Below are 72,089 nucleotides of genomic sequence, written 5' to 3'. Positions count from 1 at the left end.
AATTTTTTTGGCATCCTAACAAACCGATAGTTTCTTTTGATTGATTAGCACAATAAAGGTTGGGATAATGGTGGAATAGGATTCCCTGATATACAACTGTATGTTACTTCAGCAATTGTAAAATATATAGCATTGTGGATAATTTCATCTTATGATTCAAAATGAACACAATTCATCAAGAAATGTTATTATTAAATGATAAATATATCATAATCAGTCATAAACATATAGCCCGTAATTGTTTTATCTGGTTATTAAAAGATGTTTGCGTAAATAGAATTACACCCTCTTCTCAAATTCCCTATTTAAACATCATCACTTTCTCTTTCCGAAAGTTCACATATTCTAACCAAAATATTAAAGACTTAATATGTTCTATGTTTCCATACTGTTCAGAAACTCATAACTTCAACAAAATGCTAGTATTGTTTCATTTTTTAACATCAATTCTTAAATGGTACTGATATATATATATATATATATATATATATATATATATACACATACACATACTTGAAAATGTAAGGTCCAAATACAATCAAGATGCTGACAATTGCTTAATTTACAAATATTTAGAGACTTTGTGAAGACAGAGATTAATAAAATATTTAACCTAGATAAGAAACCATTCCCCAAAGTATTGTAATTCTTAATAAATATCAATATATTAATAAATATCAATAATAATGCAATGAAAAATAAATCATATTTGTCACAAATTTAGAAAGTTCTTAAGTTAGATTTCACATATTTAAGCAATTCCTATTATAACTACTCCTCAAAAATTAATAATGAAAACTTCTCTGAAGAATACAAAAAAACCCCATTAAAATCTACAGATTAAAAACTACCCCTGGGATTTAATAAAGCTGATCCTCTATGTTTATCATAGTGGCAAGGCACAAACACAGAGATCTGAGCCTGTGCTATCCAGTAAACAAGGCTGGGGGAATTCACAAACTTCCCAGCACTATTCCACCACCAAAGCAATGGAATAATGCAAATCACCTCATTTCCTCATGAAAACTATCCAAATGAGGTGAATTTGCAATCCAGGAAACAGACAGGCATCCGTGTTGCAGCCGTGTCCACAGCAGAAATGTATGCAGTTAGTAACTGTACATTTCTGTAAAAATAAAAATGAGGGCATGACAGCTTAAAGTAAAGCATGTATTATGTTCATTAGGCATGCCAATGGTCAAAACTGTGCCCATTAGTGTTGCAAAATTGTCAAAATCAAAAGTTTATATATATATATATATATATATATATATATATATATATATATATATATATATATATATATATATATATATAGATAGATAGATAGATATATGGGGCTGTTTAAGTGGAGCGCAGTGGCGTACAAATGTAATCGTGAGGAAAATAAAAAAAATTAGTAAAAGGGCAATTAGATGTGAAACAGTAATTTTGCCACTGTGGTATAACTAGGGTATAAGCCAGTAGGGGTATGTAAATGAGCTAAATTTATTGAATAGCAAAATGGAAGACCATGACCGCAGGAACCTAACTATGTAGGAGGCATAATGAGGTGGTGTAAGGAGGAGAAGCAGCTAACATGAAAAGGGGATGTGTCCTGGTTAGTGTAACCACATTGGAGCTCCACGGCTTCTATTTGCACTCAGCTAAGCACAGCTAAGCAAGGGTGTGTGTCTGAGGCTGCTTAGCTGATTTTCAAAATGCTGAGCGTGTTCGTGTTCAGGGGAGGGTCCTTTTCGGCTCAGAAATGTTTACACTAGCTAAAACAGTTTGCACAGTGTGCCACGGAGCTTAAACACAGCAGAAATAGAAAAAAAAAACAAAAAGGAAATAGCAGAATAAAGGAAATTAACTACAAATCTCTAATACGGACTCTGCCACTCACAGTGGCCCATTCAAACCCCACAATAATATAGCTGGCAGGTGGAATGTATCATAGTCAGTGAATCACACAGGCAGCATCTGCAGCACAGAAAGTATGCAAACACCTTTCAGTCTGTTTTTTCCCCACAAACTCTGCACCATTGGTGCACACACTTGGAAATTTTAACTGACAAAATGATAGGGGCTGCTGCTGCTTTGCTACATCTCTATGTGTTACAGACTGATGGCAGTGATGAGCATAATGCTGCTAACTGGGCCAGACTGAGGAGGAGAAGAGTGTTCAGACCCAGGGTAACCTTCCTTGGGCTATATGATTTGGAGATACTAGAGTGCTATAGGGTGGACAGGGATATACGTCAGCATCTCACTGAGCTCTGCTGGCCTCACCTCAGACCCAGAGCTGACAGAAGGGAACCCATCCCAGTTGAAACAAATGTATGTGTAGCCTTAAGAATACTAGCTACAGGTACTTTCCAAAGACATACTGGGGACATCATGGGAGTCTCACAAGCATCTGCATCCAGGGTACTCCACCAGTTCCTGGATGCATTGCTTCCACATGCCGGTGAGCACATTTATTTCCCCCTGCATCCCTGAGGAGAGTAGCAGCAATATGAGTATCTTCCACCATTTAGCAGACTACCTGGAGGTACTGACTGCCATAGACTGCACTCACGTCCACATCAAAGCACCACCCAGTGAAGCTGGTAGAGTGTACATCAACCACAAGGACTATCACTCCACCAACTGCCAGGTTGTGTGCAATACCCAGGGCATTATCATCAATGTGTGTGCTGGCTGCCATGGCAGCTATCATGATTCCCACATCTGGCATGCCTCACAGCTGTAGCAGGCATTTTCCAGGGAGGGACATCATGTATGGTCATCTCATGGGGGATACTGGCTATGCACTGGAACCGTGGATGGTGACACCCATCAGAAATCCACACATACCCATGGAAGAATGTCATAATGAGGCACACGCACAAACTAGGAACATTATAGAGCATGTGTTTAGGATGCTTCAGTCACGGTTCCACTGACATATCTGGTGGAGCTTTGAAGTACTCTCCAGTCACATGTGCAAAATGTTTATAGTATGTGCTATGCTACACAATATGATCTTGTGGAAACCATTATGGAAGATACATCACAGGGAAGGGGCACACAGCCCCCCACCATTGCCAAGGTTTCCACCGGCACAGGAGGACTTGGAGGAGGGACCCCCAGAACCTGCCCCTGTAGGCAGACTTAGGCATGCCCAGTATGCCCTGGCCTTGGCAAAGAGGCAACGCATAGCACATACACTGACACCCTAGGGTCCAGGGACTGACAACTCTCTCCGACTCATACACACAGTAAAATGGATCCCACACACATTGCACTATCTGTACCTTACCATGTATAGGCTGTGTACTGCATGCATCCAACAGAATCAGCCCTCAAGCACCATCCTCACAACTGCCGCAGGTACAAGGTAAGTCACTCTTCTTAACAATAGATGAATGGAGTAGTATGTTTTAGTAGCATATCTAAGGTATCACTGCATGCATGCAATGGAATGGGGAGGCCTACCTGGATAGCAGCAGACAACTGATAGCTATGTGGGACAACATGAAATGTCCATCCAATTCTGGCTTCCCCAGAGTATGCAGTAGTCTCATAGGTGACAAAACTCACTGCAGTGTTTGTGGGGGACTAATAAACTGGGGGGTCATAGGTCACATGCATGGATGTCAATGGTGGGGTCCCATACTCACCCCTCAGCCTCTCCCAGCAAGTAAGCTGTAGAAATCCATAATGCAATGTCTGGCAAAGGCCCCAAAATAGGGACAATGATGATATATTCCTCTTACAGACTTACACAGTGATATCACACCAGATCTTGCAGTTGCATGAAGTGTCTGAAGGGTAGGAAGTCTGAAACTCAAATGTCTGCCATTACATTCTAACCTTTGGTATTTAGTGATATGCCAGTATTCTCCAAGACAGGCACAACACTATGCTAAATGAAACCAAAAAGAAAAGCCAACATATGTACAGTCTGTGCAAATGTGTACAGTTGACAGGTATGCCCCCCCAACACGGGTCTATATTATAACAACAAATGATCAAATGATCGAACGCTGTTATATCGAACTCTAAAGTTCGAATTCACAAGACATCCGAACAACCCAAACAGCAATTTTTTTCCCAGAGAAAAAAAATCACTGTTCCAAAAATTAAAACATTGCATAAAGTGGGGGGCCTCCACCCCCCTGACATGGCGGGCTGTGCCCACATCTCCTACTTAAATATACCAACTCTGAGATTGAACTACAATGCCAAAAATGGCAAAGTGACGGAAGTGGCCAAGCGACTTCTTTCCCAGGGAAAGAATTCACTTATATGCCACTTCGACATTTTGCCTTTTCGACATTTTAAGTTCGACCAAGACGCATTTGACAAAATGCATCTTCGATCATCTGATAGGAACCCCCCAACACACCCATGTCCCCATAAAAATGCAGTAACATGTATGTGTAGGGTAATAGCAGCACAGCACACATTTCCAGGGCTGTCCCAATCAACTTGATAACTTGTCGCATGTCCACAATATGCAGGGGTCAATGAGCTATGTATATGTGTGGTTAATACTGTCAGGAAGTGGGCAGCACTTACTCTTGGCTGTTGTGGCTTAGTGGCCTAGGTACAGAACTGTGATTGACAGGGTCCATGTTCCAAGACTTTCTGTGCCAATTATTTTGCATGCAGCTACACCTGCTGTAGGAGCTGTACACACTGTCCAGAAGTCAATATCTGTCACTGCAGGAAAGCTGGACAATCAGGGACAGCTGGACACACATATGGACAGTACACAGCTCAGAGTAACTTTCACAGTGCCTAGTAGGACAGCAGGTACCTGGAAGTCAGTGTACTGTCAGGTGTTAACTGGCTGCCACCTTACTGTGTCAGCACTGACAACAAGTAAATGGCCACCATCCATAACCCTAGGATGACAGGCTGTCATAGAAGTATCACAAATATGCTTTGTATATCTTGTCCTAACATTGCATTTGCCTGCCAAACTATGTGCCAAACAAGAAAGCTTCATGTCAAAACATCAATGGCAGACAGTGGAAAAGCAGACATCATACCCATAAGAAACACCAAGCTTATACCAAACTGGTCTCCCAGCTATCTATGTTTGGCAGACCATTATTAACACCCTATCCCCATGTGTGAGCCTGTGTCTGACTGTCATATATGGGCCTGTACATATTTCAGTTTGTGACAGGATGACAGCTAGGGCCAACATGTAGCCTCATTATAACATAGCAACATAAACCATCTGAGGTATTATCATTATGGATCATCATGAATTATCAAGGACTTCATTAACAGGGACATTGGCAAACTCCAAATACTTGACCCCAAGCAGTCTGCCTTTCTCAAGGGGAGGTATGGCAGTGAACTCTGGATGACTTCCCTGAGACAACCAACAAACCCATGGATGATAGAAAATGTGAAGATAGGTGAATGCTGCCAGCCTAGCCAGATAGAATTTTGTAGATAATTATGTCATTGTAAATATTAATGTAAGCCACAGGCTTGTTCTCTTAAATGTGGAAAGACTGCATTGGGTGTTGAACTGAAAAAAATGTAACAAAAGTGCACTCTACTGCAAGAAAGCTGATAAGTCAAACCTTGTGAAATTCTTTGATCTAAAACTCGGAGCTGAGATGTCTAGAGGGAGGCATTCTGCCTATTGTTTTGAGGCTAGAGTTAATGGCTAGAATTTGCATGTATAACTTCTTTTATTACTCTGGCTTCCTGACAAGCTGCAAGATCAAAAGGGCTATTAACCTCTGAGTTTCTGTTAGCCTGGGAACCAGAAAGAAATGCTGTAATCTGAAATGAATCAGTGGTACTGTGTTATCAAATTAAGGACAGAAAGAATGAGAGCATTTAGCATTTGTCTTGAGAACATCCAACATCACCAGCACTGTCTTGCTCTATATGTAAGTTTATTTTAGAACTGCGTTTTCTCTTAGATATAGCTAGGAAGTAGGAAGATTAGATTATTGTTTCTGTATTGATGGCAGAACTTTTCTACTGTTTTATTTTAAGTATTTCTCTGTGATCACTGAACTCTTGACTAGCACTGTGTAGTAGGAAGTATTGTCTTGGGTTTTTTGTTATTTATTATTAAATATTTGTAAACCTTTAAACTTTGGCTGTTTTGTGCAGAGATAATTTAAGCTCTATAGTCCACTGCATGCATATAGTGATACTGGCCAAGCCACTCCAATAAGCCTTGACTGTTCAGTTGCACTTACCATTTGGATAATAATATTGCACAGTATAACTGGACACCCTTTCATAAGTGCCTTTTAATAGCTGCTAAATATTAATGGGTGGTTGCAAGTGGTACTAAGGTATAGTCTGGGTAAAAGAGGCACAGCTGAAGAACCTGTGCCAACCATCCCCAGGAGTGTCTGTGTGGTTGTATATAAATCTTATCTCAAAGTGTGTGTGTGTCAGCTACTTGGGCAAGGACACAAAGCACTGGTTGGACAGAGAGGGTGCTGGGGGTTTTAGTTTGCCCACTAGGCTGAGATCTGGACCCTATAGCTTTGCCAGTGGGGAGTCTTATTGGGAACCTGGAGAGAAAGGGAGAAACCAGCCCCAGACTGACTGTGATCTCTGTATGCTTTTACGGGAAATTGTACTTTACTGTGTGTGTGTATTTATTATCCTTTCCCTATATGGATGCTGCTCTATATGGATGCCCATTACTAGTGTTAGTGGTGAGGGTTGAGGCTCCTTGATTGCTGGGCCAGTGCACGGACATCACATATTAATTGTTTGGCAGTGGTAGGATATCCACACCACATATTAATTGGTTGGCAAATACTAATTGGCTTGTAGTGATGTGGGTAGTGTGAATTCCTGTAGCTTGTGTGCAGTGATCACTGAAGGTGTTTTGTACTCTAAATCAGCCACACAGTAGAATACAGACAGCAATTGTTTTATTTATTTTGTTATCTTAGTTAGTCAGGGAGAGCAGGCAGCATGTCAACAGAGGAGTACAGAAAGCTGACAAGGAGCCAGCTGGCTGAGATGTGCCAGGCTATGGGACTGGTGCATGGAAACCTGACTAAGGTAGACATGATTGCAGCTTTGGTCACAGCTGCATCAGAAAACAGCAACCAGGAGGACGATCAGACTGGCAGTGGGGATGTACCACACTCAGAGAATGGAGAGCTCAACCTTTCTGCAGAGGACTTAAAAATCCATCTGGAGCTAAAGAGACTTGAGTTGGAGGCCAGGTATTTGGAAATAGAAGCAGCTGAGAGACTGAGGCATCTAGAGAGTGAGGACAATGAGAAACTGTGATTTTTGCAGGCTGAGTAGAATGAGAAACTCCTATGCCTGGAAGCTGAGGAAAAGGAAAGGCAGAGGCAGCATGAAAAGGAGATGCTGACTCTTTGCCAGAGTCATAGAGGTAATGCGGAAGGGAGTAATCAGACCCCAGAAGCAGTAAATTTCTTCCGCAATTTACAGAGGAGGATAATATTGATAGTTTCATTCGTATGTTTGAGAGGGTATGTAAACAGTATGATGTTGACCAAAGGCTCTGGGTATAGTTCCTGACCCACTGTGCGGTATAAATTAACTGAGCGTGAATGTTTTTATTATACTGTTGTTAAGAATTGCTTGTTAGAATGTTTTAAGCTAATGCCTGAAACTTACGGGAAAGTTTTGTGAGCATAGACACAAGGCAGATGAAAGTGTGTGTGAATATGTCACTGGACTGAACACTTATTTTCATAGGTGGGTGAGTGGATGTCAGGTCACCACTTTTGAAGTGCTGGCAGACCTTTTGGTGAGGGAACAAGCCCTTAGCACTTTGCCTGAGGACATGAGGCTCTGGTTAGCTGATAGACAATGTACTACTTCAGATGAGTTGGGGAAGAACAGAGTCCTATACTTAGCAAGCAGGGCATCCCTGCACAGGAAAGGGGCTCCCAGTACTGCCCATGGGTCTAAAGGAACCCATGGTGGGCAGCACAGACTGCCCCAACAGAATCTGTCTGTAGCAGGGAAAGCCACTAGTCCAGGTATACGTCCAGGACCTAGGGTTATATGTTTTGAATGCAACCAGTGGGGCCATGTGGCATACAGATGTCCACAGAGGCAAGATGTGGAACAAAAGGTGATGGAGCCAGCAAGTGGGAAACACAAAATGCCAATAGTAGGTTGTCTTGAGACAATGAGGGTACCAAACTAGTATCCTGCAGATGTCCTGATAGGGAAGGATGTTTATGAGGCAGTACTATATGCTTATGCATTTACATGTAGTCAGGCTAGGAGACAAGCATGTGGGTCTGGTAGCTTGGGAGAGACCAAGACAGCCTGCATACTTGCAGCCAGGACTAGTGAGGTGTTACTTCAGGGAGGGAGCTACTCTGTAGCAGTGATACTGAATGTGAGCCACAGCTGCTTGTGGGTACTGATGTTCCCTTGACAGAGTGACTCCAAAGGTAGAGGTGAGTAGTAGTACCCAGGCTGACAGTGAGGCACCAGTGTCAGAGGATGCCAGACTTCCTGTGGGGTGGAGCTGGGAAGGGTTACAAAGAGAGAGTTGAGATAGGCTCAGCTCTCAGACCCTACATTGTAAGGCAGGCAGCTAGTGAGAGACCTGATTCTCAAGGGAAGGGGGAATCAGTATACTGGGACAAAGGATTACTGTATAGAGAGTGGACCTCTGAGGGAGGGCTAGAAGGTGAGAGGGTACAACAGTTGGTAGTGCCTAGATCCTACCATCTGGCGCTTCTAGCCATAGTCTATGTTATTGCCTTTGCAGGTCATATGGGCATAAAACGTACAAAGAGACATATTATGCAGAACTTCTATTGGCCTGGAATTTCCAGTGATGTAACAGGGTACTGCATGACTTGGGAGCAGTGTCAAAAGGTAGGCAAGGCAGGAGACAAGGTGAAAGCTCCTTTGATGCCTTTGCCTGTGACTGAAGAGCCATTTCAGAGGGTAGCTATGGATATTGTTGGGACTTTGAGTACCCCAAGTTCCACATGGAAAAAGTATATCCTAGTGGTAGTGGATTATGCTACAAGATACCCTGAGGTAGTGGCTCTGTCCTCCATTGAGGCAGAAAAGGTGGCACATGCTTTGTTAGATATTTTCACCAGAGTAGGTTTCCCAAATGAAATACTGACTGACAGAGGTGCCAATTTCATAACAGGCCTGCTGTCTTGTCTGTGGAAGTCCTGTGGGGTGAAGTACCTGAAGACCACCCCCTACCATCCCCAGACTAATGGACTTGTTGAGATGTTAAACTCTAAAATCAAGTCCATGCTATTGGCATTTGCAGATCAGTTTAAGAGGGAGTGGGACAAATATTTGCCCCATCTGTTGGTTGCTTACAGAGAGGTTCCCCAGGAATATGCAGGTTTTCACCCTTTGAGTTGCTCTATGGGCATAGGGTAAGGGGACCTCTAGATTTAATTTGAGATGAGTGGGAAGGTGAGTGTGAATCTCACAAGGAGTCTGTTGTGGCATATGTCCTAAACGTCAGGACAAGGCTCAGGGAACTCATGGGCTTGGCCCAGGAAAACCTGGCAGATGCCCAGCAACAGAAAACGGTCTGGTATGGCAGAAATGCTCACGCTAAAGAGTATGCTGTAGAGCAGCAGGTGATGGTTCTCATTCCTGTCAGACACAACAAGCTGCAAGCAGCTTGGGAGGGACCCTGCAAGGTGGTAAGAAAGGTAAGTGATGTTAACTACATAGTGGAACTGCAAGACAGGAGGCAGGGGCACAAGTTGTACCATGTTAACATGATGAAACCTTACCATGATAGGGAGGCCCTTGTGCTGAGCATTTGCAGCAGATTGCAGGAGGAGTCTCAGGGAGATCTAGAGACTGATCTCACTGAGGCTCAGACTGACACCTCAGTGGAAGTGGTAGCAATATCCCTGCAGCTATCTCCTACCCAGGTTCAAGAAATCCAAGCAGTGTTACAGGAGTTTGGGGGCGTGTTCACTGGGAAACCAGGGTGCACCCACCTGGTGCAGCACCTGGTGGATACAGGACCCCAGAGGCTTTTTAGGCAGGCCCCTTATATGGTACCTGAGAGAGTCAAACAGACTCTGACAGAGGAGATAGAGGAAATGTTGGAACTAGGGGTAATTCAAGGGTCCAACAGTCCCTGGGCCTAACCAGTGGTGCTGGTGCCAAAGAAGGATGGCAGCATCAGGTTCTGTGTGAACTATAGGAAATTAAATAGTCACACAGAGTCAGATGCTTACCCCATGCCTAGGACAGATGAGGCCCTAGAACAGCTGGGTGGGGCTAAGTATCTTACAACTATTGATATTACCAAGGGTTAATGGCAGGTGCCCTTGTCTCCCAGTGCTAGAGAGAGGTCAGTCTTTGTGACTTGTTTTGGCTTGTATGAGTTCACAAAGATGCCCTTTGGATAGAAAATGCCCCAGCAAATTTCCAGATGCTGGCAGATCATATCCTAGCAGGAGCAGGAGGGTTTGCCCTTGCTTAGCTAGATGATGTTGCCATCTACAGCCATTCCTGGAAAGAGCACCTTCAATGTGTCAGGGAGGTGCTGGGTAGACTACAGAAGGTAGGGTTGACCATTAAGCCCAGGAAATGTCAGGTGGATATGGCAGAGGTCTCCTACCTGGGATATAGAGAGGGGAGTGGTAAGATCAGGCTAGAACCTGCCAAAGTGGAAGCCATTCAGGCATGGCCTGCACCTGTTACCAAAAAGCAGGTGAAGGCATTCTTAGGGACAGCAGAATACTACAGAATGTTAGTCCCTAGTTATAGTACCATACCTGCTCCCTTCATAGACCTGACAAGGATGAACAGGCCAGATAAGGTAGTGTGGACCCCAGCATGTGAGCAGGCATTCCGGAAGCTTAAAGAAGCTTTGGGAAAACCCCCTGTGTTAGCCAGTCCAGATTACAACAAATAATTTGTTGTGCACGTGGATGCTTTGAACCATGGGCTGGAAGCTGTACTTAGCCAGATTTCTTCAGAGGGAGAAGAGTACCCAGTGGTTTATCTCAGTTGAAGGCTCTAACCCAGGCAGGAATGCTATGTAGCTGTAGAAAAGGAATGTCTTGCCATAGTGTGGGCACTGCAGAAACATCAGCCTTATCTGTATGGAAGAAAATTCACTGTACTTACTGATCACAGTCCTCTAACATGGTTAAACAGAGCCAGCCAGCAAAATGCCAAGTTTCTAAGATGGAGCCTAGGGTTAAAAGCATATGATATGTCAGTGCAGCACTGCAGTGGGATTAGCAATGCCAATGCAGATGGTCTCTCAAGACAGGGAATGGGGTAAGGTATACTCAGATAAACCTAACCCGCTCAAGCAATGTTTCTCAAGGGCCACTTGAAAAACCAGCTTGAGTTCTCCAAGGGTGCAGATGTGCGAAGATAGGTGAAGGCTACCAGCCTAGCCAGATACAATTTTCTAGATAATTTTATCATTTGTAAATATTAATGTAAGCCACTGGCTTGTTCTCTTAAATGTGAAAAGACTGTATTGGATGTTGAACTGAAAGAAATGTAACTAAAATGCACTCTGCTGTAAGAAAGTTGATAAGTCAAGCCTTGTGAAATTCTTTGAACTAAAACTCAGAGCCGAGATGTCTAGAAGGAGGCAGTCTGCCTATTCTTTTGACGCCAGAGTTATTGGCTAGAAGTTGCATGTATAATTTCTTTTATTGCTCTGACTTTCTGACCAGCTGCAAAATAAAGGGCTATTAACCTCTGAGTTTCTGTTAGCCTGGGAACCAGAAAGAAATGATATAATCTGAAATTAATCAGTGGTACTGTGTTATCAATTTAAGGACAGAAATAATGAGAGCATTTAGCATTTGTCTGAGAACATCCAACATCACCAGCACTGTCTTGCTCTATATGTAAGTTTATTTTACAACTGTGTTTTCTCTTAGATATAGCTAGAAACTAGGAAGATTAGATTAGTTTGTTTTCTTTATTGATGTCAGAACTTTTCTACTGTATTGTTTTAAGTATTTCTCTGTGATCTCTGAACTCTCGACTAGCACTGTGTAGTGAGAAGTATTGTCTTGTGTTTTATTATTTATTATTAAATATTTTTAAACCTTTCAACTGTGGCTGTTTTGTTAAGAGATAATTTAAGCTCTAGAGTACATTGCCTGTATACAGTGATACTGGCCAAGCCACTCCAATAAGCCTTGACTGTTTAGTTGCATTTGCCATTTGGATAATAATATTGCACAGTATAATTTGAACCCTTTCATAAGGGCCTTTTAGTAGCTGCTAAATATTAATGGATGGTGGCAAGTGGTACTACCATATAGTCTGGGTAAAAGGGGCACAGCTGGAGAACCTGTGCCAGCCTACCCAGGAGCATCTGTGTGGTTGTATATAACTCTTATCTCAAAGTGTGTGTGTGTCAGCTACTTGGGCAGGGACACAAAGCACTCATTGGACAGAGATGGTGCTGGAGGTTTTAGCTTGCCCATTAGGCTGAGATCTGGACCCTATAGCTGTGCCAGTGGGGAGTCTTAATGGGGACCTGGAGAAAAGGAAGAAACCAGCCTCAGACTGACTGTGATTTCTGTGTGTTCTTAAGGGAAATTGTACTTTACTGTGTATGTATTTATTATCCTTTCCCTATATGGATGCCCCTCACTGGTATTAGTGGCTCCTTGATTGCTGGGCCAGTGCACGGGCTTCACAGAAAGATGGTGCACTCTGGCCACCTTGATTCAGCCAAAGCCTTAAACACTATTCCTCACTTGGCCATAGTACATGAACTCTGTCAACTAGGCAGCAATCCATATGTTACCAGATGGGTAGCAAATTGGTTCATTGATAGAACCCACATAATCTTAATAGGGGCAGCCAAATCAAGCAGTACACCCGTAATGAGTGGCATACCCCAGGGATCAGTCTGAGGGTCTCTGGTATATGGGATATACTTCTCTGAGGTGCAGGCCAAAAACAGTGGCCTATGGCTGACCAAGTTGGCAGATGGCTGCAAGTTGGGAAGAGTCATCAATATCCAAAGTGATGTGGACATCCTACAACAGGGTTTTACCAATACAAATGACGGCTGGTGGAAACATGGCCTCAATCTGAATGCCTGCAGATGTAGCATCATCCCCTTTGGGGAGACTGATGTCCCCACATATTATCACATTAACAACAATGTCCTACATACACAATCAGTAGTGAGGCATTTGGCCACCCAGGTTGATAGCAACCTAAAGTCTGAGCAACATGTTGCTTCTGTTGTACAGAAAGCTTCACAGATGGGCCAACACAAAAGTAAGAGTATCTCATCCAGGGACAAAGAGGTCATAAGATCCATGTATTCTAACCTTATAAGGCCAATTATTTTGTACAATGCCCCCTTCGGCATGTACTTCACAAAGCAGCTGGAGACCACAGAGGTTACTCACTGGGAGAATCCAGGACCCCAAACACCTACCTTACACAGATAGGCTAACAGCACTGTTCCTCTACTCAGTTTCATACAGACTCCTCAGAGGTGGCCTCTGTCTGGCATACAAAGCAGTCCAGACCCTGCCTTGATGGGACTGTTGCACATCTGGAAGACAAGGCCCACTCAATCAACCTCTATGCATAGCATCAACCTAGTCTGTGATATCAATAGGGCTTGTTGGTGGATTAGACACATGTCCCACAGACTTTCCCAGCTGTGGAATACACTTCCTGTCCACATCAAGCCAAGTGCCTCAATACCCCGTGTGAAGTTCTCCCTGATTAACTGCATGGGAAACAGAAAATACAGTCCTGTGATTCCACCTGTGTCCTTGCTGTACAGGGACTCTGGGTGTTGACATGTCTTAACATGGGCTACACTCTCAGCTGTGAGGGTTACAAGGGCTTCAGGGCCAGTAGCCTAGTAACCTCATATCAACCTATCAACCTACAAACAAATGTCTGTCACTGGTTCACCACATTACTCTATACTGCTCTGCCACTGACATACCTGGAAATCACAGTGCTATGTGAAATATACCACACATATAATGGACATCTATGCTCAGTAGAATGCATTCTGTACCCACACCAATACCTCCCAACTGCTTAGAGAAAGAATTATTGTCAAGGTCATAAGTAAAAGTCGGACAAAGGCCTAAACATAGGGACAATATTTAAATATTGCTCTCACAAACTTAGAAAGTTGATGGAATAACAGGTTTTGCATTAGCATGAATTTTCTGAAGGCTATAAAGTCTGAAACTCAAATGTTCTGTCATTATTTTTTAAATTCAGTCTTTAATTATTTATAATTATTTGCCACTAACTTGCCAGAAAACCACAAGTTTATGAAAAATGGGCCAAAGTTATGAGACAAACATCTGGACATTCTGCAAAAAATCTGTACAGTTGAGAGGTATGAGTCATACCAGGATATGACTTTTCAGTTAAGAAGAATAAAACACAAGCAGGTGATCCCCATCCAGTATATCACTGAGGTGCTGGAGTGTTTACACAGCTTCATCAGCCAATCAGCTGTAGCCACACCTCTCAAATGGCTGGATTGGGCAAGAATGTCTATAGTTTGGCTCATAATTTCAGTCTGTGCATCATACATCTTATATTTCTCAGGTAAATCAATGTGATGATCTGAGGATTTCTGTTATAAGTAATGACACAATACATTTCAGTGTCAGATGTCATATATGTCAGAAAATGTCTGCTAAAATAAACACTCTTACACTAGCAACTTTAATAAGAGCAATATTTACAGTATCTCCCTATGTTTGGGTCATTCTCCCCCATTTTGACAGGCTATCTCCAGATTCCTTGCACTAACAGGTTGAGAGGTATGGCTGTAGCACATAAAACCACGGAGCAGAGTACAACCATCTCTGGCTTGGAGTACCACTCTTACTATAGAAGGTCATACTGAGCATGCTTCTACACTTAGAGAATTACAGCGCATGTCTAAACCCACATCATACTATATAACTGTATTGTGCATAGATGTCTTTGCATACAGACAGCTATGTACACCTTAACTGACTCAACCCACAGCCATCCAACAGGATTACCCTCAGCTAGATGTAGGTGGCCCATATGTGATATATCTTCATCTGTTGCATGTGATACAAAGACATATATACAGGCAACATATAACAATATTTCAAGCATACACAGACATAGACATGGGGAAGAGAGAGACAGACAGTGATACAGAGACAGAGAGAGAGAGAGGGAGACACAGGGAGACACACACAGAGATTGAGTAATAGACAAGGATACCCTGAAAGGCATAGAGTAATGTCCTGCTGAGGACATTTCCATACCAGTAGTAAACAGTTGCATGTGTCAGCATGAAGGTGAGCTCCATTGTGTAATAGTACTAAGGTAGGTGTTGTAATATCACATCACCTGCCTTTGTGTGTGTGTTTGTAGGTTAATGTATTATGAGGCCTTTCCCACTCAGTACACTTCCCATTGCCCTACTTTACAAGATCTGCTGATGTCATTCACATTAGAAGTACCTTTGGGCACTTGTCAGCCCTATAACCTCTGTGGCATATGGGATAACTGCATAAAACAATAGTACAAATAACTAGATAGGTAGGGGTTTTAATCTCATTCCTGGCAAATGCAAGTGTGTGTGTGTTTGTAGGTTAAAGAGTTTAGATTTTTAGGCCATTCCCACCCAGTACACTTCCCATTGCTCTACTTTAGCAGTCCTGCTGATGTCAGTCACCTTAGAAGTACCTTTGGGCAGTCATCAGCCTTATATGCTTTGTGGCATGTGCAATAACTACATAACAATATAGTACAAATAACTAGATAGGCAGGGCTTCTAATCTCAGTTCTGGCAAATGTGTGTGTGTGTGTGAGTGTGTGTGTGTGTGTGTGTGTGTGTGTGTGTGTGTGTGTGTGAGAGAGAGAGAGAGAGAGAGAGAGAAAGAGTATGTGTGTGTGTGTGTGTGTGTGTGTGTGTGTGTGTGTGTGTGTGTGTGTGTGTGTGTGTGTGTGTGTGTGTGTGTGTGTGTGTGTGTGTGTGTGTGCGTGCGTGTGTGTTTGTGTGTGTATAAGTGTTTTTAAGTGTGTATGTTTGTAAGTTAAAGTATCTTGATGTCTCTCCCACTCGATACACTTCCCATTGCCATACTTTACAATGGCTGTTGATGTTATTCACCCTCAAAGTACCTTTGGACAGCCATCAATCCTATAAGCTTTGTGGCGCATGCAATAATTACATAACAGTATAGTACAAATGACTAGATACGCAGGGGTTCTAATCTCAGTTCTGGCAAATATGTGTGTGTGTGTGTGTGTGTGTGTGTGTGTGTGTGTGTGTGTGTGTGTGTGTGTGTGTGTGTGTGTGTGTGTGTGTGTGTGTGTGTGTGTGTGTGTGTGTGTATAAGTGCTTGTAAATATCTATGCTTGTAGGTCAAAGTGTTTTGAGGCCTCTCCCACCCAGTACAATTCCCATTGCCATACTTTACAAGGGCTGCTGATGTTATTCACCCTAGAAGTACCTTTGGACAGCTCTCAGTCCTATAAGTTTTGTGGTATATGCAATAACTACGTAACAGTATAGTACAAATAACTAGAGAGGGAGAGGTTCTGATCTCAGTTCTGGCAAATATGTGTGTGTGTGTGTGTGTGTGTGTGTGTGTATATAAGTATGTTTGTAGGTTAAAGTATTTTGAGGCCTTTCCCACCCAGTACACTTACCATTGTCATACTTTACAAGAGCTGCTGATGTTATTCACCTTAGAAGTAACTTGGGACACTCTTCAAACCTATAAGCTCTGTGGCGCATGAGATAACTGCATATCCCTGTAGTACAAATAATTAGATAGGTAGGGGTTCTGAGCTCAATACTGGCAACTGTGATTGTGTGTGAGATACCATTTTGATGCATGTTCCACCCAGTACACTTCCCATTGCCCTACTTTACAAGGCCCACTGATGTCATTCACCTTAGAAGTACCTGTATATAATCTTCAGCCCTATAAGCTCTGTGGCATGTACACTGACTGTGTAATACTATAGTACAAATAATTAAAAAGGTAGGGGTTATAATCCCAATACTGGCAACTATAGTACTGTGTGTGAAGCATATCCCCGGTGGCTGTTGTGTGTGTTGGTTATACCATTTTAAGGCCTGTTGACACACTCCCCATGGCATTACTTTAAGGAGACAGTTAATGGCATCTGCTTACATGCACCATGTTAAACTATACAGGCCATAACAGTCATCTGTACAGATGTATATGGAATATCCAGATGTTTGCAACCTATACGTGGTTTGTGTCACCTAACAATGGGCATTTATGAGTAATCATTGCAAAATATGTCACAGTTACCATAGTAACAAACATGTCAGCATTAGACTTTGTACATGTCTGAAACATCATGCTGATACAAAGTCTGTTACTCTATCACTTGTCCAAGTATGTAAGAGTAATATATGAGACCAGCCATTATTTTAGGTGTTTATCCCACCATCCATGAAGGCATTCCCAAGATTACTTGTTGTAAGAGGTAGTAAGTTATGACTGCAGCATATAATCTCTGTGGTGTATGTAACGTGTACATAACACTATAGTACATACAAACGGATACATAGGGTTAGTAATATATTGGAAACTGTATGTGTTTCTGTATGCCTATCCCCTGTTGTTGTCTTTGCTGTGTGTAGGCTATGGTTATACCATTTTGTGTGCCTCTTCCACCCTGTTAACTCCCTCATTGCCAACCTAGTTGCAGCCCCTACAGATGTCATCCACCTTATAAGCACAGTTGCACAGTTTCTAACACAAAGGCACAGTGGTGCATGCAATCGTCATTTCACTGTGTATTGTATATAAATAGATACGTGGGTCATCTAATATGAGAAGTGTCAACTCTGTGTGTGCATGTGTGTTTCAATGCATGTCCCCATACAGCAGTGTGTGTGCGTTTCAGGTGGCTGTACCATGTTAAGGCCTCTGAACCCACCACTGGCAATCCTAACAGCCCCTGCAATTGTCACACACTTGAATAGCAGTGGCAGACACTGCAACACTACATTACCTCTGTGGTGTTTCTGTTATGTATCTAGCAGTATTGTTTGCAAAACTGGGCAGGTAGAGGTTTGTCTATCAGCAGGGGCAGGTCATGAATATGTCACTGTGTGTGTGTGTGTGTGTGTGTGTGTGTGTGTGTGTGTGTGTGTGTGTGTGTGTGTGTGTGTGTGTGTGTGTGTGTGTGTGTGTGTGTGTATGTATGTATGTATGTACCAGCATACCTCTCAACCACTCACAGTAGGACATCTGGTTAAAGCCATATGGGAAGCTGTGGCAAACAGCAAACATTGAGCACACTCTTCCCATATTGCTGTGACACATATGGGAAATAGATGGCAGAACAGGTCATGCATTTGAATGCACCTTCCAAAGGGTATGTGTTGTTACATGACAATATCCGTCATTAATCTGCAATGTCAGTCTGTCATGATTTTCCAAAACTTTGGCCAGAAAAACACAAGTTTATGACAGATGGAAAGAAATTGTGTCAGACATCAGGACAATCTGCAGACATATACAGAGGTCAGAAGTATGGCCACCATCTGTACCCATACCTCTCAAGCTCTTAAAGCAAGAAATGTTTACAAAGTCATAAATAATGGGGTGATAAAGGCCACATAATAGGGATACTTATCAAATATTGCTCCTACAAACTTATCAAGGTGATAGAATAACAGATTTTGCATTAACATAGATAGTCTGAAAGGTATGAAATCTGCAACTCATAATGTCTGCCATTATTTTTTTACATCAACTCGCAATTATTTGGCAATGATTTGCCAGAAAAAACACAGGCTTATGAGAAAATGGACCAAAAATATGAGGCAAGAATCTGGACATTCTGTGGAAATCTGTACAGTTGAAAGGTATGTCTGTACCACCCTGCAGGTAGCAGTCCATGTTTGGCAAGGTATAACCTGTGAAAACAACAACTAAAACAGGGAAAAGAGGTCCCAAAACTGTAGGACAAGAAACATATCATACAGTTCTGTACTGTTTGCATAGGGCAGTTATTGCACATCAGAAACACCTTAATGTTATGAGAAATATTGTAAACTAAGGTAATATCACTCAAAGAAGGTGTCATAGTATCAAACCAGAGGAAGGCCTGCATGTTGCACTTGCCGTGGGGATGCTATGTGCTGCCAACTGTCAATTACTACAAGTTATGTCCCACATTCCACATTTGATAATGTCACACACACACATTGTGTGTTGCCTATGTATGTGCAATATGTAGACATGTGAAGGCCCTGGGACTACCTGGTGCCCACAAGATTGGTGAATCTGTTGGAGTTAAAGTAATGACTAGGCTTGTGAGGGACCTAGTGCCAGTACTCAAGTAACCTCCTCTGTATGTATGTATGAGCTTGCAGAACTAGAGAACACCCAGGTGATATGTATGAAAGCTAGCTGACTGTCTCAAGGGGTATATATGCAAGGTCACACTGTCTGCCCACAGTATCCCTCACACACTGTTGCATGCATATACACCTGGTAAATATGTAAATATACAGCTGTACCTTGGCTATTAAAAGGTCACTGTGTTTCCACTCTGACAAAATCATTGTTGGTAATGTCAGAAGGCTCACAGCCTGCAGACACACAGACACCTGGAACACAAAGAGAATACAGTATGTGAGACTACAGTCAGTCAGCAGTAATAACAGCAATAATGCATCATGGCTAAAGTGGTACATGCACTTTGATGTGTACCCATAACAATTGCCAGCAGACAGCACCTTATACAGCATTGCATTACTACACTGTACTATAGCCACCCTCTGCATCAGACTCATATTAGCATGTCCTTGCATTGATGGTATGGATAACAGGGATGTGTCACAGGCATCATAACTTGCAAAGGATGTGGTGTGGGTTTGCCAGAGGCCAAGTCTGGGCCATACGGTTGACATCATGTGTATGTGTTTGTGTGTGCGTGTGTGTGTGTGTGTGTGTGTGTGTGTGTGTGTGTGTGTGTGTGTGTGTGTGTGTGTGTGTGTGGAGGGGCGTTGTTCAACTGGGCCATGCAGAGGAGCTGCATGTGTCTGGTGGTGACCTGCCTGGGATAGAGATGTGCGAGTGATTGTATGCACACAGTCAAGCCATGTGGTTGCCCTACACAGGGGTATTTTGGACAGTCATGGACCATACATGGCAGGATGTACAGTTAACCTTCTCTGCCCACATACACAGAAACTGGTTCTGCCAGGAGTTTCACTGGCACCACCAGGCCCAAGGCCAGATGCAGTACTACTCCCTGATGGTGACTGCTGTCTGCTGGATCCATGTCCCTGATGGGACCGGCCAGGACCACGTGCCCATGGACTGCTCCTTGTGATGTATACAGCACCCTCCCTTCGGTAGTGCTGGTGGTACTGCCACTACAGAAGTGTGAAAGTGCACTGCCTTATAGACTCTCAGCTGATCTTGTTGCTCACCTATGTCCACATGGTGGATGTACTCCCACTACATGGTCAAGCACAAACATTGCACAGTTGAGCAATGACAATGTCTCACCCCACCATCTATTCACAACATCAACATAACAACATATGGCATCACCAAGGCCGTGGAGGTCATCATGCATGGCAGAAAGTGTTACATTCATGACCTTGAGCATCTGTCTTGTGTTGCATTCAGAATGCTCCTGTGCCTCCATGATGGAACAAAACATGCGTCTGATGACACCTGCTGTGACACTTGTGACAGGGGCTTGATGGGCAGCAGTCCTCCTATGAGCACATATGTCCATCCACCTCTGTGGGACCTCACCTGCTCTCTGGCTATGGCTAGTGTCTACACTCACACTTGCCATAGTCACCACACTAGCCTGTTGCATGCCACCACCCTCCAACTGTCCATTATCTGGGGCTGTTGGGGACTGGGTATGTGTGGGCATACTGACAGTGTGCAGGGACATTGTGGATGAAAGTGGGATACTGTATCCAGGATTGTTTGTAAGCTTCTGAGCAGTGCCAAAGTCTGCTCTTCTGTTTTTCCCTTAGATCCGCTAGTTCTTTCCTGTCCTGCACTTTTAAATGTATGGATCTCCCCATACCCAATAGAACCAAGACGCTCTCCTCCAAAAAAAGAAAACTAATCTGATGGTCCCCTGTCATAAACAAACTCTAAAACAGAAGGAGGAAACTAATGTGGTATAAGGTGAAGTCCCAAGACTGGAAAAACTCCCTTATCAGCCTGAACAAAAACGTGAGAACCATCATCAAATCATCTAAAGCTAGCTACAAAAATAAAATTGCAGTAGATAGTAAAAACAACCACAAGGCCTTCTATAGTTATGTAAAGAATCTCCACGGCCATAGCCAGATTTGCTCTGAGCTACTGCACAATGGTACCTCCTATACTGAGCCAACAGATATTGCCAATATACTGGCTGACAGTTTCAGTGCCAACTTTACCCCATCTCCTCCAAAAGGACCAGTCACAATACCAGTAGATTGCCAGGCACCCAGTATTACTGCTGCACAGGTTAAAACAGCACTATCCAAGGCCAAGAATACAGCTTCTGTGGGACCTGACAATATCCCTGAATGTGTTCTACATGAACTACAGAGTGAACTGGTATCTCACCTGTGTGCCTTGTTCAATCACAGTCTCGCCTCAGGCTTTGTCACTACCGAATGGCACAGTGCTACACAAAGGAGAAGTGACTACAGACCCTGGGAACTATCACTCCATTTGCCTGACAAGTCTGATATGCAAAGCTATGGAACGCATCATCATGGACTTAATAAACAAGGATATAGGAAATCTCCAAACTCTGGATACCACACAGTTTGTTTTTGTGAAGGGTAGAACATGCCTGCTCATCTTGGTCGACTTCTTTGAGTCAGTCACTAGAGCTGTGGATGAAAGCAAAGTGGTTCATGCAGCCTACCTTGATCTGGCCAAGGCCTTTGATAACATTCCCCACTCAGGAATCACAGAAAACACTCACTAAGCTAGGCTTTAACCCCTATATCACTAGGTGGGTTGCAAACTGGCTCACAGGTGGAAGCCATAGTGTGAAAGTAGCTGACTCCAAATCAGACTGCTGACCAGTCATGAGTGGAGCCCCACAGGGTTCGGTCCTTGGTTCTCTCCTGTTTGCTATCTACTTTTCTGATGTCCAGGCCAACATGAAGGGACTCTGGCTGACAAAGTTTGCAGATGATTGGAAGTTGGGAGCTATTTTTAACTCTCCAAGTGATGTTAACATCCTACAGAAAGGCTTCACTGAGACCAACGAGTGGTGTCAGAGCCATGGCCTTAAGCTCAATGCCAAAAAATGTGTCATCATCCCCTTTGGGAAAAACTCAGCTCCCATGAATTACCACATCTATGGTAGTCCACTGAACATAGAAGGTGGTATAAAAGATCTGGGAACACAAGTTGACAGCAACCTCTCTTTTGACCACCACATTGCCACTGTGGTCAGAAAGTCCTTGTATGTGGCACATCTCATTACTAAGGGTTTTGCATCCAGAAAGATAGAGGTCATTGTCTCCCTCTACTCTTCCCTTATTAGGCCAGTCATTGAATACAATGCCCCATTTGGCATGTACCTCAATAAATACCTGCAATAACTGGAGAGGCTGCAAAAGTACCTCACAAAGAGGATCCTAAGCCTTAAACATTTGTCCTATATGGACAGACTCAAAAAACTCCAACTATTCTCTGTCTCATATCACCTACTTAGAGGTGATCTCTGCTTGACTTACAAAGCCATGTCTGACCCAGCTCTGTTAGAAATGCTACATCTAAAGAAATCCCAATCCCACCACACTACATGCTCCAGAGACCTCAACCTCATTACCACAATCCAAAAAACATGCTGAAGGGCCAGGTGTATAACCCAGAGACTGCCCGTTCTATGGACTAGACTTCCCATACATGTCAAGCAGAGCACCTCACTGGCCCTTTTCAAGACAAATCTTGATGAGTGAATGGAAAATAGAAAATTCACCCCAGGGATCACTCCAGTGGTTTTGCTCGACAGAGGAACTGGGAACTAAGGTCAGATGGCATGATGCCAGGGTAATCCTATGGATTAGGCTTGTAAAGACTTCAGAGCCATTAGCCAAGTACACACTTATGAACCTATGAACCAACCAATGGCAGAGATTCAGCCCCCAACAACCCTACCTTTGCCTCACTATGAACACCATCATCATCAGAGTCCACAAAAACACTAACATCAGGTTGTGAGGGGGAGAGACACCAACCCCCATGTTCACCTGTGAGGAGAAGACAATATATGTAAATTAGTACCTGCACTATAATGTTTGTTGATATGTACATGCGCTCGTGCACTCACACACACACACACACACACACGCATACATACACACACACACACACACACACACATACACACACACACACACACACACACACACACACACACACACACACACACACACACACACACACACACACACACACACACACACACACACACACACACACACACACACACACACACACACACACACACATACAGGTGAGGTAGCACAAAATCATTATATAGACCACGCAATATCTGAATGATGACATGTACGACACACAATCGGGCCACAGCAGATACACTCTGGACAGGCCCTCAACAACATGCAGTGCAGCTATGTCCGCTTATTGTTGCTACTAATATACACCTCTGAGATACGTGAGGAGTGGTAGTAGGTGATGGACCTTCACCTAACACACACTGCACCCATGTACACAACATTGATGTAGCCCTGTATAGCACAGTGGCAATACCTACAGAAATGTTACAGCTCCTGTGAATAGGCTCCTGTGATGACCACTGTGATGCATTGCAGTTAACCCCACCACAAGTGAACATGCACATATTGCAATATGGCTAAGAGTAACAGTGCATGGAAAAATGCATGCCCTTAAAATGCCTAGGGTATTGGTGAGTCACAAAAAGACATTTCCATACTCACCAGCTTCAGTCTGCTGTTCCCCATCCAGACCAGAGGAAGCTATGGAGTTGAAGGACCTATGTAGTTGTGGGAGAGAGGTATTGTCAGCACACTCACATGTAGCATTGGCACAGGATAAATGATGTATTTCTGAACATGTACAGTACAAGCTCTGATACTACACAATTTGATGTCATCCACTATTGATGTGCACTTGTGTGCATTACAAAACCCCACCCACAAATGCAGTTTGACCTGACATATGCATCTAGATATTCCAAGGATGCCAATATGAATGATACAGTATTGAAGTGATGTCCACTGGGGCCTTACCTGGATGCTTCTCGCCTGTTGTCTGTGTGACACCCACCTCCACAACATAGGTGTGTACAGTTTTCTGGGGTGCGGTGGCTGCCCCAAGGTTGGCAAAGAACTCCTCTGTTGGTGTAAGTGGGGCCTGTGTAGCAGGACTCCAACTTGTGGCTGTATGGTGCTTGGCCACAGCTGCAGCCCTTTGCCTGGCATGGTGAATAAGGTCAGTTGCCCTGTGCCTGATCTGTTCATAGGTTCACCCTTGCTGACCCAGATTGTTAATAGTTGGCACTAGTTCAGTCCACAGGGCAGTCCATTCTTGCAGCTGTTGTCTGCTTCTACCAAACAGGACTGTGTGATGCCATCTTATGGCATCGAGTATTGCTGCAGTCTCAGGGTCAGAAAAGGCTGGTTGCCGTTGTTGAGACATTCCACCTGAAAGACATGAACAGGGAAACACATCACAGGACCTCATACATTGGGCACCATTATGTACATTGCCAGCACTATCCAGCACTAACACCCACATCATACCCCTGCCATCTATCTGCACAGTATGTGTGTGGATAGTTTCACCATACTGGCATTACAGCATGCATTGCACTCCTGATGCTGATTTTTCATGTTCCCCCAATGAGGACCATTCATGTTTATAATCATCTATTTATCATTCACAACAGATGACACATGCAGCAGGTGAGGACATTACAGAAGTTCCCTACCAGGGCATACCAGCCCATCAGACATCTACCATACACCTATAGGCTATGAGTCCAAGCCTCTACCCGGTGTCATACATACCCCTCAAGAGTTTCCTCACTCTGGCATGCCAGGCAATCACACACTCCACATTGCTGGGACTGCTGCATGAGTGCAGGTCATGCTCCACTCTGTTAACACACACACACACACACACACACACACACACACACACACACACACACACACACACACAACCTCTACCTGGTGAGTGACATGGACTGGCCTTGTTGACAGCTTGGATGTGTGTCACACATAATCACCCTGCGGGGGGAATGGGTGCCCTGTCCACATCAGGCAGAGTAGCTACCTACACCTTTGCAGGCGTAACATGGTCAACTGGATGGTTAATGGCACATACACCCTTGGGATACCACCTGTGTTCCTGTTGGAGGGGGACATCATCTGCTTCCTTGAATACACATGGGCTAACATGTGGCCTAGGGATATGGCCGCTCGGGGCCCACAGCCTAGTAACCTGGTATGGTACATGGAATACCATAAGTGGCCTGTCTTCTGTGACAGACTGTGCTGTTATGTGTCCACACACATCAGTGCCATCAACTGCTGGGTGTCCCCTATGGGCAGAGTTACAGTACCATGTATTCAAGCCTACATCCCACAAATAGGTGAGTGCTCTTACAGCTGCATGTGGACATTCCAGGAACATCTGAGCTACACAGTAACTGAGATCAGTGCATATGTGTTTTAGGGTGACCACCTCATAGGTATCTGACATGTTCAGCACCCAGATGTTTGGGTAATGTGTGCATGTGCCTAAAAGAAGTAGACTCCCCCGCCAGACAAATGTGTATTTCTGCACACCAGTTGAACAATACATGATGTTTGTCCACATAGCTTGGATAATGTGTATGTGGCATGCCAGACCCCTGGGGGCACAGTGATGGTACCTGGCTATCTGGTACTGTATCCATTCCCTTACATTGTATGCTCAGTATGTACGCACTGCTGATGACCCACTGCCAGCATCCTCCCATTACTACTATCTATAACTTGCTACCCTGCTGCAGGGGTCACCAGGTATGCTAGCAATATATGTGAGGCAATCAGATACAGGTGTGGAGTACACACTCATCTAGGCAGAGTATGTAAGGAATGGTCAAGGAGACCTGGACAATCTGTGAAATAACCCTGTATGATATTGTCAGACTGAGAGGGGCTCAATGACGGTACATGATGTGATATGCCATCTGTATCCAGCAGTACGTACTGTCAATGTGTCACTCCTGCACTGGCCCAATTATCAGGGAGCCTACATACTTGCCACTACCACCAGTGATGGATATACACAATGGCGGGATGACAAGTACATGCACATTAAAGTACAATTACCCTTCAGAGCACACAGAGGTCACAGTCAGTGTGGGGATCATTTCTCACTCTCTCCACATCACCAATAACACTCCACACTGCCAAACCTATGAGGTTAACATCTCAACAGAGTGGTCAATCCAAAGCATCTGTCAGCCTCTCTGTCCAACCAGTACTTCAAGTAGCTGATACACACACTTTGCTATTTGAGTTTTAAATCACACACACACAAACACGCACACTCCTGTTAAAGTCTGGCACAACTTTGCTACCTATGGGCCCTTCAGCCTAGACTTTAAGGTAGTTCTGACCTCCACAATCCATCTCTTTAACAGCTACTGTAAGGTCCTCAATAAAGGGTGACAAATCATACTGTGTGATGAGCCTATTAATAAATGTGACCAAGACCAAGGCTATTGGAGTGAGGTATACAGTGTCACCACATGCATATGCAAGCAATCTAAGAGCTGATTAAGTGTTATACAGACCAGACACAATGACAAGGTGTAATGATATGTGATAATAACTAATAAAGGAACAACAGAATACTCTATCAATGCAGTAACTACACAGTTCAGACTCACAGGGATTCCTTTATGACAACATTGTAGGACAGTCTGCAATACATACAGGAAATGTGTAAAGTACTAAGTGCATAGGTTCATAGAATAATACTAGGCTATTGGCCCGGATGTCCTCATAAGCCTAGCCCATATTTTTGCCCATGTCCCTTCAAAGTCAGGACCTGTTTCCCCTGTCCAACTGGGACCCTAGTTGAAATCCCAGGGGTGTCTTTTGTGTTTCCCATGCAGTCATTCAGCTTCTTCTTAAAGAAGACTAGAGAGGTACTCTGATAGACATTGGGAGGGAGTGTATTTTACAGACAGTGTATTGTTTGAGACACAGTACTATTCATGTCACAGATCTGGTGATGGCCTTGTATGTGGGTTGCGTGAGTGGGATTTGCCTTACGGATATGCAGAAACTCCATCAAGGCTGGTTTGGGAATGGCCTTGTATGCCAGACATACGTCACCTATGATCAGCCTGTATGAGACTGAGTAGAGTGACAGGACTTTCAGCCGATCTGTATAGGATAGGTGTTGCAGACCCTGGATTTTCCTGGTCAGGAACCTCTGTGGTTTTTGCAACTGCTGCATGTGGTTGGCAAGGTATATGCCAAATAAGCCATGGTACTCGGTAATTTGTCTGATAAGGAAGGCGTACAGGGATGCTATGGCCTCCTGGTTCCTGGATGACATACCCTTATTTGTGAAGTGGGCCATGTAGACAGCCTTCCATACAATGGTGCCAATGCAGTGGGAAACTGTCAGTTTGCTATCAACCTTGGTGCACAAGTTGCCTCATGCCTGACTGCATGCTCATTACATTGTTATTACTGACATAACTAGTGTGGATGACATCTAACACAACAGGGATAATGATGCATTCCCTTGCATTCAGTTTGAGGCAATGCTTCTGGCACCAGTCATTAATTTGGGTAAGGGCCTCTTGGAGGATACTCACATCACTAGGGGATGTAAGACAGTGGCCAGCTTGCAGTCATCTGTAAACCTGGTCAGCCACAGACCACTGTTTTTTGTCTTGCATCTCAGAACAGCATATCCCAAACAGTAGAGGCCCTCAAACAGATCCTTGGGGTACACTGCTCTTTAAGGGTCTACTACTAGAGGTGACATCCACTACATTGACTGAGTAGGCACTATCATTGAGCCAGTTAGCTACCCATCTGGTAACATTCAGGTTGATGCCTAGCTGTGTAGGCTTATATATTATGGCCAGCTGGGGATTATTGTCAGAGGCTTTGGCTAGGTGAAGGTAGGCAGTGTGCACCATCTTCCCTTCATCACTGTGTTTGTTGACCACTTCAAAGAAGTTGACAAGGTTTAACAGGCCTGATCTCCCTTTGATAATACCAAACTGTGTGGGCTCAAGCATTTTAAGGTTGCTGATGTCCCTGTTTATAAGGTCCTTGATAATGCCTTCCATGGTCTTGCAGATCAGGCTAGTTAGGTTGATATGCATATGACTGGCTGGGTCAGTGGATGCTCCACCTTTGTGTAGATGGATGACAGTGGCTGTCCACTGAGTAGATGGAATAACACTGGTGCTGAGGCTTTGGTTGACTACAGTGTGTAATGGAACTGAAAGCTCATGCCTGAGTTCATTGTAGGATGCAGCCAGAGATGTTATCAGGTCCCATGGAGACTTCAGTTTGTTGCCCTTGAGAGGGCATTATGGACCTGCTCCCTGATGAGGGGAGGGGGCAGGTGCTGTGCATGTCCTCCTTTACTGATGGGGGCAGGGGGGTAAGGTTTTCACTTAACCTGCCTGCAGCAGGTTGGCTATATCTATGGCAAATATGTATGTGGTGTTATTGACCACCAGTACAGAGCAGATTTGGGTGCTACCTCTGAGATTGCAGATATATGTGAAGAAGGCCTTGTGATTGGCCTTGGTGGATGTGTCCAATTTGCACTCAAAGTTAGTCTTAGAGTAATTCACCTATGACCTTATTTGCGTGTTCAGACAAAGGTGAGATTGCTTCCAATCTGGCACCTGCTCCTTCTTGGCCCTGTACAGCCAATATTTCCACCTATTATGGAGTTTGTGTATTGCTGCTGTCCAACACAGAGGTTTATTCTACCTTGGGGGAGGTAATTTTGTCCAGTGAGTTATTGCTGAGTCCATACAGCTATGTAGGTGCTCATATAGATATTTGGTGTAGGCTTCAACACAAAGTCATAACACAGTTGAAGACTTTTACAATTTCAACCTAGTAATTATAATCAAATTAGTAATTATTTCTGTTTCAAGGCAATACAACAACCTGTAGCTGTAGACATTTATGTCTGTTTGATGCACTGAAACTAAGATTACACATTTGTAAAACAGCTTATTTACCTGATGTTTTGCAACTCATATCTGTATGTTTGAGGCTTCCAGCTACTACTATTAATACATACATGTGCACAGGTAATACTTGATATACATTTCTGTTCTTTGGCAGTATGGCACACTGTGTTTACACTTTTGCAGCTCAGTCATACCTCTCAACCTGTTAGAGCAAGACATCTGGACAAAGGCAAACATACATGGGGGGCAAAGGCCCAAAAAATAATTATACTTTATCAATATTGCTGTAACATTCTTGGACAGTTAATAGCATAGTAGGTTTTACAATCACAGGAATACTCTGAAGGATATGACATCTGACATTCAAATGTATGCCATTATGTTATGACTTCAGTCTTTACTGATTTGCCAGACAAAACACAATTGTATGAGAAAATGACTACAAATATGAGGCAATCATGTGGTCAGTCTGCAAAACTCTGGACAGTTGAAAGGTATGAGCTCGGTATATACATACAGTTCAACACACACTTTTGTGCCAGTTGTTTACTATGCACATACCCTATATAGGTCTCTTACATTTGTAAGACAAACATATGTATCATAGTAGTATTCACAAGTGACATATGAATATTTACAACATCCCAGGTAGCTGGCCTGGCAGTGTCACAGTCAGTATTGTACAACAGACACTCCAGTAGTAGTCATATGTGAGCTGACCTTTGCTGGGGTGAGTCAGGGTCCAGAGCTGTGATCTATGTCACTGCAGACAGAGCCAGCAGGGATGGCCGTAGGTGTTGGACAGCAACATGTCAGTCCAGCTAGTCTTGTTGAGACCTATTATTTAACTTCCTATTTCCCATTATTGCACCCCCTTCTCCATTCCATTACATGCTTAATTGTTTGACATACCTGTTATAGTGCTGTAGTGTTTTCTAAGAGTAATCCATAAGTGTAGCTTTCTCTATTCACAGTCTGTCTTTATATAGAAAGGTTTAGACCTGTTTTGCATAGGCAGCAGTTTGCCTTCTGTACATAATGCTCATGAGCAGGTGATGGCCTGTGCACCAGTTGGTGTCTTCCACTTGCTAATTGCACCCAGAACAGCTGTGGTGTCTTTCTGTTAGCCAATGGCATGGCAATACAGTGCTATAATTAAGTCATTTATGTGGGCCTTGCCCTTTTTCCTTGCCTATGAGGAGAACATTATGGAGATGTGGGAGCTACAGCATCACAGAGGGTAGCTGGAAATACTGTCCACTGTTTGGATTGATGTGCTATGTCCACAGTTTTACATGCTGTGTCTGCATACCAGTCAACCTCACAGGAAAGAAGAAAAAAGCAGGTACTAGCCACCACGCTGAACAGTTTCAAAACTTTTATTTAAAATACAATTAAAACCACAAGAATGAGTGCTTTCAGAACCAAGCCCTTCTTCAGATATAAAACTCAAATGAAACTGCATTTTTTTTCAGCTAACATTCAGTACCACAGCATCCTTTTTTAGTGCAGGTCTTAAAGGTATAACCCCATTTAAACCTCATGTTTTGTATGCTGCTAGCTCATTTGAGTTTTAAAACTACTTTTTTCTTCTTTTCTTTGGAATCTTTTGTGAGCAGGCAGCCTTTGGTGGAGTATCTACAGTTCTTGTTTGCTATACCTGTCAACCTCTTAGCACAAGAAATGTGGAGAAAGCCCAACAAAATGGGGGACAAAGTTCCATAATTAGGGGACAGATTGTAAATATTGCTGTTATACAGTTAGAAACTTGCTAGATTAACAGGGTTTTTCTGGACATGCATTTTCTGTGTGATTTGAAGTCTGACACTGATATGTATATGACATACCCCTCAACTGTCCAGATTTTTGCACAATGTCCAGAGGTTTGCCTCTTTTGTTTGGCCTGTTCCTCATACAATTGTTTTTTTTTTTTTTTGGCAAATCAGTAGGATGATCTGAGGATTGAGGTCACTAAATATTGACATCCATTTGTGTTTCAGACTTCATATCCTTCAGAGAATTTATGCTAAAACAAACCTTGTCACTCCAGAAACTTTTTCAGTTTATAACACCAGTATTTAAAATAAGTCCCTATTTTTGGGCCCCTGTCCTCCAAGTATGCCAGGCTTTGTCCAGATTTCTTTCACTAAGAGGTTGAGAGGTACGGTATATCATTAGTGACTTCACTCCTGATATCGTCCCAGTGATTTAGCAGAATCCCTGAAATGTTATGAGGAAGATGCCATAAAAATGGGCCCAAACTCTGGACATTCTGTGGAAATCTGTGCAGTTGAGAGTTATGTATGCCTGACCATTGTTAACAGACTTTCAAGATTCTGTAGCAGCAGTGTAGTATGTAAATGTTTGGTGGGCTGAGTAGGGAGAGGGGGCAGATGTGAGTGTCATAGATCCTTTTCTATCTGACTGTGTGTGTTGCTACAGTTGCTGGTGGTCTATCAGCTGTATATGTTTGTAGGGTCAGACTGAGACATGTCCCTTAAAACCCCAGGATTCCAAGTACACTGTGATTTGGGGCAGTATATATAGGAGTAATGTGTGACTGGCAATCAGGATATGTCTGTTAAAGCAGTTGTTATAATGTAGAGGTCAGTTGGCTTACTGATATGTTGCTTTGATTGTACTCCAAATGGTTCTCGTTAGCCAATTTCTCAACAATGTCTGTTTTTCCTACAGCTACATCCCTGTAGTGCATGATATATTTGCAAATGCACCAGCAATTCCCCAGAGCTGATTTGGTGTAGTGTTGTGTTCCTCTGACTGTAGTTCAGAAGGTGCTGGGTAAAATGCTTGGCAGCTCAGTGTTTTTTCCCTAATGTTACATGACTGCACTCATATCTCACAACTATCCAGATTTTCATAGAATGTCCAGATGTTTGGTGCATATCTTTGGTCTGTTCCCCATAACTGTTGTGGATTTCTGACAAGTCACTGGGATGATGTGAGGACTGAAGTCACTAAATAATAAGAAGCAGTTGGGTGTCAGACTTGAAATGTTTCCGAAAATATATGTTAAAACAAACCGTGTTACTGTAGCAACTTTCTAAGCTTATAAAATCAATAATTAAAATATGTCCCTATTTCTGGGCATTTGTCCACCCACTTTGTCAGGCTTTGTCCACATGTCTTGCACTAAGAGGTTGAGTATATATATATATATATATATATATATATATATATATATATATATATATATATATATATATATATATATATATAAACATTACTAATTCCACAGTTTTTTTCCCTAATGTTGGATTACCACCCTGTATGATATATTTACTGACGCATTACTAATTCTCACAGCTCATGTGGAGTAGTGATAGCTGCTGTGACTGGAGTGCACAGGGTCCTGGGTTTAAGACTTGCCAGTGATGTGTATTTTTCCCTTATGTTAAATGACTGTAATGCATGATATGTTTGTAAACGCATTACAAATTCCCACAGGTCATATGGTGCAGTTGTATCTTGCTCTGACTATAGAGCACAGGGTCCTGGGTTCGTGACTTGCCAGGGCTGGTTTTGCTGGGCAGAACAGAGGCTGACTGAGACAAGCGATTAAAGCAGTTTTAAGCAGCTGTAAGTGGGTTTACACAATACTAATTTCAAAAAAAGAAAAGAAAAAAGGGTGATAGAAAAGTGGTAAAATGGGGGCAAGCAGGGTTAAAACATTAGTAAAAGCAGCTAAGGATGTGCAGGACAGGTGTAGGAAAGGACCATAGCTCTACATTTCTTCTGCAGCAACAGCTGTGAATGATGTGGAAAATTTGGAATTTACAGCCTCACACACCACAGGGAGGGGTGTTGGCAGCATACATTTGTAGAGTAATTTGAGGGTCAATTGATTTATGTCACTGTACACGGGGCTGAAATGTAGAGTTATGTATGGGGCAATGATTTTTTTGTGGGACAGATGCCCTTTTTTTAAGTGAGAGTGGGATGTTGGGGAAGGGCTGTAGGTATGTTTGTGGAGGTAGGTTGGGTAGGATAGGTTGCATTCACAGATAGACAAGACACACAAGACAGCAGACAGGGATGGTATATGACACATGAGAGGTGTAAACACCTTGGACGGGGAGGGTGGTTGGGAATCAGAGGCCCATGAGCCCCCAAATGGATACAGTGGGACTGAGATCCCCACCCGTGGGCAGTCACCACTGTACCTTTGCAGCCCCAAAGATGGCTGTGCTGGGGGCTGGACAACAGGAACAGGCTGCCCCTTGAGGTGCTCTAGTCTGCCCTCAATCTGGCGCAGGCATACATCTAAGTCTCACTGGATGACCCTGTGCAACATGCCACAGAACTGTCTGTACAAGTTCCCCTCCATGCCCGTGCCCATCAGGGGGATGAACCCCATCCACTGAGGTGCTTCCACCCAAGGGTGGTGCAGGACCAGTGGAAGGGGCAGTTCCGGGTTGGGTCCCATATGTGCTGGGTCTGGTGCCATGGCCAGATGAGGCGAAACAGGTGGATTCGCTGGGATCAGCCTTCCCAAACATGCTAGGGTGCTGAGGTTTTACAAAATGTATTAGCTAGTCATGAACAAAACATTTCAAAATTAGTTATAACAGCATGCACAGGTGTTCCAATTAACCCAGCACAGCGGAATTCACACAATTGCATTGCAAATAGAACACATGCATATATGGAATAACAGTCAGAATTTTAACAGCATGACAGTTAAATGTGTGGCAACAGGCCACCAACAATGGTATTTGCACAAGGTATATTAATATGTAAACAATTAAATATATGAACAATAACATAACACAAGTCACAACATACCCATATTATATGGATAATAATTACTGATAGAGATAAGGGGTGGGTGTAGAGAAAAAAGTCCATTAGCAACTGTATAGGTTTTTATTTTTCATAACAGTACTGCTCAGTGCTCAGTACTCTACAGGTCTGCCATCACTTTACATCTACCTGTGGCCCATAGCTTCTGTAACACATACATAACTGTTAAATTGTTGAGCTGGAATGATATGGGGAAAAGTGTGAGTACCCTAAGTACATTACTGGAGGGGACTTGTAAATGTCAGAGTTACATATATGACTAACAGGGTGTAGCCTTCACAGTTGTGTGAGTGTGCTACTGGCATTCTTCAACTAGAGTCACATCTGGGTCCAAGGTTATTGGCAACAGTGATCATTAGCCATGACAGCATGACACTTGAGAGACATGTATCGAGAGGAGTGCATGGTGTATGTACCTATCCTGCTGTCTTATGCAGGCATGGGGTTGGACACTGGAACATTTTGACACAAAGATTATTAGTATACCCATCATACAGCTACTACAATCATTTCTTTACCTGTAAAACCTGTGGAGAAAATATATGTTAACACTACCTATTTGTACACATATTCAGGATTAATTGTCTGTAAATATTCACACATCTTAGTACCACTCCCTGGATTCAAACCATGGTCTGTGTGTGCAAAAATGAACAACATATCCATTTCTCAACACACTGAGCTCCTGGGGAACTGCAGTCTCTTGCTTGACTGATTTTTGCCTAATATTCACTTGGTTAGACAGTCTGACCTTGTAATCTAAGTGGAGTGTCACCAAAGACTGTAGTGATAGTTGAGCATACATGCCTGACAGATAGTTATTGTACTGTGTATTAATCATTTGAAAACAGGTGTACACATTTAACCCCTAGTAGATGTGAATATATGGGATCTGTACAGAGTATAGCAGGGTGCTGGGTTGCATACCCTAACCCGTATAGATTTGGACATCAAATATTTGAAGTCTCCACCTTTTACTCTTTCATACTTCCCTGCATCAGCTTACCCACATTCAGGACTACATCAATCTGAAATGGAAAAGGTAACACAAGGCAATGCTGCAGGGGACACACTGTAATCTATTATACATTACTAATCAAGGTTCAGATGTTAGTGCGGGGCATATTTCATTTTTATCTTGTTTTACACATTCTATTTCTTCAACAACAAACCAGATTAAACACAACAGTTTGTGGTATAAATCTTTATTTGAGTAGCATGACACAATATTTTCTTACAGCTGATATAGTAAACAATGTACTCCTTCTTATTTATTACACTATATACTGCAAGATAAATCTGTACTCACCAGACTTTCGTTGCATCGTCCTCGATCTGTCAGCATGAGTCTGTGGGTTGCTAGCTCTCTCCTCTGCAGCTGTAGGGAGGAAAAACATTAAGAATACATGACTTCCTCTGCACCACACACTCCAGAGACCTCAACTTCAATACCACAATCAACAGAACAATCTGGAGTGGCAGGTTCATAACCCAGAGACTGTCCATGCTATGGAATAGACTTCCCTTACATGTCAAACTGAGCACCTCACTGGCCCACTTCAAGAGAAATCTTGATGAGTGGATGGGAAATAGAAAATTCACCCCAGGGATCACTACAGTGCCTCTACTCGACAGATGCACTGGGAACTAAGGTTGGGTGGCACGATGCCAGGGTAATCCTATGGGGTAGGCTTTTAAAGGCTCCAGAGCCATTAGCCTAGTACACACCTATGAACCTATGAACCTATGTCTATCACATACTCAGACTAGATTTTGGTACTGGTATGAGTAAGATACTTACTCACTAGTGGGGCATCCCTATCTTGAGCTTCATGGATCCACTGGGCCAAGAGCACCCCCTTCTTACACTTTAGGTCAGAATAATGATGCCATACCTGCTCACCAGTTTGTGGAATTCCTGTAGCACTGGTGAGATCACATGCCAGATGATCCCAGGCCTCTGCTTTGTACTGTGAGCCCTGGTTCTGGCCCTGCAGCAGTCTGTGGTCATGGTCTTTAACAAGGAGCCCAGCCATGACCCTGGACTCCAAGATGCTCCAACGATGCGCCCAAAAGCATGTTCCCTCTTCAACTCCAGACATAGCTTCTGCAGTAATCAAACTACAACGTCTGGCTGTATTCCCATCTGTGTGGTTTAAAAAAGGCCATATTCCTGCCCTTTGCTGTCGTTGGACCATTTTTGAAAATGCTGAGCACAGATCAGCGGTGCACAAACCCACTAAGCTGAGTTGAGCAGCGCTTAAAGAGACAAATGCTGAGCAGTGCTTAGTGGTGTGCAAATCTACTCAGCTGGGCTGAATACTGCTTAGAATTAGACTTCTAAGCAATGCTCATACCAGCTAAGCAGAGCTAAACACTGCCAAGCATTGCTCAATTTTCATTTTAAAAAATATTTCAGAATTGCAAATTAATTAATCATTACTGACATATTATTAAGTGTATAAAATTTACTTTACATGATGTCCCCCTATGTGCTTTCATTACATTACCTTAGGGTGTGACTATACTGTATGGGACACTTGTGTTTACATGGATGATTTCACATGTTATGTCCACACTGACACTTCAATTTTGGACCAGCTACACTACCCTGGTTAACAAATATCAATTACTACATCATTTAAAAAAATAGTTTTAACAATGCTTTCCCATGTAAAAATAAAGGACCTGTCTTGGTATTAAAACCGTGAACTGCTGCATACAAACTCTAATCACAACACTATCTCACCTTTCAGGATGTTTGCTATACATTTGTATTTAACTCCTATAAGATGTTTAAGCAATGTGGAGCAAAGTGCTGTGATGCCAAAACCCATTCAACTACGATTAAACTTCACTTATAATGGAAAAAAATAATTAAACCACTTTAATTACATATATTAATATTAATGCTGATTAATATTTGGTAATGCACTACCTGTCATTCTACTTTAAGTCTGTATGAGCAATATTTTTTTAAATTTTCCTTATTTCTGGACCTTTGTCCCATGTTTACTTCATGACTTTATCCAGATTTCTTGGTGGAAGAAGTTGAGGTGTGTGCATACCTCTCAACTGTCCAGATTTTCACAGACTGTCCATATGTTTGGCTCATATTTTTGTTTTGTTCCTCATAAAATTTGTGTTTTTTCTGCAAATCAAGGGGATGATCTCAGGACCGAAGTCACTAAATAATGGCATACATTTAAGTTTTAGACTTCTAATCCTTCAGAAAATGAATGTTAAAACAAACCCTGTTACTCTATCAACTTTTGAATTTTATTTATTTATTTTTATTTATTTTACATTTGTTTACCGGGAAAGTCCAACTGGACACAAGTTCTTTTTCAGCGGAAGCCCTGAGAGAAAATCTCTGGATACAGTTTAGACAGTTCTACACAGGTCAAACAATTACAAATCACATATTACACAGTTCAGAGTTTCACAGGTCAAAAAGTATGAATCATCAGGTTATATAGCATAGATATCTATTAATAATAGCTGTCAAAAGATGACATACAGCAAAAATACAACGAAAAACCTTTGCAGATATTTTCACATATCAGAACACAATGAGGAACTGTAGTAGACAGTTGCATATGTACATAGTGCCAGTATAATACTTCACATAAAAGCTTTGAATGTTATTTGACAAGTATAGTGTTTTTATTATATATCTAGGTAGGTGGTGCAGTTATAGTAAACATGTTTGGTGGACTATTTGCTCTATGGAGCTCTATGGAAATTAGATTTAGATTAGCTTTAGATGGGGGATGAGTAGCTGAGCAATGTTTATCCTGGGGAGTCACAGGAGCATAAACAGGAATCCATATAGTATACTTTGAGAAGCTTTTTGAATTGGGTAGAGTAGCAGATGGAGGTTAAGTGGTAAGGTAAGGAGTTCCCAAGCTTTAGCTGTGGAATAACTAAAGAGAGATTTTCCTGCATCAGTGTTATGTTTGATGACTTCTAGGTGGTTTTGGGTGCTGGATCTTAAGGTTCTAGTGGTGGAATAAGGTATAATTAAATTTTGTAGAGCTGGAGTTTTAGTTGGTTGGTAGTAAATTTTATGTGCAAATGACAATTGGTTGAGTTTCAATAGCTGGAGGTAGCTCAAGCCACCCCAGTTGCTTGAGAGCTACACAGTGATGGGTCTTACATGGGGTTTCAGTAGCGAATCCAGCAATCTTGTTATAACAGGTTTCTAACTTGTGTAGGTCAGTTTTGCAAGGTTAGTAAGTATTGGAGATGTGTAGAGGAGGGTAGACAGCAGACGTGTTCTGGCTATGGTGGCTTTAGTTTGTTTAGTAAGAAAAATTGTATTGCGATAAAGGAGACTGTGCTTTTTATGAGCCTTTTTGATAGTTTGGGCTATATGAATGTCATATTTAAGGTTGCAATCTATTTCTACCCCTCCTAAGAGTTTAGTGTGGGAGATAGAGCTGATTGTTATTTTGTTAATGGGTATGATGGTGAAGGTGTCATATGGGAGACTGTATCTACCTGTGTTGAATAGGAGAAGTTTTGTTTTATTTGGATTCAGGATTAGCTGAGAGTTAGTGAACCAAGTATTGGCTTGAGAAAAGGACTATTGAGACAGGAAGTGTAGGTCATCTAATGTTTGTGCTGCACAAATCAGGGTGGTATCATCAGCATATTGTACTACTGAGGTATTAAGTGTGGAGGATGAGAGCTGGTTGGTAAATAGAGGGAAGAGTAGTGGGCCAAATATGGAGCCCTGAGGGACACCTATGGTAACAGGCAGAGGAGAGGATAGTTGGTTGTGCCATTTCACTGCTTGTTGATGACCTGATAGGAAGCATTTAAACCATGTCATAGAGTGTGTGCTGATATTTAGTGTGGCTAGTGTGTTAAGGAGACTGTTATGGTTGACCATGTCAAAGGCTTTAGACAGTTCTAGAAAAATGGCTGAAACTAGTTGTCCTTTGTTTCTGTGGTGGTTAACTATATTGGAGAAGGACATTAGTGCTGTTGTGGTGCTGTGGAAGGGCCTAAAGCCGTGTTGGTTTTTGTTAGCAGGTTGTTTGTTAGGAGGAAGTTTATGAGTTGGGTGTGAACAGCTCATTCCAGAATCTTTGCTAAGGGTGACAGAATAGCTATAGGTTGGTAATTATTTAGTTCGATGGAATTTCCTCCCTTGTGTAATGGTATAATGTGAGAGATTTTCCATATGTTAGGAACTTTACACTCTGTTATAGAGCTGTTAATTAGGATGGCTATGAGATAAGCTATGGCATCTGCAGCTACCTGCAGGAACTCTACTGGCAGATTATCAGTGGCCAGGGTGGTTGGTTTATGCTTTTGGAAGAGTTTTAAAATGGATTTGGTTGAGGTTGGATGTAGAGTAAAGTTGGTGCTGTTATCATGTGGGTTAGTTTTATTTTGTTTGGGTGTCAGGTCAGGGTTGTTATTCATACTTTGGGAATTTGCAAGGGCTTGTACTGATTCAGTGAAAAATGTATTGAATTGAGTGGGGACGTTCTTAGAGTTAATTACTGTTTTAGGTGTAGGGGTTGTAGTTTTTCCTGGTTTTAGTTCAAAATTTATAGTGGCCCAAAATGTTTGTGGGTTGTAGAGATGTTTTTCTTGGAGGTTTTGATAGTAGTTGATTTTATCATATTTAATGCATTTCTTGGCTTTATTATGAAGCTCTGAATAGGTTTGCTTTGTTGACTGGGATTTGTTTTTGTGGTAGTTTGTCCAAGCTTTGTCCTTGTCTTTGAGGATAGTTTTAGTTTCCTTTTTTAGCCAGGGGGCATATTTGGTCTTTGTTCTAATGGTTCTAGCAGGTGTGTAATGGTCTAATATTTGTAGGAAGGTTGAGATGAAGTAGCTTAATGCCTCATCTAGTGACAATGATGTTAGTGGCTTCCAATTACATCTGTTTAATGAATATCTAAACTCTTCTGGTTGATGTTCGTTTTGTTCCTGACTATTCTTCAGGTTGTCTGGTTAATATGGTGAGTTTTTTGTGTCTATATTATAACATAGAATTTCAGAAAGATCAAATGTTATAATACCGAACCCGTAATGTCGAACGCTGAAAACAGCGAAGGTGCAGGACACCAAATTGTTTCCCAGGGAAAGAATTCGGTGGGCCATTGCTGTTTTCAGCATTCGATATGTTGGGACATTACAGGTCGGGTTCAGGTAAGTGTGCGATTGTGTGTAGGTTAGGGTTAGGGGCGGGTTAGGTGAGTTAGGGTTAGGGAGTGGGTCAGGTAAGTGTGCAGTTGTGTGGACGTTAGGGTTAGGGTGCGGGTCAGGTAAGTGTGCGATTGTGTGTAGGTTAGGGTTAGGGGTGGGTTAGGTGAGTTAGGGTTAGGGTGTGGGTCAGGTAAGTGTGCGGTTGTGTGTAGGTTAGGATAAGGGGCAGGTTAGGTGAGTTAGGGTTAGGGCACGGGTGAGGTGAGTGTGCGATAGTGATGGACCTTAGGATTAGGGTTGGGTTAAGGTAAGTGGATAGCTAGCAGTGTATGTAAAGTTTAGATTAGGTGTAGGATTTTAAGTGTATGTGTGTGGATTGCTGTTTTTTGTGTGTGTTTGTGTTGTGTGTATGTTTCTCGGAATAGCAATTTTTTTCCCTGTGAAAAAATTCACTGTTCGATGTTTTCAGATTTCGGTGTTTAGGGTTCGATATTATAACATTCGATGTTTACGAACTTCAATGTAATAATATAGACCCAGTTTTTTTTCTAAGGAGGAAGGCAGCTAGATGGTCACTGAGGCTGTTTGACAGACAGCCTACAAGAGATACAAGTGAGGGATCAGATATAAGTATCCAGTCCATAATGGACTGTCATTTTGATGTTTTGTCTATTTTGGTGGGGGCTGTGATAAGTTGGGTAAACCCATGGATGTTAATGTGAGTAGTTGGATGGTGGCAAGAGCAGTTATTCCAGTCTATATTAAAATCTCCTAGTAAGATATTTTCATGAGGGAAGGAGGTAGAGATCCAGTCTAGTAGGATTTCGATACTGGTAACATTGTTAACAGGTGGGCAGTAACAGCCTATAATATTAATGTTTTTATTGGGGTTCAGCTTTAACTGAGCTATGCTAGCTTCTGTACTACCGATGTGTGGTATATTAGCATCAATTTGTTCTAACTTGAGCTGGCCTTGGAATAGTAGTGCTATACCATCACCCTTTTTACCATTTCTGTCCATGCATAAGATGTTATAGCCTGGTGGTATTATTTCATTGCTGCTGATTTCTGGTTTTAGCCAGGTTTCAGTCATTAGTACAATATCAGGTTTATATAGTTGAAGTACTGCGTGGAGTTTGTGAGTTTTATTTGAGATACGTCTTACATTTATGTTAAGGAAGAGAAGTGAGTTCTTATGTCTAAGGGTAATATCAGAAGGAGGGTCAAGGTGTGTGTTTGCTAGTGAGTTATAACCAGGGTTGGGATGTATGTCCCCACACCATGATAGTTTAGTCATTAAATGTAAGTACAGTTTGGTAAACTTGTTGATGATAATAATGTGTTTTAGAGAGTTGTTGGTTGTACATTTGGTTGTTTGTATGTTATGGTGGTAATAGCGTGTGAGGGAGTGAAAAGGCATGGAGCGATGTATATGGTTGGAGTTACAGAGTGGTAGTTAATGGATGTAGTTTGCCAGGATAGGGAGATGTTGTGTTGTAGTTGAGTGAGGTAAGAGGTGAGGGCTGTGAGAAGTACTTAAAATATGTCCCTATTTTTGGACCTTTGCCCCCCTATTTTGTTGGCCTTTGTCCAGATTTTTGGCACTAACAGGCTGACAGGTATGACTGCATGTCCAAGGACACAATTGTACTGTAAAGTATCGTACAGAACTTTGACAATACAGGGGGTGTGTTACAGTTTCTGTCACACACCCCTTGCAGCCCCTGCATTGCTTCCCATTCACTGAAAGCATTGTAAAGTGCTGTACGTCACTTTGACAGTGCAGGGGGCTTGTTATGGGTCTGTGAGCACTACTGCAACATGCCCCCTGCACTAATTCAGTGTTCGTGTCCCCAGATCCATCTCAGTAGCGCACCTTCATTAATGTGAAAGGCTTGCTACTGAGAGGGGGATGCGGACATGAACACGATTCACTCTGTAGTACATCTTCATTATACTGGAACGTTTTTGCATGGAAATTCGTACACAGAGGTTTTGTCAATTATGTATAAATGAAACAGAATTAAATGCTAAAGATGTGATTCTGAAATAATAGCTGACTGGATGCATATGGTATATGAATGTGAAGTCATCTCCCTTTTTGGAAAGAAATGAATAATTCCATTCAAGCTCTATGGTCAGATAGATGTAATATTTCTAAATCTTTAGTTTTATTTAATGCTCAGATTCCTGAGATAATTCCAAAAAACCCAAGTGCATCTTCTTTGGTCTATTCTTGCTATAGCTAGAAAAGTAATTATTAAAAATTGGAAAAGTAAGTCGCCCAATCTTGTGTTGAATTTGTTAGTGTGGCAAACATTGTTTGCAGTAGTGAATTGCATACTATAAAGATGATAACTTCTGATATTAAGCATTCATATAAATGTGGCTTAAACTTAAAGACTTGTTTGAAAAATATTAATTGCTGATGATATGTATAATTTTGATGTATTGATCAGCTGTAGACCTATGTAAATAGTAATTTGTTTGTTTTATAATTCATTTATTTATTGTTTTAAAATCAAATAAAACATAAAAAAGAAAATAATATTCCATTAAAGTGTTCGATACTCTTTAGCTTTGATAGTACTTTAGCCCTTTTACAACTTTAATCAAGAAAAGAATAATCCATAATTGCATTAATGTTTTACCAATCAAGAATCACTTAAACATAAGGTTAATTATAATTTATCTCTGTTTTAACATACTATATTCTCATCCTAATGATTTTCACAATATGAGTTGGGTAAATGCATTAACTTGTGGTGTGCTGAATGTGGACCAAAGCAGTAGACGTATAAACCAACTCTTGTCTCCCTCAACTGTGATTATTATTAAAAATGCATCAGTGTATTTGGGATACTAAGTATCAATAACCATGCTAACCATGCTCCATTCTATCAAAATTCCTTGTCCACAATTGCTACATGACTACTGAAATGAAAATTTGTATAAATGGGCTAAAAATGTATATGCCACAAAATAAGTTGTCCTGTCTTCCCCTTTTAGAGTGTCAACTAATTATTGGACTGACAGATAGAGCAAATACCCCCCAGGAGGGAGTCATCTGACTATTCTGGCAGTTATGGCAGAGAAAAACACTCATTGGGTGGTTTCAGGTAGACAGGGCGGAGTTACGGCTAGAATTAAGAAGAAGTTTGGCCAGGGTTGAGACTAATGAAGTAAAGGAGGAGGAGCTAGACTGGAGAATAAGATCAGCTATTACAGCAAGCTAAGACTTCTTCTACAACAGGTATGACAGACTTCATAAACTTCTTGTCTTTCTCTGCCCTTGACTGTGTGAAACCAAGACGCTGATTTAATCTGAATTTTGTAAAACCTAGTCTATGCAAGAGAGGTAATCCCCTGAATGGGACCTGGAATGAGTTTAATCATTTGCTGTTTGGATGGAAAAATGGAATTGGAAAATATAAAACAGATGCATGCACATATATGTGTAGATATATACATATACATATATACATATATATATATATATATATATATATATATATACACACACACACACACACACACACACACACACATATATATATATATATATATATATATATACGGAATAAAGAATCATACAGAGGCAGATAAAATAAGGGCAAATAGTATGAGTCATACATTCAGGAAGGAGGAGAAACTGTTAGCTATAGTTGCTGAAATGCATGGTGTTTTACTGGTGTAAGTACATGTAAAACTTGGGGTGGGTTGAGAGAAAGATAGAGAAAACAAAGACCAATATGCCATTAGAATGGATGGCATTGGAAAGTGCTGAGCTGAGCATGGTCTCATAAGAGTGATCCATGGCCTCAGAAGAATTGTGTAGTATCACAGGTGTGCCCTCCTAGTTGTTGCAGTGGCTATATTTAGAAGATGATATGGAAGACAGACAATTTAAGTTCTGCCTGGGATGTAACAGGTCAAGCTTGCATGTTTTAAATTCTGTTTTGAATCTAGACATTTAAAAAGCTTAAAAAAAGTTAAGCATGGCACATGAATATTCTATACAATCTGTAAATGTGTGGGAGCAAGTACAAACACACACAGAGTATATACATATGTATTTTATATATATATATATATATATATATATATATATAGATAGATATGTGTGTGTGTGTGTGTGTGTGTGTGTGTGTGTGTGTGTGTGTGTATATAAATGTAGATCTCCCTATCTATAGTTATATAAAGGCATGGAGGTATGCCTATGTATCTAGGTATGTATATGTGTTTGTGTATGAGTGTGTGTGTGTGTGTGTGTGTGTGTGTGTGTGTGTGTGTGTGTGTGTGTGTGTGTGTGTGTGTGTGTGTGTGTGTGTGTGTGTGTGCATATATGTATATGTATATATATATATATATATATATATATATATATATATATATATATATATACATATAAAACACACACACACACACACACACACACACACACACACACACACACACACACACACAAACACATGTACACACCTAGATACATAGACAAACCTACATGCTTTTATATATCTATAGATAGGTAGATCTACATTTATATACACACATACATATATATAGGAGGAAATGGGGAGAAAATAGGAGAGAAGGCAGCTCAATAATAATTCCATAAGGCCCTGTAAATTAGAAGATTTTTTAGTTCAAGTTGCAAATCTACCCTGATTTTAGATATGAGTTCACATTATGATTCATTTCTTCTGTGCCAAGTCTGGTGTCAAGGAATTTGAAGCCTGTTGGAGACCATACAAGTGTAGCAAGGGTTATTCCATTAAAAAAGTAGGGCAGGAAGAGATACAGGTCTGTCTGAATGATGCATTTTCTGCAGTTCAAAGTATCACTACTCAGCTTAATACCCAAAAGATTCACCAATTTTTGTATTCAAACTTTGAGCCAGTGTTGCATACTGAAAGGTGTCCAAAGAACATTATGGGCCCTTAAGTGATGCTACTAAGGTGATTCATGTGTCAAGTGATCCATGAGTGGGAGAATTAGAGTTGGAGGCATACAACACAAGAAACCGTGAATAACTTCATTCTTGCAATATTGACCACAAAGGCAGTATCAGAACTCATTTTTCTACCAGTATAAATAGATGCTGAAACAGAAATGAGTACTGGTACTGCACTATCAATCAATCACTTTCTTCAGATTGTGATGCCTTGCACCCAGGGTGACTGCTCCTATTGCCCCACCTTAACTATGTCTCTCCTGAGAAGGTGAGAGTACATCAGTGTCAGTGCACAGCAAGAAACACACCAAGTTTAGATGCAGAAAGCTGTGGTTTTATTCTCAAACTAGGTAGCTCGATTGTTGACACTGCAGCACAGCATAAGGGGATACTGTATTTCTCAGTGTGTCATCCTTCAGATGATCTGTTAAAATGAGGCTCTGTCTGCTTGAGTTGATGGTAGCTCAGGCAGATGTAAGAGAGATATAACAGCACACATCCAAAAGAGTAGGGATACTTTTTTATATACAAAAATAACTCTTATTTGCAAAACATTTACATATGTACAAATATATACATTTACAAATCTGATTGCACATATTCCTAATTTCCTTTACAGTCATACTAAAATTTCATCCCTATTAGATCCCACTCCTTTTTCCATAACCACTATCTGGGTTTACTTAATATTTTTGCTAGAATCCATTTACCATTAAACTTAATTTCATTTATTCTTTCTTTCCAAATAACCCATATAACCTAAAATACTTTTTATCTATTCTTTCAACATATTTTACTTCTATTTGTATAATATTCATTTTTAATCATATCCATGTTTATTTTATCCACTTCTTTTATAGCCTCAAAAAAATTCTTTACATAGTTCTCCCCATAACTTTTTTACTCTTTTACATTTCAAAAACAAATGTTCCATAATTTCTTTGTCTTGACAATGTAAACATATTCTATTACTTTTCTTTTTATATGGCATGTTTCCTTTTACTGTCAATTTATCTATTACCAATCTCTAAAATCAAAAATCTTGACATTCTACTTTTTTATTACATTTGCTTCTTATTTTTATAGTTTTTTTATCTGTTAGATTTTCCCATGGTTTTACATAGTAATATTTTGTCATTACATTTTATACCATACTCTTCTATCTTTTTCTATATCATCAATTTCTTTTCCACAAAAATATTTTTTGGTAACATTTTATTTCTTCATTTATACACATTTTCTCTTTTCTCTTTTTTACCTAACCCAAAATGTTTGTATCATAATTATATTTATACAGTTTTACTACTAATCTCTCATCTTTTTCCTTTATCTGCTTTAACACTTTTTACAAATTTAATGAAGCAGCATGTACCACTGGGTTAATTAACCATAAACATCCTTCTTTGTTTATATAGAAAACTCCTATTTTTACTAGTTTAATCTAGAGCCCCAAATAAATGAAAAATTATCTGCAATAATTCCTTTTCAAATACTGTTGGCAACATAAACACACTTGTTAAATATGCTGTTTTTCATGTCAGTGCTCAATGTATCAAATAAGCTTTTTTTCTGAATGATAATTTATATGTTCTCCAGAAAAGAAATGTTTGCTTTATTTCTTCTATTGTTTTTCCCATTGATTTCTACTTACATCTTTATTCCCAAATTTTAGACCTAACACAGCAATTTCATTCATTGTAAAATATATACCCCAGATCTTTACTAAATCACCTAACCCTTTACTTTTTTCTTTATTTAAAGCCATCTCTAGATACTCATTTGTGCAAATTATTACTTCTTTTATCCACATTTTGTTATTTGCAATTATCATAATGTCATCTGTCTACATTAACAGTACAGAAATTCTGAACCCTTAAGGTGTTATATACCCCACCGCCTTCATTTTGTAATTTATTTCACATTCTATCACTACACAAACAGTATTCAACTCATTGGACATCCCTATTTTACACTACTCTTTATATGTACCTCTTGGCTTTACTGGTAATTTACAAGCATTTTACTTGATTATCATTATAAGCAGGCATACATAATGTCCTACCTTTCTCACTTATGCTATATTTTTCATTATTACTCATAAGATTCCATGCCCAGTTGTGTCATATTCATTATTAAGGTCTCCTATCATGGTTTTTGCTTCTTTTTGTTTTCATAATATCATCCACAATTTCTCTATCAATAATAGTTATTGATAGCCCGTCCCCTTTGTACTATATATGCTATCTTCCATAATATTTTCCACTTTAATTTCAAATCTCTTTTGTATTATTTTAATAAATATCTTATAATCATCATTATTCAATATTATTGATCTCCATTTTTTAATTCTCTTCTGTTTGCCTTCTTTCATATTTTACTATATACTACATAATTCTTTATACACAAAACATTCATTTAACCACTCATTCAAAAGCTATCAAAATACTTTTTTTGCCAATCCCCTGAATTTTTGTACATTTCATATCCTATTCCATCTGAGCCTACAGCTGAATCTATATTTACTTGTCCAAATACTTTATCTAGCTCATTTAAAGAAATCTCCTTTTCCAATACTTTTCATGTCTTTTTCACTACCTTCTTTTTTCTTTAAACATTTCTTGTACATATTGTAGTACTCTATTTCTACTCTTTTCCTGAGTTCTTTCTATTTCTTCTTTTACAGTTTTTATTTCTCTCATTACACTACCATCTTATTTTATTAATCTGCTTTAGTAACTCTATTCTTCTCTTTTTCCTTGAAAAAAATATTTTTGCTTTTATAACAATTCTTGTATTTTTCTTGATTTCTTTCATATAATTCTTTTTCTTTTTCCTTTTTCAAAGTAGTTTCTATCATTGTTTTAAATCTTCCATTGCATCATTATACAATCTTTTATATTTTTCTTTTTCTACTTTTCCCACATCATATTGCCACTGTAAAAAACATTTTTATATTTTTCCCTAAATATCGTCCACCATTCAGACCGATTTTTATAAAATGTTCTAATTATAATATGATGTTTCCTCAGTTGTATTACTAATATCTTTCCTTCTTCATTCCATGCTTTCACATGTATCCTTTTTATTCCTTTGCCTATTTGTATATATTCCTTGTTTTCTTTTATCTTTAGCTATATTGCAAGATGATCAGGAAATCCTGTTTCAGCTACTTCCTCTTTTCCTATAACTAAACCTTCTCATACTAGAAAATCATCTATTTCAATTCTATGCATACCCCTTTTGTAAGTCCATACATTTTTGTCCCCAAGTTTTAACTTACCACATCTTATAACTTCTAACATTTTATTAAATAATTTCTTTTCTTTTTGCACTTGGCTCTTAAATCACAATTAAAGTTTCCTGTTATTATGATATTCATATTTATCACTACATGGTCTAAAATCTGATGAAATAAGCTTTCTCTTTCTTTGCAGTTATTATAAGCATATAATGTTATAATTTCTATATACTTGTTCCATTTTAAATCTACAATGATTAGTCTTCCTATTTTTGCTAAAGTTACATCTGATATCTTTACTGTATTTCTACAAAATATAGCTATTCCAGAACATCTCTCATTCACAAATTCCAAATTAGCTTTCCTCCCCATGGTTTCTCTGTTTGTAATCTTTATTCATTTGTCAAAAATCATGTGTCGTATAGTATAATTATGTCTGCATCACATGTATTACACTACTCCAAAATTCATGTTCATCTTATTATATTCTTAATACTATTCACAGTTACAGAAAGCACTCTTAAATTTTCATTTTCCCTTTTCCTTAGACTCATGGTTTCATAAGTCTGTAGCTAATTACTAGGCTAGCTTTGTTAATAGACCATTCCAGGCCTTACCAATTTCCTTCCCAAAGGTGAGAATGAAATACTGCATTTTCCGTCTGTAAGTCAAACACCTTAACCATTATACCAATCCCCAATCTTTAGCTCTATATACTCTTTTTCATCCATTTCCTTTCTTTTTCTTTTGTATTTATCCCTTTAAAATGTATTTTTGCTGTATTTTATCCTTTTACCAATAGAATTCTTTTTCCCTCTTTATCACCTCCCAGTTTATGTCTTCCCCAGCACTTATGTTGGAACCTTCTTCTATGTCTTCTTTATTATGTTTTCTCGTCTAATTGTTCTTCTAGTTCTACTACTTCTAAAATGTCTTCTCTTTGTCCATTTTCTTCACTTTCTTTTTCCTTACTGTTATTTTCATAGTTGCAATCCATCCATAGATGTCCAATGTTGTTACATTTATGACATATTAATTCACATTTTTTGCATCATGTCCCATTTCTCCACAAATATAACATTTTCTTTTGTCACTGTTACTTATTAAATATCCTTCTTTTCCCCCAAAAATGATGTTTTGGGTTGCCCCAGTATTTTACAACATCCCTAATCACCTCCACATTCATCATGCTTGGTACAGGTATACTTTATTCTCTTTATATTTCAACACAATATTACAATCACAACCACCAGTCCATAAACCCCTTTTGTCATAAACTTTAGAAATGTCTGGTACTTTTTTACCTAAAGCTTTCAAATTTCCTTTCAAAGTCTCTCTTTCTAATTCTTTTTGAATTTGTAGATGAATCTTCTTTTTTTTCTCTTTCCCTGTTAAATGTTTTTATCACATAAAGATTTTGTTGGTTGCAGTCTCTTTCTTTCATATTCTCCAAGAAAATTTTCCATTGAAAAAAAACAGTCTCAAATATAATGTCACAAAATGTCTCTTTGTTAATAAGAATAAATCCTCTTACCACATGTGCTCTTACACCCAAAAGAGCTATTAAATTGTTCAACACTTCATACCTGTCTATTTTTTGTATTCTTTACTTTGAATCCTTACCACGTACTTCCGTTTTTCAGTTTTTTTCTGCCTTCTTTTCTGCTATTCCATTTTTGCCTTCTTTTACTTTCTCTGCAAATGCTTTCTTTTTCATGTCACCACTATTCTTCGGGAGTGTCTCTGCATCATCCTTTTGTATTTTCTCTATAATGTCCCCCCAGGATCACTCTGCACCACAATTTCTTTAAGCAAATCATAATGCAACCCTCCAACCTGGAGGGTTGAAATTATACATACATCATTTGCTGAGTCATCTCCATCAAACATGTTTCTTTGAATCATTTCCTCAGACTTCTGCACACATTCTCTTGTCTTGCTGTTTGCTTTCTCCTTCATTTCTTTCACATCTCCATCATCTACTTCTCTCTCTCTCATCTACCTCTCTGTTTCACTGGTCCACTTCTGTGCCTGCAACAGAAACAGGAAGTTCTCCTCCAAAATGGTTCCCATTCACAACAATGATGAATTGGGGGAGTTCCTTGATGTCCTGGCTGATTTCCCTCTAGTAGTGTAAAGACCACCTCAGTTCTCCCCTGAAAGGAGCCTACTGACATAGGGAATAACCCAGTCAACAAAGGATAAATAAAATAAAATACTTTCCCTTGATGATTTTTTGATCATTTTGTAGAAGGAGCAATAGACCAAGAAATGAAGTCAGGGCTTGAGGTATCTGTGCCAAGAGTTAGGGATCCTACTGGCTCTCGAAAAATTAGAATGTCCTGTTCAAATACTGACAATTATGGGACAGAAGAATGATACTTAGGCTCAGACATTTTCTTTAGTGGTGCAACAGGTACCACACTCACCTCTGGTACAGAAGGTCATGGGTTCTTTTCCTAGTGTTGCAGCAGGTAGCATACTTTCTTTTGGTGTAGAAGGCTTTGAGTACTATTCCCACACCAGATAGAGGGAATGTTTGCACTTCAGTGCTGATAAGGGAGTGCTGCACTACAAAGTATACAGTCCTTCTGATGAGATGATAAGCAAAGGTCCCATCTGCATGAGGTGATGGTAGGTCAGATGGATGTAAAAGATCCAAAAAGACTAGGAGTTCTTTATTTAAAAAAAAGTTATGTACAATATTATTTACAAATTTACATATTTACACATTTAAAAATTTATACAGTATACAAATTTCCATTCCTTTATGTTATTGTCATACAATCATAGATATCTTCTTTTTTATTATCTTAAACCTTATTTGAACACAGCTCCTTTTCCCATAACCATCTAATTTTTCAGAAAATTACTGCTAGTCTCCATTTACCATTAAACATGATTAAATTTAGCCTTTCATTCCAAATGGTCCACACAATATAAAATAATATTTTATCTATTTTGCTAATATATTCCTTATTTGTACAGTTATAATATCCATAAATAATGATATCCATATTTATTTCATTTACCTCCTTTATATTTTCAAAGAAATTTTATTACAGCATTTTCCCACATTTTTGCAACCTTTATGCATTGTTTCTTCTTTGCCACAATATATACAAACTCTTATTTTTATATGGCATATTTCCCATTACTGGTTATGTATTAGTCAGAAATCTCCATAAAAAAACTTGACATCCTACCTGCTTATTACATCATGCTTTTCATAATTTTATAGCTTTATTTTTTTTCATTCACTAACTCAGCCCAAGTATTAACATAATAATAGTGTATCATGATATTTTTATGCCACACTTTCCTCTCATTTTCTATGTCATCAATTTTTATTTTCCATAAAAGATTTTTCTTGATAACATTTCATTACTTCATTTAAACATGATTTCTCCCTTTGAGTTTTTTTTACATATCCCAATGCCACTTATATTTGTATTTTAGTAAATATACTACTAACTTTTCATTTTTGTCATTTATCCAAAGTGCAGCTTTATACAAATTAACAGAAGCAGCATAAACAATTGACGTGTCCATGTGCAAGACTCTTTTCTTCACTGGATTCAGTCTTGAAAGCCATATAAAAAAATTACTTGCAGGATTGCTTTTTCATACATTATTGGCAACATATAGACACTAGCTAAATATGCAGTATTTCCCAGTATAACTGAATTAATCAAACAATCCTTTTTATTAAATGATAGCTTGTATGTTTTCCAAAAACAAAAAAGCTCCTTTACTTCATCTACTATCCTACTTCATTGTGCATCACTTACATTTTTATTCCAAATCTTATTCCTAACACAGAGATTTCTTTCATTGAGAAAAATACTCCACCTATCTTTACTATATCACCTAGCCCTTTCATTTTTCCTAGTCATGTCTATTATATTTAAAATTAAGGTTTATAACATTTAACTTCTTTAATCCAGACTTTGTTTCTTATAATTAATATAATATTATCTGCATAAGTAAACATGACTGGACTTTTTATACCTTCATTAGTAATATAAGTAGCACCTCTCATGTGTAAATTTACATATCTGACTAATGCATTCATAACTAAAGGAAATAATGTACTACTCATAGGACATCCATCCATCCATCCATCCATCCATTCATCCATCCCTGATATATGCCATTCTTTATATCTATTTCTTGGCTTAACCATCCATTCACTAGAATGATTTCTTTATTTTCACTATATGCAGAACAGCATTTTTTTTTACTAATGTTATACGTTTCTACAATTGTCCACAAAAGTTCATGTTCTACTGCATCAAAAGCTTTATTTAAATATCCTATCATGATCTTGGTATCATGAATCCTGTTTATACTATCATTCACAATTTTCCCTACTATGAATAATAATTCCTTACATCCTTTTCCCTTTAAACACTATATATGATATAGTCCATAATCCTTTTAATTTTACTTCCCATTGTCTTCATAATTATTTTATAAAATTGTTCAAAACTATAGATCTGCAATTTTCAATTTTATTGTTGCCTTCCTTTTCCCATACAAATTCAAGTATAATACTGCATAAATCTTTATCCACAAAACAGTTCTTTAACCACTCATTCATAATTTTTTAAAAATATTCTTATCTGCAATCTGTAAAATTATTTTAAAATTGGCATCCAATTCCATCTGAACCTGAAACTGACTGAAAATTAACTTGTCTAAGTACCTTACCTAATTCATATAGGGAAATCTCATTTTCCAATTTCTTATTTTCTTTGTCTGTCAGTTTTCAAAATGCAATTCTTTTTGTATTTTCTTTGTTTCTATTTTGAAATACTTTCTTTACATAATTTATTATGATATTTGTGATGATATGAGGTAGTGCCATCTATGCCAGGTAGAGTGGGGCAGTGCATGTGTAACATATGCCAGCATAACTAGCTGGAGATTTGTAAAGACTTTTATGTCATTTGCCTATGACACTGACTTGCACAGACGATTGTGTTAAAAATGTATCAACAGTGGGTCCTGCTGGACAGAAATGAGATATACATATGTGTCAGACAGTATTATTATAACTGCTTAAATGTATATTTTTAACAGAGAATTCTGAAAGGGAAGAGATTAATCTCAGTCCAGCTAATTTTGAAAAATAGGTTGAAAATTAAATGAGTTGGTTTATGCCATAAAGATTTTATCTTACAGGTCTGACTGCAGCCAGAGACAAAAATGTCTGGGAAAACTAAGACTAGGAATATTACTGTATTGTCCTTAGGTATGAACTAATTGCTACCTGGGAAGGATAGAAGTTTTTGAAATTGTTTTGTAGCTTTCAGATGCTGCAACAGATCTTAGCAAAGTTCTGGGTGTGTATTGTATCAGAGTCAGGTGACCAGATGTGATGTCATTCTATAACCAGCACTGAATATTTTAGATATTAGTGAGAGATATGACAGAACTCTCAAAGCAGCACTTTGTTTTTCAATACCTGACAAGAAAGATTTCTCACAGATATCTCAAACAACCACACACCTCATCTTGCCTTGCTGTACTAAGCAACGCAACACTCATCATCTTGGCTTGCTGTAGTAAGTAACTTAACTAAGGAACAGTAATTATTTAGTCAGTCAGGAAAATATAGAGAGATTAGTTAAGTATTGTTTTTCTGCATCTGTGTGAATCTATCCAGCTGTGTTGTATTTTATATCTCCTGTGATTAAAATACTGGTGTTTATTGTAACTAGATATTCAGTATCCTCAGGTTTTCTATTTCATTATTTATTATTAAATATTTCTACACCTTTTATCATGGCTGATCTTTTTAGAGAATACTTTTAACATCTTAAGAGTACTTATGCTTATTTTAGTGTCACTGTGGCTGTTCCTGAAAGCCTTGCTGCATTGGTCAAACTCTACCATTTGTGATAGTATTCATTTTACTCAGTATAATTGGTTACCCTTGTAAGAGCCTCAGAGTAGCTTACTGATGGTAGCATGATTACCTAATAGTCTGTGCAGAAAAGGCACAGCTGGTAAATCTGTGCTAGCTTTTTCCAGGTTTGTGTGTGAAAATTAAATATCCAAGTGTGTGTCTGTGTGTGTGTGTGTGTGTGTGTGTGTGTGTGTGTGTGTGTGTGTGTGTGTGTGTGTGTGTGTGTTGGCTACTTGGAATAGAGACACAGAACTCCAAAGTGATTAGTGTGGAGTCTTGTTTCGGGCCTGGAGAGAGAGAGAGTCTGGCCCCAGGTCTATAGTGTGCTTCATTTGTGCTCTTAAGGGAAATTGTGCTTGGTGCAGAGAGCTACATCTGAAAATACTGTGTGTATCCATTTTTGTTCCTAGTGGTCATCTGTCATCTTACATTTCTCTTTAACTATGCTACTAAAATAAGCTGATCCATCTTCCTTTTTACCCTGTAATAATATATTTGCTCAAACAATAATTCTTTAATTTTCTCTTAGTTACTTTAATAAATTCTCATTTCTATCACAAAATACTCTCTATCTTTGCATTCTAAATACTTTAAAACATCCATACACATTGTTTTATCATTTTTTTTCTGCTTTTCTTACATCTTACTGTCATTTAAATTTTTTTACATTTATCATTCAATGCTAGCCAGTGGAAACATGATCTTTCCATACACATTTAATTATTTTCCCATTTTCATTCCATGATTTCTCATTTATTCTTTTTATTCCTTTTCCCAATCTGATAAACCCCTTTATTTTCTTGTATTTCTATCCATATGACTGAGTGATCTGAAAAACCTATTACAAGTGTCTCTCCCTTAGTTATATTTAAACCTTATGATATAACAAAATAATCTATTTCCATCTTATATATAGCTCAACTATATGTCAACAAATTATAATTCCAAATTTTTAAATTACCTCATTTTATAACTTCAAAAAATGTCTTACTATCTTTTCTTTTCTTCTTCTTTTTTTCTCTCAAATCGCAAACACTCCCATTGCTATTATATTCATAATAATTACTACATAATTCAAACATTTAACCAGTTATCCTATCTGAGATCTATAATATTCATTTATTTATATTTATTTTGTCATTTGTTAACTGGGTATGTCCGACTGAGCCTGAGCCCATTTTCAGCTGAGGCCTGGGGAGAAAATCTCCAAGAAGAGAATAGTTTAATGTATAGAAAAGAAGCGAGTAGCAAGCATCTAATATAACTTATCCCCAGGAATCAATAAAGTCCTTGTAGGCTCATTGTACATGGTCACAGTTCTGCTTGGCAATGCACCATACATATTAATCATGGTGTGTGCCTAAGGGAGGTCACAGCAATATGGATATTAAATCTAGGTAAGACTGACGGCACAGCCACACACCTTTTTGCCCAGCCACCTTGGCTAAACGGTGTACAAGAGATTTTATTTCATGAAATTGCAGTATAATTTTTTTTATATTAATGTGCTTGTTTGTGAGGTGCAGCACATTGCTTAGCTACGTATTCTTAGCTTTGCACAGATATATATCAGACATCCACTAGACATCCAAAGATAGAAACTGGATGCATTTGATGTTAATACATTTTTTTTAAATGTATTATTCTTGTTTTTTTTCTTGTGTTTGTTTGCTTGATGCAGTGCATTGCTTAACTAGGCAAAGCACAGCATACTTAAGTATTAGACATTTAGAAATAGAAACTGGATGCATGCAATATTATTTTTTTTTTTGTACTTGTTTGTCCGATGCTTAGCTAGGCATAGCAAGGCATACTTAAGCAGTAGACATCCTCTAGATACCTAAAAATAGAAATCGGATGTATTCAATTGTTGTAGGTCTGCTGTCCTTAACAATGCAGAAACCCAAGCAGCATAGCTGCAGTATGCTTACAAGCACCTTTGCAGTATATTTGAAGATATTCAAGTTCCCTTCTCTATCCCAGTGGCTAGATATGTTGAGTCATGATCTACAGTATAGTTGGTCCAGCATTCGAGTCCTGACTAGTAATGTTTTTTTATGTATAGTGCTATGAAACTGTGTCAGGTCACTGAAACATCAGTTGACTTTAAATTAAATAATTTTTACATTTAGAAACAGTTAGAAAAGTTGTGCAATGCTAAGTAGCACTTAAACAAGGACAATGGTCTTTTTATATTGTGTGCATTGCTAAGCTTTGCTTAAACATGGACTGTGCTATGCTAAGTGACATGGTGCATTTTTACATTATGAAATGCAAGGGTGGAAATGCAGCCTATATAAAGGCCAACATGTGGGAATTTCACATCATTCCTTGGACCCTTACCATGACTTTGGGTAAGGCTCCTGGAATTGGAGATGGAGTGCATTTTAGGCCACAAAAGTGGAGTGTGCAGGAGTTCAAGGTTTTTATTATACTTCTGGTAAAGCAATATGGACTCCTGCTGCTGCAGGGCTACTATGAGGTCTCAGAGTATAAGTCTGAGGCCTGAGATTATTTGGCCAGGGATCTAGCCAGTGCTGCTGGTATCCCCTGCACTGATGAGCAGTGTCATCACCACTATGATGACCTGAAATGTAGGAAGAGGGGAACCTTGGACACCGGGGTCCAAGAGGCCAGGGATGGGCACACCCCACAGATATGTAAGCATGTTTTCCAATAATTTATAAATATACATGCTGAATCTGTGCAAAACTGGCATGCATAATGGTTTGCTTCTCTTACCACAGCCGCAGAAGAAAGGGCTCACAATGTACAGTCCCATGCAGGGCTTTTTACCAGGATGAATCAAGCATGTGGTAAGTAAGAAAATCATCAAAGTAATAACTTAATGCATAACTTAACAATACAGTAAAGTACAGATTTTGCAGTCTTAACAGTCAGGTAGGAAATACCAGGGACATCCTACATATTTGTTAATGTGTCAGTGCATATCTGAAATGGTAAAGCAAGTTAAAGCAAGTAAGCATGCAGTACCATTTAGCATAGGTTTTAGCCATCAGTTAGTGTTGCGGTCTACCCAGATTAAGGGTCACTGTTCTGGTCTGCTCATTGTCTTAAATATACTGTAGGTTGCAAACAATCAATGAACAGTATATATGAGAAAGGAAAGAGACATCTTGGACAGCTATCCATGTGTGTTAATGCCAGATATGAAGCAACATTAATCAATAAACTCCACACCCATATTAGAATTTACACACCACACCCACACCTCCACCTCACAACAACAAACACTACTTAATCCTTACCAAGATAAACTACAATGGAAATCCTGTTACCCTTGCTCCTACTAGCCCTCACTTCCCTGTCCTACATTACATCCATACAAAATAGCTCACCCGCAGACAGCACCTTATTCCACACAACACATACTGTAAAACACACCAACTCCCATATATATTTTACAGTCTGTCCAACACTATTTAACAATAGTATTATGCTACACACTCCTAACACCCACCTATCTACAACTATCAATAAGAAAGCAGTCCATGTATCCCTCTCAAACCTAACCTATGCTATCAAACACATATTCAAACTCAGCAAAATACTCCTTATCACTGGTGACATACACCCAAACTCAGGGCCCTCCTTCACTAACCTCCCCAATAGAGCTCACTCTGATCTACTAATCATTAATATCAGTACTAGAAGTATTTCCAATAAACTCCAGGATCTACATGCTTTTATTATTCACTACTTTCCTGACATTCTAACCATTACCAAGTCCTGGCTGAAACCACATATCCCTAGCGATGAAATTCTACCACCAGGTTACAACATCTTAAGGCTAGATAGAACAAATAGGAAAGGTGGTTGAGTCACAATTCTATTAAAAAACAAAATAAACCTCCAGCCATGGCATACCCCTTTGCCAACATTTCAAAACACTGAAACCATAGGCTCTATCCTACCAATAAACAATAATTAAAAAATTAACATGCTTTGCTGCTAGATTCCTCCTGGAAATAACTATCTAGCCATAGAAGAAATCCTGCAATGGCTGAATCATAACTCCCCTCAAGAAACAATTTTATTAGGCGACCTCAATGCTGACTGGCAAGCCTGCAGCTCCAGCAACTCCACTAACCAAATTAACCTCTATGGCTTCACCCAACTAATTCAAGAGCCCAGCAGAATAGACAATAAAAAAAAACAAAAACAAACCATTATTGACTGGACACTAGTGAATAGCCCCAAACATTGCTATCAGACTGGATGCTTACCTGATGTTTTCATTGACCATCTCCCCACCTTCCTCCTAAGGAAATAAACCAATATTCCTAAACCCATAACCCACAGACACATCAGGGATGATCATAACTTAACCCCAGACAACCTAAACAACATTCTAAAGCAATGTAACTGGCACCCTCTACGAACCCTACACCTAGATCAGGCAGTAGACTATTTTAATAATATGTTCATCTCAGTTCTAAATTCCATTGCACCAATAAGAAAGATAAAAAACAAAGCAAACTATGCTCCATGGTTAAGTAGGGACACAAGACCCCTACTAAAAACCAGAGACAAGGTCTTGAAGCAATGGAAACAAGAAAACTTCGATCATACCAAACACAATTATAAACAAATTAGGAATCTAGCCAAAAAAACAAACTAAACTAGACAAACAAAACTAATTCCTAGGTCTCCAAAACAAACACTCAAAAAATCCCCCAAAATGTTGCCATAGTATCAACTCCCTACTAAAACCTGGGACAATTCCTACCCCACCTCCCACCAATACTAACAGCAAAGATATAGCTTCCCAGCTTAACTGTCATTTAATAAATTCAATTCAAACTCTGTCCAACCAACTAACGAACACTAATAACTAACCAGCCACAACTGTTGGGAACCCTCCTATTAGCTCTTCCAACCAACCATCCTTCTCTCTCTCACCTGTCCCTACATCTAAAATTAAAAAACTCCTCCTCAAACTAAAACCTACCACACTTGCAGCAGACGGTATACCTGCAAACTTCCTAATAATAGCAGCTGACTCCCTATCATATCCATTATCAATCCTAATAAACAGGTCCATTCAGGAAGCATATGTACCACAACTATAGAAAATATCCTACATTATACCTCTTCACAAAGGTGGTAAATCTTACAACATTTCCAACTATCGGCCTATAGCTATTCTTTCCCCTTATCTAAGCTCCTAGTGGAATGCATACACTTGCAAGTCATGCAATTCTTGAATACAAACAATCTTCTCTCCTCCACCCGACATGGATTCCACGCTCACCATAGTACAACTACTGCCCTTCTCTCCTTCACCAATGTTAATCATCATAGAAACAACAACTATGTATCTGCTACCTTTTTAGACCTCTCTAAAGCATTTGACATGGTATCACACCCTAAACTATTGGATGCTCTTCACTCTCTATCCTTTACTTCTCCTTCTATCTCCTGGTTCAAAAGCTACTTATCAGACAGACAACAATCTGTACAATGGCAAAATGAACTATCCCCTCCTCTCCCTAACTCCATAGGAGTACCACAATGCTCAATATTAGACCCACTACTCTTATCTATTTTTACAAACAATCTATACACCTCCTCCAAGCAAGCCTCACTAATTCAGTACACAGATGACTCTACACTCATCTCCGCAGCCCCATCTGTCAACATCCTACAGCAACTAGCCCAAGAATCATTCTCTGTTATTGAAACTTGGATCACTGACATCCAACTCATTCTCAACCCCAATAAAACCAAACTTCTCCTGTTCACCCTAATAAAACAAAATCTACCCCCTCTACTTTCTCTATCTCATCTAGGTATGGCACTATCATTTCACCAACCACCCACACAAAACTCCTAGGAGTTGAAATAGACAACCCATATTTTGATTTACACATAGCACAAACCATCATGAAAGTTCATAAAAAAATGGGAACCCTTTACAGGCACAGCACAAAAACTATCTCACAGATAAATCAAGAATCACCCTAGCTCAAACTCACCTCTTATCAACACTTACTTTTGCTGCACAAATCCTAACCCATACTAGAAAATCAGATCTGGACAAGTTACAATCATGCTATAACAAAATTGCCAAATTTGCCAACAAATCTCCCTTTAGAACCCATCACTGCCAAGTAGTAAATGAAATTCAATGGCTTGAATTTCCTCACTTACTAACTTACCAACAACTCACTTGCGCCTTTAACATCAGACACTACCCAGAAAAAACTCCAGCCCTAAAGCAGCTATTACCCTCCCAATCTTCCACTCACCCTCTCTGCTCATCCAATAAACCTCACCTCAGTATTACAACTGCTAACAACAATGCAGGTAAAGCCCTATACTCCCACATCATAGCCAAAAAATGGAACAATCTCCCCACTAATATAACCTCTGCAACAACAAACACAAACTTCAAAAAAACTACTCAAATCACATCTCAGGACAACTTATGTTTGCCCATGTATCACTTGACAAACACTATACCTTTTCTTCTCCTCCTACAAACAACTCCAACTAGAATGTACGCTATTTTACTCACATAGATATACATACTTCTTATAATAAGCCGCACTGTTCTTTATACTTCTTTCAGTGTACACTTACTAAAAGTGTAAACTGTCTTAAACTGTACGTACTGCTAGTTAAACATAGCACATGTAGTCATGTCTCTTCTACCTATTTGTAAATGTTAATCTAACAATATTTCAATCCTACAATGCCTGTAAAATATTGAGAACAAATTATTGAATGTCTCTGCTTGCAAGTAATCTGCTGTCTTTTCATTTTGTATATTTCTCATTGCATTAACTACTTACATAGGTTCATAGGTTCATAGGTTCATACTAGGCTATCTGCCCTAGGGCATTTATAAGCCTAGCCAGAGTGTGTTTGGCTTTCGCCACCGATTTTAAATTAATTTTGCTATGCCCTTTTTCGAGGTTAGTATACTGTGCCTCTGTCTAACAGTGACACAGAAGTGATACCCGGGGTAAACCTACGATCTCCCATCCACTCATCAAGATTCCTCTTGAAGAGAGTCAATGAGGGACTCTGCCTAACCTGGACTGGGATTTTATTCCAGAGTGAAGGGCGCCTCTGGGTTATGAATCTGTCACTCCAGCATGTCCTATTTATTTCAGTGCTGAGGTTCAAGTCTCTCAAGCGCGTAGCTCGATGGGATTTGGATTTTCTGAGGTGAAGCATGTCCATTAATTCCAGGTTGGACATGGCTTTATACGTCAGGCACAGATCGCCTCTGAGCAGGCAGTATGCCACTGAGTAGAGCTGGAGTTTTTTAACCGGGCAGCATATGGCATCTGTTTGAGCCCTTTGATCCTCTTGGTGAGGTACTTTTGGGGTCTTTCCATTTGCTGCAGGTGTCTGGCAAGGTACATCCCAAAAGGGGCATTGTACTCAATTATGGGCCTGATGAGGGATGAGTAAAGAGGCACGATGACCTCCCCTGATCTAGATGTGAATCCCTTCATGATTAGGTGGGCTATATAAAATGTTTTTCTAACCACTTTGGCCATGTGGTTGTCAAATGAGAGATTGCTATCAACTTGGGTCCCCAGGTCCCTAATTACTTCTTCTGTACTTAATGGATTACCACCTATGTGGTAATTTGTGGGCACTTTGTTTTTGCCAAAGGGGATGACTATACACTTTTTGGCATTTAGCTTGAGGCCATGGCTCTGGCACCAGCTGTCTGTTTCTATGAGGCCCTTTTGGAGGATGCTTGTGTCAGCAGGAGAGTCGATTATGGCACCCAGTTTGCAGTCATCTGCGAACTTGGTCAGCCACAGTCCTTCCGTGTTGGCCTGTACCTCCGAGAAATATATACCGAACAAGAGAGGTCCCAGGACTAAGCCACTTGTAACTGGTTTGGAGTCTGACATGGCTCCAGCAATTCTAACCATGTGGGTTCTGTCCTTGAGCCAGTTTGCAACCCATCTAGTGACATGGGGTTTATATTTAAGCTGGCGAGCTTATCTATAATGCCCGAGTGGGGTATTGTATCGAAGGCTTTTGCGAGGTCCAGGTAGGCTGTGTGGACCACCTTCCCCTCGTCAATGGCCTTGGTGACTGTTTCAAAGAAATCTACCAGGTTTAAGAGGCAGGATCTGCCCTTAACAAAGCTGAACTGGGTAGGATCCAGTGTCTGTAGGTCCCCGATATCTTTATTTATGAGGTCCATGATGATCCTTTCCATAGCTTTGCAGACCAAGCTAGTCAGGCTTATGGGGTGATAGTTTCCAGGATCCGTTGAGGCACCACCTTTGTGGAGAGGGACCACTGTTGCTGTACTCCACTCTTTGGGTACATATCTGAACAGTAGTTTTATGTTTGGGTTTAGCTCTTCTTGGAGTTCATGTAGGATGCAGCCCGGGACACCGTCTGGTCCCATTGATGCTGTGTTTTTTGCTTTGGAGAGGGCAGCTCTTACCTGAGCATCTGAGATGTCAGGGGGGCAGCACTCTGCTGGGATAGATATTTGCCCTTTTAGTGGGGAGGGGGGGGAGAAGTTTGCGCTGAACCTGTCAGCTAGGATGTTGGCAATGTCTGTGGGTTTGATGTATTTTTTGTCATTTTGGAGTAATTCTGAGCATATCTGGGAATTCCCACCCAGGTTCCTAACATAACTAAAGAAAGCCTTGTGATTATCCTTAGTGTCCTGTGCAATTTTTCTCTCGAAGCTGGCCTTAGACTATATGTTAATTGTGGAGCTTTTCTCCCCAGGCATCCAATGAAAATGGACATGGTCCAGCTGGATTTTCCTGGTTTACAAATGTAAAATAAAATAAAAATAAAATAAAAATAAAGTTTAAAAGGAGATAGGGCTTTGATAAGTAGTGTTTTCAAATAAAGTGTTCAGTATTCCTGTAGTCACTGCTTGTATGTTCTAATCTGACACCAGTTAACTGTTAAATTTGAAGGACTAAATAATGTGCCAATGTTAGAAAAAAATGTAGTGCGATACCCAGATTAAGGGTTAAGCTTGTGTTCTGCTCATTTTGTCTGATATATACTGTAGATTGCACTCAGTAAATGAACAGGGTATACAGGTAAGTTAACAGAAGTCTGAGACAGCTACCCATGTGTGTAAATGACAGATTTGAAGTGACATTAACCAATAAAGTATAAAAGGAGATGGTGCTTTGATAATTACGTTTTTCAAATAAAATGCTCAGTATTCCTGTAGTCACTGGTTGTGGGCCCTAATCCAACACCAGACACAGCTATGCATGTGTGTAAATGTACATTTGACACAACATGACCAAATAAAAGTTTTAAATGAGGTGGTGCTTTGATAATTCAAGATTTTCAAATAAAGTGGTCAGTATTCCTATAATCACTGGCTGTGGGTTCTAAAGTGACACTAGACACAGCTATGCATGTGTGGAAATGCACGATTTCACAAAACATGACTCAATAAAAGTTTTAATGGAGATGTTCGTCTGAAAATCTATTGTTTAAAATAAAACATTCAGTCGTCCTGTAGTCACTGCTTAAGGGTTCGAATCTCACACCAGCCAACTGAGAAATGTCCAGCTGTCTAGTGTAATTAGTGGTCATGAACATACCTCTCAACTGTCATAATTTTTGCAAAATATAATGATTACTGCCCCATATGTCTGGTCCTTTGATTTGGAGATAAATGACATTACTTGGAATGTGATTTAATGGCAAATCTGTTATCAGAACACCTTGCTACTAATGTATGAGCATACGGTGTAATAATGTTCCCTGTTAATGTGCCTTTGTACTACCATTTTGAATGGCTTGGCCCATAGTGTCCCATGCTAACAGGTTGAGAGCTACGTACTTCCAGCATCATCTATGCAATGTAAGCAGTCAGTGTTCTCACAAGTGAAATCTAACATATCTAGAAGTATGTACTAGTAGTCTGTGTAGTTATATTATCTGTGAAGTTTCTAATGCTCTTTTTTCTCTCTCACCCCACCCTTTCTCTTCTTTCATTTATTAAGTATATTTAGCGTTATAATTTGATATTATAATATTATTTGTAATTACCTCTTATGTTGGCTTTATGTATAATTTAATATTGCTTTGATGTTAAAAAACTTTCATTTATTGGAGCTTTTCTCCCCTGGCCTCTATTGAAAATGGACATATATCCAGTTAGACTAGCCTGGTCAACAAATGTAAAAATAAAAATAAAAAATAAATAAATAAATAAATTTACATTATTTATTGTTGTGTTCCTCATTATATTCTTTTCAATTTCTTTCCATTAGTCATTATTGTTTTCTCTTATGTTATTAATTACATTTGTTTGGTTATGTTTATTTTTCCTTATGTTTATATTTAATTTACCACAGCATGACAGGGTAGGCCAGTTCCCGGTGATCCACCTACCTTCCCTTGGCCGCAACACTGGAACCCAGCACATCTGGGCCACAGCCTGGTGGCGCCCCCTCTGCTGCCCCTGCACTACCTTGTCCATCCATTAGTTCTGACCCACAAGCTGGGGGTGGTTCCCTCTCTGAGAGTGGAGGTGGAGGGGATGCTTTTGTCACCAGCAATGAACTGCTAGGCATGGTGAATGGGCTGCTGTGCCAAACTGTTGGTGCACGCCTATGGAGTATGGAGAGCATGCTGTCCATCCTGGTGAGGCATTCTGATCCCAGGCACCAGTGTCGACCACTTCCTCCACAGCAGCCGTGAAGGTTCAGTGCTGACAGTCCCATGGGTGAGGACTTGAGTCACACTGCTACCGTGTCTGACGTCCATGGGGCTGGGATTCCACAACACCCTCCCCAACCAAGGTGGTCACCCCCTCTTGTGTCACACACCAACCCTGTCTGCTGTCTTATCTGTCATGTCTGTCTGCAAAAGCTTTCTCACCTTCCCAACTTACCTCTCCCACACATACTTATGTCCCCTTCCCCAACATTCCACTCTCACCTAAAAAAAAAAAAAATGAGCACCTGTCCTCCCCCCAAAAATATCATCCCATACATAGCTCTCTATTTCACACGTGCCCACTGGACACACTTAATTTGGTCCAATTGGCTTGACAATGCACTTATGCTATCACCCCTCTCTCTGGGGGTGACAATCCTAATTCAGCTAAAAAACTGTTAAAGTGCACAGTTATTGCCGTGTGAGAAATGGATTGCTATGGTTCTTTCCTACACCTTTCCTGCACATACCTACCTGCCTTTCACTATGTTTTTCCCCCTGCAATTTTTATACAATGCTGAGCATTGAGCAGCATTGTTAAGCCATGCTAAATGGTGATATATTGATATATGTATTGGAACAAATAGTAATCACATTCAAAAATTTCACCTGCACACTATTTCAAACTCAGGACTATTGCAGAACAGTGCATCAACCTGCCAAGCCACACAGCCTGCTAATTAACATAGGTGTTTTAAGCAAAACATAATAATTGCCAAGTTCCAATCATTAAGTGTGTTTAAGCCATGTTGTGCATCATGCCGCATTGTGCAAATCAGCTATAAGATTAAAGGAAAAATAGGAGTGTAACTGGGACTCTGGTAGAGAAATACATCACTATAAAGCCATACACATAAGAATAGATGCAAGTGAAGTATCTAACAGCAGGTAACTGTGCAATTATATCTATAACATGTATAAATACACCTGCTACATGAGTAATGGAAAAATAGGAGTTTAACTGTGCCTCTGGTAGAGAAATACATCAAGCCATACATATAATAATAGATATTAGTGAGGTATATAACAGCAGGCAAATGTGCAATTATATCTACAACATGTAAAAATACTCGTGCTATAGCAGTGAGTCGGTAGCTCAATCTTAATCTATGAAAACTCCAGAAAGAACTCTTAAGGTGACACCAAACACTGAGGGCAATCTTAAGTAGCAAATCTTTAATAAGAAAAAAGACATAAATATGATATCAAATTACCTCAAGAGTTCGTGCTGGATTATACTTGTGTTTCAGTGGGGCACTTTATCCTCGCACAGCTCTATTTTCTGTTAATCTATGAAAACATTAATTTTTGGTCCACATGGTCCTGGGTTCAAATACAGTCATGTCTGCCATTTAAAATAAAGTTATGTGTACATCACCAGTATACATTCTGATATGTATGACTGTCTCATCAATTATTTATCCATCCAAAACAGTACAGTTTGAATGCCTGCTTATAAAAAATGGCAGTCAAGGATCTACAGATAGGACCACATTTAAACTATTCGTATTACAACACTAGAAAGTGCACCAATATGAATTTCCAGAGGATTTTGAAGTATGTAATTCAAATGAGGCCCAGTATATCAGACTGCAGCCTGTAATGATTTGCTAGTGATATTACAGACACCCACAGCAGCACAAGTTACATACATATATGGAGCTCATCCTAGAAGCAACAGTTGCCAGCACACAAGTTCCAGATGACTACCATGAGATAACAGATGACTTGGCAGTTATCCAAACGGTTGACATAATGGCTAATGTACCCCCTACCTCGTTCTTGGTTACAACAAACATGTTTCCCTTTACAATGTTAGTGATACCTTTGGCTAACATACCTACCTTAAACACATTTGAATATACTTAGGGGGAATGGGGATTACATCAGTAAGCCTTTTTTAGAAATGTACTGATGACATGCCAGTGATCTCCACCTTGTTACACCTACAGAGGATGTAGAATACAGCAAGGGTATAATGCTCTGTATTAACTAGGTACACAGGTCTCCTGGATACTTTCATTGTTAGAAGTTGTAATAGTACCCTGCTATTTGGTTGGCACTATTGTTTATACATATGTTATGGGTGGGGGTTTCCCTGCTATGGGGCACACTACAAAGGACTCCTGTGTTTGTTGTGTGATCATACTTGAGTATCTGTCATTTTACAAACAGCAGTGGGTCACTATTGCTACTATCCCAATTGCTTCCACAATCTTTGTATGTTTGGCAAGCTGTTGATTAAGAGATGTGTAATCAAGCAGGGAATACCAATAGGCTTCCTTTATTGCTGTATCTCCACATACTGTACTCTCACATTTGTGATCCTGACATGTGTTCTCATTTATTTGTATTTCAGGAGATGTTATGCATGCCTGATGCCATGCACCTTTCACTGAGGCAGAAAACAACCTCATTATTGAGGCCTTGATACAACACTACCATGTCCTGCTGTCCAGAGTGAGGGAAATAGGCAAGAGCGTACAGCCTTGGGGGACAAACTGGTGCACAACATTAATGCTGTGGGTCACCAGAATAGCATATATGAGCAGGAGCAACACCATGTAACAGACATGATCAACTTCAGGTCACTGGGGGTGAGCCTGAAGCAGAACAGCCTCTCTTAGCCCCTGAAGAATTCCTGGCAAACCTTACAACACAGGACAGCTCTCACTCATCCATAACCCAATATGTCGTTGATGTAGGTGCAATTGTTTCCACTCAAGAGGAGTGTCCAGGTATGCTTAGTTGGATCAGGAATGGAATACTGTAGCCCTCAGCATGTCAGGGTACACATAGTTTTACATGGGTGTCAGGTGTTTGTGACCCGCATACCTGTTAACATAGCAGCTAATGTAAATGTGAGATATTTTGAAGTATTAGCCCTGTTATACTGTCACATGCACTGCTGTGTATATTACCCCTCTTTCACATTTTTTCCAGGACATTCAGGAAAAGAGAGGCCATGCTCCTGCTACTGGTAAGCCAAAACTGTTTTGTCAGAGATGCAGATTTAGTTCACAATATTCTGGCAGGATAGATGTACTGTCTGCATGGTTGCCAACTGTACAGATATTTTCTGACTGTACACAGTTTAGACTCATACATATACCTTGTAGGTGTGACCACAGTGATTGATTTGGCAGCATTATCAGGACATTACAGATTGCAATAACTGTCAAATGTGCAGAGTTCTGAAAAATGTCAACAGTGTACATAATTTATGTTTTGCTCATGAGATTCCTGCTTAAAAAACATTTATTTCCAAATTATTACAGATGTGGGTTAGAAAATAATGTCCTCATGTCGTACTATATGAGGTTGTGGGTTATACAAGAGTGTAATAGTGACAGCTGTGTATACAGATTACATATATTGCAACATAGCACTGCAAAGCATACTAGTACAGGAAATAAAGTAATGCTTTTCCCTTTTTATCACAGATGACCAGGAAGGTTGGTCTTTGTCCCCTTCACAACCTGATGTCAGTATCTCTTCAAACTCTGATGATGATGATGATGGCCAAAGTGAGCCACAGCTGGGGGTTGCAGGGGCTGAATCTGACAGAGGTTGACATCCCTCTTCTGCCCTCATTATCACTGTACACAGCAGGTATGCCAACGCATACCCAGTCCCCTGTGGCCACAGATATTGGACACTCGGTGGGTGGAGACATTGAACAGGGAAGTGTGGCTACTGTGGCTGTAGTGACTGTCAACACTGGCCATAGCCAAACAGTTGATGAGATTTCACACAGGTGGTTGATAAGTGTGCTCATAGGAGGCCTACTGTCCCTCCATCACCTGTTGCAGCTGTCTCATCTAGTGTCATTCAATGTATGTTTAGGGCTGTCATGGAGGCACAGGTATGTTCAGAAAGGAACTCCAGATGAATACTCAGGGTTATGGATGCAGACCACTCTGACTGTCTCTACCAGAGTGATGATACACTGGATCGGTTCACTGACGCAATGGAAGGACATTGGTGTGAGACAGACTGCACACTATCTGTCTTGGAATGCACATTGTCTGTGGTGGAATATCTGATTGGAGTTGAGTGTCAGCCTCATGGACGTAGGTGAACAACTACATCTGTTCAGAGTCAACATGGCCATGCACACTCACACTCCCATAGTGGCAGTATATCCAGTGCTCTAGAGGGGAGTATGCTGTCCACACCATGACATGGCAGACCATGGGCTCATGGTTCTGGATGGTCCCATGGAGGACACATTCCCAGCAGACAGCAGTTGGCCTCAGATAGTAGCACAGTATCTGACCTTGGGTGAGGAGGTGCCAGTGCAACTCCTGACTGAGCCAGTTCACATGTTTGGGGGTGGAGACAATGAACTGTTAGCTCTACCATGCATGGCTCACAAATGTCCAGCATACAGACACATAGGGCTAGCACTGAGCTTGGCTGTGTGCACACAGACACTCACACACCACTGTCACATTCAGGTCAACTACAGACACACACCCCACATTTCCATGGTCTATTCTGCCTGCATCCCTTCATGACTCACACGCAAGCTAGCCAACCTATTGGGCCAGCCTAGGCCTCCTATACCCCCCACACAACACCCTGTGCAAGTGATGATACCTGTGCCACATCCCTGTCATCTCTGCCATGGCTGCAGGGAAATTAACCTATATATCTAATGCACAGGGTGACTGTCTACATCAATATGAATTTGTTTCATTCAGTGTTGCTTTTGACATGTTACTTGTACTGTTCATTTTCAGAATTTGTACATTGCAATTTATAATTACTATACTTTAATAGTGAGTGTACATTACAATGGATGCTGTTGTAATGGCTGTGTAGTCACATAATGACAGGTGTCACATGGAAATGTTTATGCCTTGGGCTATGAGGATTGTAGCATTTGACTAGGATACCAACTTGATGGTGATTAGGAATACAGCTGCTGCATCACAATGTAAGGTTAAATCTCAGGTGACATAGATGTCCAAAGTTGCTCCATTAGGCTCCACAGTAACAGTGATCCATGTTAGGTGACAGTTTCACAGCAATTCATGCAGCTTGGCCTTCAACAGCATAATGGTGATGATCTGCATGACATGGAGTTGAGGCGTACTTCAGATGGGTGGCCACCTTTGGGCAATGTGTCTGTCCCTCCCACATGTACTAGGAATGTTGTACTGTACATTTATGTTCATAGAACACTAAACTGTGTTTTCGCATCATTTCACATGACATGCATTTGTTGTCTGGTTCTTTGACAGACATTGTGGACTTGCAAGGCTAAAGTAATGAAAGCAAAGTCTGACAAGTTTTCTGTGCATGCACGGATATGCACATCTTCACTTCAAAGAGTGCTTACAGAGAGCATGTTTCAGGCTGTGAACCTCAAGGGTGTAGCAGCATGACCCTTACTTTGCTGGAGTTGTACATTGTCACATTTGTAAATATGTTATTGTGACCATGACTAATAACAGGATCATGGTTCATTGAAGTGCCACAAGCCTGGCAATGCAGTGAACTCAATCTACCATGCTATCCCACACTGTCAGGTACTATTTTACCTTAGAATGACATGTGATAACATGGTACATGTAAGCATCTGTCAGGGCACTGCCTAACCATGGGCTGTTGTGATGTATGCATAAGCAATAATCTATTACTAATGGCATTATCTCTGACTGTTGCAGACATGTGGACAGCGTCCCCAAACCTCTAGTCCTACTCTACACCAACACAATGTGTGAGAGATGCATTTACATTAAAAACCTTGAATCCATGCTCTCTCACATACCTGTCAGTATGTATGACAATGAGCAGGGTGCCAACATGCCCACCTCACTTTCTACTCCACCCAAACCCACATCACACATACCTAAACATCAGACACCTGACAAACAGAAACACAAGCATGCTACACATAATACTACCTCTGAAGAACACAGTACACATAATAGCTAATGGACCACTGTCTCACTGGTCAAACCCTTAGCGCAAAACACAAATTCAAACATATTTGTCATAGGTAATTACATCATCAGTCACACTGATGTCCCTCTCACCAGGCTAGATAAGGTAAAGGTCACAGTCAGCTGTCTGTGAGGTGCCAAAATATGGCATATCTCACCTATAGTCAAATCTGTCAACAACAGGTACTGTTATGACTACATCATAGTTCCTGTTGTTGTGTAAGACTTGAAATATACCTCTCTAGACTGTCTGGTGACAGACATGACTTAGCTCTTGCACTGTGTGTCTCAGGAAGGTATGCCCTTGGGCATCAGCTGCATTTTACGTTCACCTAGGATGATGTCTCAATACAAACAGGAGAAGATTGACTTCAATAATAGGCTTAGCATCTGTTGTCGATCTAAGGGGATCCACTATCTGTCAGCCTGGGATGACATGCTCAACAAACCTCTATGCTTCACCACAGATGGTCTTTATCTGTCACCCCTAGAATTTCAGACACTGACCAAGGCTATTGCCACCCTGATAATGCCCTTTTTAGGTGGTGTCTGAAGGACAACATTTCCAGTGTAAAAACCCTATGTACAAACAACCTCAAGGTTATGCTGAGAAATGCTAGGAGCGTCAACAGGAAACTGCACTCACTGGAAACTGTCCTTATCTTGGAACATGCAGACCATTGTGCAGTCACAAACATGTGGTTCCAGGCTGTGGAGAGCACCACAGCCATACCAGGCTACGCCTCCTTCCACACATGCAGACCTCAAACTGAAGGTGTGTAAACTAATGGTGGTGGTATATAACTATTCATTAAGGATACATACACACCCACATTGGTTACACAGTATGATTTCATGGATACACTTCAGGTGCTATTGACTATTTGTGAGGCACCTGTTCAAGTCATTGCCAGCTACAGGAGCCCCTCCATGAATCAGGACACCCACGCTGCTTATTTGGATCTACATAAGTCTATCAAGATGCATCTGGATACCATGGTTTGGGGTGACTTTTAATACCCATGGACTGGGTAGACTACACATGCTCAAGCTCACCTGCCCAAAGGTTACTCACCATCATTATCACCAATGGCCTGGACCAGCTGATTGACAACCCCACAAGGAGAGCTACCATACCGGACTGGG

Source organism: Protopterus annectens, chromosome 2.part0 (genome assembly GCF_019279795.1).
Source record: "Protopterus annectens isolate FY-2018-M chromosome 2.part0, PAN1.0, whole genome shotgun sequence".
Classification (NCBI taxonomy): Eukaryota; Metazoa; Chordata; order Ceratodontiformes; family Protopteridae; genus Protopterus; species Protopterus annectens.
Note: the sequence above shows the minus strand (reverse complement) of the source record.